Below are 72,089 nucleotides of genomic sequence, written 5' to 3' on the forward strand. Positions count from 1 at the left end.
ACTCATTCATCTCTTGAACTTCAGCATGAAACGCAAGTCTGAACACTGCTGATATGTCTACATTTGATTCATTTGTTTATCAGAGTGTGAGACCAATCAGGATGGGAAAGGAGGGTGACTTTTAAAACAGCAGATTTAAATGCTTTTTTTTTCTTTTTGAAGCTTTTTCTATTGATTTTAACTGCATCTTGGTGGGCTCGTTTGCTTGGCAAACTTTAAAAGAGAAAGAGAGTGAGAGTTTGGGCAACAAGCAGGTTTCTCCAAGGTTGTGCTAATCCAGGCTGCTTGCTAATAGCTTTTTCAGTAATTGGTCTGAGTATGTTGGCAGAACTTGATAGCTTTCCTCAGTATTTGTAGCTTCAGATACATTTGCTTTATCAAAAAGGAGCAATATTCTGTAGATCTTGTTTGTTCTTTTGTTCCAAGATTACCTACTTAAAAAGAACCAACAAAAATAAAAAACAGAATATCCAGTGGTCATAGTATTATAGTAAGAGTGACTTATAATTTGCAGAGTAAAACTGATGCATGTTCCCTGCTTGTATTGACTTACAGAAGCTCTGCCAGGTGCTGCCCTGACACTGTACAAAAGAACCCAATTATGAAAGGCAGAATCTCTATGAAGACTATCCATTAATCAATGTTGTTATTATCCATATAAATTGGCTCTAAGTGAATCTGGGTCCTGGTCCAACCCTCGTTGACATCCAAGGGAGGCTTTTCAATGGGTTCAGGATTTGATGAAAGTGCTTAACTGGCAGCAGTGGAAAATAAGAACATCAGAATAGTTGTGTTGGGCCAGACCAAACGTCCATCTAGCCCAGCATCCTGTCTTCTGACAGTGTCCAATGCCAGGAGCTTCAGAGGGAGTGAACGGAACAGGAAATCACTAAATGATCCCTCCCTGTTGCCTATTCTGGCAAACAGAGGCCAGGGACACCACCCTGCCCATCCTGGAAAATGGACCTGTACTCTGAAAAGAGGACAGCTAGGAGTAAGAAGGCAGTTGAATTGGGAGACATGGATATCTACCTGTTCAGAATGTTTTGGGTACAAAACCAATATTGAAATCCCACTGGAGTTCCATGAACCAGGGTATTTGAGATATTTCCTCTTCTGTGTTTTGGCTCTTGCACAACTACATAGGGGTAGCTAAGAATTTAAAATGTTTAGGTTCAGCAAAATGTTCGGCAAGATGCTTAAGTACATCCCTCACTAGCAATGCTCTTTAAAGTATTGGTTTTGCCCAGTGTAACTGAGGACTATTGTGGAACATCATAATCAAGATGTCAGGAAAGATTAAACACGTTCAACCTCTCCAGACCAGCAACCTGGCAACCTGGATCAGAGCCGAACGAGAGAATTGTCCAGACCATGGGGGGTCAAATTCATCTAGTGGGATTACCAACACTTCCTCTGTTTCCTGGGCTCTCAGAAGACATTTAGGGGTAAATTACAGCTACATAATACCACAGAACGCTGAGAGCCAGGACTGGTGGCTGTAAACAAACTTTATAGGACTATAGGAAAGTTGGCCACACCCATAATAAGTTGTCATCCAGGTAAATAAAATCATGCTGGATTATGGATGTTGCTGTACGAGAGTGTGCTGGACTAGAGAAGTTCGCCCTGTATATGTTAGGTTAGCCTTAACAGTACCTAGCTAAAAAATAATTTTTAAAAAGCTTTGTGTTCGTAAACATTCTTAAGGAGCAAAACTTTCACATTTCCCCTAAAACCAGACCATTAAAAAACCAAGCACCCCAAGAGCAGAATTATAAATGTAATTAAATCTTGTATGGTGTCACAAGACTCATTTTGACACAGATGAATGAGAAGCTCATGCCAGCATCACCACGTTTAAACTCTGCTCTCTTTTACTTCGGTGTAAGACAAGGATGATGGAATTAGTCTGGATGTGGATGTCATGTTTAAGGTCTTGACTGGGACTCCAGGCTCCATACCCATCTTTGTCACAGACCTTCTGGAAAAAAAAACGCCACTGAATCATAAGTAAAAATGCACTTCTGAGACTAAAACAATTTCAGCAAGTTACAACCAGCCTAAGCATGTTTCTCAGCTATATTCAGTTTCCAGAGATGTAAAACCCCTTGGTTGCAGGACGCAATGGTTTATGATTTCAAGAGTGCTGGCCCATGTAGTCACCTCACCCGGTGCCAAGGCTGATGCTTTCCCACATGCTCTCCTGTTGGCTTAGTTTTATCTTGCCCATAAGTGTGCTTGTCTTCCTGTGCTCACGCCTTGCCTAATTGACATACCAGCCAGCCAATGGAGTGGGGACAAGAGGGGCAGTTGCCCCAGGAGCTTTTCAAGGGAGCTCTTGCTGCAGCCAAAGTAGCAGCAGCAGCGGCTGAAATTCTGGGTCCCTTGTAAGTGCTGGTGGCGGTGCACCATGGCTCTGTGCAGTCGTGTGCATGTTGGGGCACGGTACAGCAGTCCTGGTGGCACTAATGGCAACTGCTCTTGGCTCCACCCCTTCTACCCGCGGCCCACTTCTTCCAGGCGTTTGGAGCCAGGCCGTCCCCCTCCCACTTTGCCCCAGGGTCCACAGTGGCTGTGGGCCCCACTGCTAATACAGGAGGCACCTTCAAGCAGGCAGAACCTCATTCCTTTGTCCGGAGCAGGTGGGATTTGGGCAGTGCTTCAAAATACATTTTAGCAACATCTTTACACATACACATATACAATGCTTGATGGTTCTTTGTGGGTTTACTGTCCTGACTTCATGGATAATATTACTCATCAGTGAGTTATTGGGTTCCCTGTGCTATATTACAATCCACAATTGGGATAAATACCATGAGAAAAGTATGTTGGGGTACACTGAGTGTGCCAGGCCTGGGAAAACTTGCCAACACAGAGCAGTGAACCACTAATGGACAACCTCTGTTTCACAGCTGTCTAAGGCAAAAGAGCTTTGCTCTGTCTGGGAGAGAACAGAACTGGGGCAAGGCCTTGGAAATGGCTCTCCCCAGGGGCTTGGTAGGAGGCCTATGAAAGCCTCCAGGGAGAGATGTAGCCCAAAGAAGCTGATGTTGAGAACGCGGTCTGGCCCTCTCAAACAGGGATCTTAGGAAGGATGGTGGAGATGTGAGGAGAGGGCTAGATGATTTATTTTGAATTTAAATAAACTAGACTCAGAAGGACAGATTGAATTGGAAGAGGTGGTTGGTTAGCGGGGTTTGCTAGAAAGAAGGAAAACAGGGACAGATTCACCAGAAACAAGATAAGAGGTAGTTTGCGGACTTACACTGTCATAATGTTATCAAGGAACACACACTTAGGCTACGTCTACACGTGAAGGCTACATCGAAGTAGCCTATTTCGATGTTGCGACATCGAAATAGACTATTTCGATGAATAACGTCTACACGTCCTCCAGGGCTGGCAACGTCGATGTTCAACTTCGACGTTGCTCAGCCCAACATCGAAATAGGCACAGCGAGGGAACGTCTACACGCCAAAGTAGCACACATCGAAATAAGGGAGCCAGGCACAGCTGCAGACAGGGTCACGGGGCGGACTCAACAGCAAGTCGCTCCCTTAAAGGGCCCCTCCCAGACACACTTTCATTAAACAGTGCAAGATACACAGAGCCAACAACTAGTTGCAGACCCTGTATATGCAGCACGGACCCCCAGCTGCAGCAGCAGCAGCCAGAAGCCCTGGGCTAAGGGCTGCTGCCCACGGTGACCACAGAGCCCCGCAAGGGCTGGAGAGAGAGTATCTCTCAACCCCCCAGCTGATGGCCGCCATGGAGGACCCCGCTATTTCGATGTTGCGGGACGCGGATCGTCTACACGTCCCTACTTCGATGTTGAACGTCGAAGTAGGGCGCTATTCCCATCCCCTCATGGGGTTAGTGACTTCGACGTCTCGCCGCCTAACGTCGATTTCAACTTCGAAATAGCGCCCAACACGTGTAGACGTGACGGGCGCTATTTCGAAGTTACTGCCGCTACTTCGAAGTAGCGTGCACGTGTAGACGCAGCCTGAACACCCTTTTGCAGCACAACGCATGGTGTCTGTCACAGGGTGGCTAAAACCCTAGGGTTAACAGTACTAAGTGCCTTCATCTAGGCAATGGCTTGTCATTGCATTTAAGTTTTCAGCTTCTTCTTAAATGTGAACTGCAGAAATAAAAATATTTCATGACTTTACTAGGCTACTAACAGACAGATGCTGCAGTGCACTCACTGATTAACAGGCAGTGTCCTACAGTTTGTGTGGCATTGGAATCGCCAGTCTTTCAACGTCTTTGAGCAGTTATACTGCCAGATTTAGTAATGTGCAAATGCATTTCAAGGGTAATATGTGTGTGTGTGTGTGTGTGTGTATACGCATTGTCCTTGGATATGGGGGAAGGTCACTGTTGGGGTTGAGACCCTGATCCTTGGAATGAACCTGGCAATGCTTGAGGTAAAAAGACCGAAGGTGAAATCCTTGCCCTGTTGAAATCGAGCACAAAACGTCCATTGACTTAAATGTGTCCAGGGTTCTGTTTTAGCCTGAAGGCTGTACGAAACCTAAAACCAGAATCATTGTTTTTCCCTCAAAAAGCTTTCTGGGAAAAATCTTTGCTTCACTCAATAATCTTCACATTCTTGTTCAGAGACAACTTGAAACAATTGGTTTTCAAACAAAACTTTTGTTTAGAACCATTTTGGTTTGAATTTTGGGGTGATCACCCTTTAATTTCCCCCTTACACATAAACATTGGAAAAGTGTGGGCAACAGTTTAAAATTTATTTTCTTACTCTTAATTTGTCTTTTTGGGAAGCTTTCACAATTTCCCAGAATGGAGGTTGTGGGGGGGCGCGACTAAAATAAGTATAATTTTTTTGCTTATTTTCCAAACTTGGCATCTTTTGAAAAGTCAGAATGAATGAACAGGTCTTTTTTCACTTTGTCAAAGGGGAGAAAACACCTGTAACAAATGTTGACCAGGTCAAACACCAGCTCCTGTGCTAAAGGGGTGCCTTTCCTCAGGATTCTACATCTGATGCTTCAGGCCACACTGTGGATCTCAGTTCGCATTCATGCCACCAACAGGGTGCAGGGTTGGCCCTGTGTGTCTTGAAAGCTTTCATTGCAGTCCAGCAGTCAGGGTGTTCTTTGACACACACGTGTAGCCAGACAGCATTTCTGTCCAGATTCAACGGCATAGTTCTTTTTTTCACTGCAGCTCCCAGTGCTAAGGAAGTATTATCATCCCTGTTTCATAGCAAGGCAATGCAGAAAGATTCAATGACATTCCTGCGATCAGCCACAGAACAGAACCCAGAATGGAACCCACAATGCCTGAGACTCTTGTGCTCCTAACAACAGACCCATGTTTCCCTCCTGGAGATTGTATGTGAGATTCGTTCTCTGATTGGAATATTGTGGGGTTGAGCTGTAATGTGGATGGCCGTGGAGACAGAGAGGTGGTGCTGGCCTTCAGCCTTTGCAGTGGCACATATACCAAAGCTCCTGGACATGAATGGTAGGTTTGCACTTGGAGCTGGAGACATACACTAGCTCAGCTATGACAGCAGAATGCACTAGCCACCCCAAGCATGGACCCATACGCTACAAGGATCAGCACTCGAGACAGCTAGCCTGTGCTGCCATAGCTACGCTCTAGTTTTTGGTGCACTAAACCCTAACACAGGGGTTGGCAACCAGCAGCCCCAGAGCCGCATGTGGCTCTTTAAAGAGTCGCTTGTGGCTTCAGGCGCTGCCACTGCTGAAATAATGGAACTAAATGTAATTGGTTTAGTGGCTGACAGGAGGGATCCGGCCATTAAACCAATTACATTTAGTTCCATTATTTCAATGGCAGCAGGGCAGGGAGCTGCCCGCACTGCAGGTGGGGGAAGTGAGCAGAAGAGCTCCCTGCCTCCCATCCCCAGGCTTTACCCGCCTCAGGGGCCCACGCCTCAGGGGCCCACGCTGTGCCATCCACTCCTGCAGTTGATCCAAGCTGGCCAGCGCCTTTGTCTGACCCACACCATGTCTGGACTCACTAAGGCCCCCGGCGTCCTCAAGTCAGTGGACTATGAAGTGGCTGAGGCCGGGTGCAGGGTAAGTTCAGGGCACCAGGGCCTCAGCAAGCAGTAAACCCAGGGCATGCATGGTGGGGCCGAGAGCGCATGCACAGAAAGCCAAGCTTGCAAACTACACTGTGGGGGCTGAGGCCATAGGGAAGCCAGGGCTAGTGTCGGGGGGCCCTTCCCAATGCTGCACCCCAGCAGGCGAGCGAGCAGGGCAAGTCCCTGGCCTTTGCATAAGGACTTGCAGGAGTGGCCTTAGCTGGGCAAACCGTGAAAGTTTTTCTGAGTCACCAGGGCACTGTGTGAAATAAGGGTTGTGCCAAGGCAGCCATGCTAGTGCCTGCTGGAACCGAGCTGCCCCACTGAGGAGGAGGAGGTGGGGGGAGCAGTTGGGTGAGGGCAGGCAGTGGCCACAGAGGAGCAGGGGCAGCACGTGCAGCTGGAGGAGCTCATTGGCTGAGGTGGTTTAATCCTAGGGAGGTGGGGTGGGTTTGGGGCAGAGATGGGTTAAGCCTCGGGGTGGGGGTGGCTTGGGGCTGAGGCAGGCAAAGCCTGGAGGTGAGGGGCTGATGCAGACACTGCTCTTTCTGCTTCAGAGCCTATCCCCAGGCTCAGCATTTTCCTTGTCCTCATGTGCGGTTTGACATTACTTATTCAGAACCGTCTCAGAGTCGTGTGCATTATGGCTCCTGAAGAAATGATTGTGTAACTGAATGTGAAAAAATAGCTCTTCTTGCTACTTTGGTTGCAGACCCCTGCAAGAACACCTAGTGCAACCGTGCCTTTGTGAGCTGGGTTTACAATCTCAGCACCAAGGCCAGAGATACCCACACATCTCACCAGCCCACTGCTGAATTAGAACCCATCCCCAGGGGCCGCTAGTCATCAGGATTGTTAGAGTTTTGGCCTAAGAGCCTTAATCCACCATTGGGGCTACATGTTGGGCAAATAACAAAGAAGATGGTCACAAAGCACCCAGTGTGCATGGCAAACACAACTCAGCAGGTGCCTGAAATGGGCGGGGGGGTGGGAAGATGGAGTAGCTCTACAATGAACAGAATTTACCAGAAAAGTAGCCATTGGATGTTGGTCATCAGGGAGCCCAGATCTTCATGGAAAGGTTCAAGGACAAGGGGTGGAGTGATGCGAATCCTGAAATACAGGAGAGGTTTTGGCATCAGCTGAGTGGAGTTTATCCAACTGTGGGGATGAAACAAGAAACCCCTTCAGTTATGTTTTAAATAAAAGGGGTAAGACGCACATAGCCTGCAAGAAAATTATTTGCATCAAATCTACCAGCTGTCTCTGTATTTTGTGAAACAAGCCCTTTCTTTCCCCTCTTGTCATTTCTCTTCACAGCAGACCGTTGCCATGAATAATGTAAATGAGCATTTGCCACCTGAGGTGAGGCTAATTAAAATGTTAAATGTGACTTTAAATGGAATCTCTACTACTACTTCATCATGTTACATATTATGAGCATCACTTGTTTAACTAAAAGCTTGCTTCCCACTGGTTAACAGCCATCTGTGAGAGCTGAGACAGAACTTTATGCGCCCAGGATTTAAGCTGCATGCCGTGTTTAGCAGTGATTAATGGGGCAGTTATAAGTAAGTGTATGAATAGTAATCTTTTGAAGGGAAGATTCTGAAGTGAATGTCAAAGCGAGAAGTCTAACCCTGGGGCCTCTCTGAAGAGGTATGTATCCCCTTTAGATTCTTTCCTAGTCACCTCTTTAGTATCATCCACTTCCATTTCTCCTCTGCCACAATCTTCACAGGCTAATGCATTTATAGGGAAATTATCCTTAGTGGGAGACTTTCTAAAATGGTGCTTAGTGTTTGGAGGAGAAGAGAACTGTGCAAATCCATTTCTCAGTATGTGTGAAATTAATGATGAGCTATCTATGTTTCATAGATAGCTGTATGGACTGTGTATATGGCTCCCTTATGGGACAGGTTCTCTTCAGCCTGTGCTGGCTGCTGGGGCTCGGTGGTTCATTTCAAGAGCTGCAAAATACAAGGAGTAACACTAGTAAACTACCTGAAAACATAGGGGGACCTGAGGATTCATGGTGCAGAAGAGAACAGACCCTTCCATCCTGCCCCCAGAGGAGATTTATTTAGAGGGCCACAGAGCACAGGGCAGTCGTTGGGTTCCCCTTGCCCCTCGGAGGATTTGCCCTGTAGTGTACACTAAGAGCAAGTTGCAGTATCTGGGGAGGTGCCCCAATACACTACACAACCTCCCGCCACAACAGCAGTCTCTACTCTCATGTGAATGACTGAAAGAACGGGGTTAGTTCAGTCTGGAAAAGAGAAGGATGACAGGGGACATGGCAGCAGCTCTCCTAGTATTTCAAGAGGTCTTCCAAGGAGGAGGGAGAACAAAAGTTATTCTCCGTGGCCTCTGACGGCAGAACAAGGAACAGTGAGCTTAGGCTGCAGTCACAGAGGTTTAGGTCGGATATGAGGAAAATCTTCCTGTCAGGGTGGTTAAGCACTGGACTGAATTGCCTAGGGAGGTGGTGGAATCTCCATCGCTGGAGATATTTGAGAACCATTAGACACACGTCTGTCAGAGATGGTCTAGATTGGGGTGGGGAAGCTTTTTTGGGTTGGGGGGGGCCACTGACCCACAGAAAAATCAGTCGGGGGCCACACAAGTGAGAAACAAAACAAAACCCCCTCCCCTGAGGTGGTCCCCTACTGAAAAAAGAGACACTCCCCTCATTCCCCTTGCACACCAGCCCCAGAGCTGCGTGGGGGCAGGGCTAGTACATTTTGTGGGCACCTCTGTGCTCTTGGATGGGACAAAAAATGAGGGGTTCCATGTGGGCGGGGACTGACAGGAAATGGGATTGGGCTGTCTGGGCAGGGGGGTGCAGGAGCAGGCTGGGAATGTGGAGGTCTGGGCAGGAGGGGGTGCAGGAGAGGGCTGGGGGTTTGGGAGGGAGGGGGAAGGAGCAGTGTGGGGAGTCCAGAAGCGAGGGGCTGCAGGAGTGATTGAGGGGCACAGAAGCAATGAAGGGGTGCAGGATCTGGGTGATATGGGCCCAGCTTACCTGTGCAGCACCCCTGTGACACACATGCCTCTGTGCCCTCTCCCCACCTCACTCCCAGGCACTGCCCTCGTGCTCTGATTGGCACAAATTCCAGCCAATCAGAGCAGCAGGATAAAGCCCCAAGGCAGTGCTGCTGTTGCAGCAGCACCACACAGAGCCACTTCCTTTCCCATGGCACCCTTTGGATACAGCCCCACCTTGCCTGACTTCAGACCATGAGGCTCAGGGCTCCCACCCTGCTGTGGGCCCAATGCTAGGGAAGGGAGCCCTGAGCCTCAGGGGCTGGGGGCACTCCAGCCCCCATTTAGATGGTGCCTGGTCCTGCCATGAGCACAGGGGACTTTCCAGCTTTCGTATTCTGTGATTCTATGACTAAAGTCACTTCTGCCTCAGAGCAGTGGGGGGCTAGGAGAGCACAGATGCTGGAGCTAGGGGTGCTGGGGGTACCACTGCAATCCCTGGCTTAAAGTGGCTTCCACTATCTATGGCATTAACAGAATCACAGAATCACAGGGCTGGAAGGGATCTCAGGAGGCCATCTAGTCCAGCCCCCTGCGTCAAGCAGGATCAACCCCCACTAAGTCATCCCAGTCAGGAACTTGTCCAGCTGGGACTTACAAACCTCAAGGGATGGAGAATCCACCATCTCTCTAGGCAATGCTTTCGAATGCTTCACCACCCGCCTGGTGAAGTAGTTTTTCCTAATATCTAACCTACACCTTTCCCTCTTCAACTTCTGACCATTACTCCTTGTTCTGCCATCTGACACCACTGAGAACAGTTTCTCACCCTCCTTTTTAGAGCTCCCCTTCAGGAAGTTGAAGGCTGCTATTAAATCACCTCTAAGTCTTCTCTTCTGTAAACTAAACAAGCCCAAATCCCTCAGCCTATCCTCATAGGTCTTGTGCTCCAGACCCTTAATCATTTTTGTTGCCCTACATTTGCAGTTTGATTCCAAAGCTCTCAGCACCCCTCAACTCTACAAATTATTCCTGCACTCCTGGGGAAAAGGCAGGTCCACATCCCCTCTCCACACCCGCCTAGAGGCAGAATACTCCCTGCCCCAGAGAGGTAAAGCAGGGCTCGGTTTGTGCCGTCCTGCTCGCTACCACTTGGCTGCTCTGGCTGGGAGCTGGCTCCTCTGGGCTGCTGCTGTAGTAAGGCAGCTCCACTCCACTCCTAAGACATTTAGACAACCCGTGAAATTCAGTGGCCTTTGGGTATCTCCTCTGGGAATCAAATTCCTGTGCCTAACGAGCACTGACTGCCCCCAATTAAGAAGGTTGCTCAGCCTCCTCTATATTCATTAAACCTATTCTGTCTGCATCTGACAAAGTGGGTCTTTGCCCACAAAAGCTTATGCTCCGAGATCTGTTAGTCTATATGGTGCCACAGGAATTCTCATTGTTTTTGACGCTGTACATTTACCAGGCAGAGCAAAACCTTACTTACCAGTGCAGAAGGAACCAGTTAGGCCCATATAAGTGGGCGGCTGAGGCTCCCATTTTGTCTCGTGAGCAATACGGAGCCAGGCAGATATACCAATAATGAGCTGAACATTGGAACGAGTCTCATCTACCCAATGAATTATAAGGAGAGGATACTTGTGACTGTGTGCTGACATTCCAACTTGCCTCATCCTCATCAGTGCCTCTGATGTACTGTGCCTCTATTTGCAGACTCCCGGGGGAGGATAATCAAGTTGTCTTCAAATAGCCGAGCTCGCTGCATTATAGAGGCAGTGTTAATGCAATACTTTAATCTGTCATTTTTCTTTTCTATGTTTTTAAAGTTAAGTGAGTCGCCAATTTGTACATAGCTGTGACAATAGTGTCTGCTGTAACAACAAACCCATGATAGAACTCCAAATATCCATGAGCTAGCTAAATTAGCACTAAACAGGAAATTCATTCATTTCTTAACTCCCAGAAAATTAAATTGGCAGAAATTGAGGCAAATGTCTCCTGCTCAAATAATCCGACCATGAGTTATTTCACCAAGAACCAACAGAGGCTAGAACAACTCCAAATATGACTAGTGGCCACCACCATTACCACGTTGTCTGCATTGACTGGCCATGCAAATATCCAGCACACATTGAGAGTCATTAAACCCAGCAAACATAACGGCTTGAGATTTAGGAGCTGCACTGAGGGAACTAATGCAGCAGTGGCTTGCAATCACAAATTGCCTTCCTTTGTTCCTTGGATGGAATTGGCGAGTTTCTCATGGAAGCTGCATGGTCTGAGAACTGAAGACAATAGTTCTAGGAAAGATGGGTTTCCTGGGAGGAAGGGTCAGGAGTGAGCGGTGGGTAAGACAGAGAGAGAGATAAAAGTTTCTACGGCAGGTGGGCAGTAGGGAAGATAAAAAAAACCCACTAAGTTTTGTTAACAAGACAGAATGCATAGGAAAGAAGGTGAGCGTAACATGGGGACACAAGGGCTACGTCTACACGTGCAGCCAACATCGAAATAGTCTATTTCGATGAATGTCTACACGTCCTCCAGGGCCAGCAACGTCGATGTTCAACTTCGACGTTGCTCAGCCCAACATCGAAATAGGCGCAGCAAGGGAACGTCTACACGTCAAAGTAGCACACATCGAAATAGGGATGCCAGGCACAGCTGCAGACAGGGTCACAGGGCGGACTCAACAGCCAGCCGCTCCCTTAAAGGGCCCCTCCCAGACACAGTTGCACTAAACAACACAAGATCCACAGAGCTGACAACTGGTTGCAGACCCTGTGCCTGCAGCATAGATCCCCAGCTGCCGCAGAAGCAGCCAGAAGCCCTGGGCTAAGGGCTGCTGCCCACGGTGACCATAGAGAGAGCATCTCTCAACCCCCCAGCTGATGGCCGCCATGGAGGACCCAGCAATTTCGACGTTGTGGGACGCGGATCGTCTACACGGTCCCTACTTCGACATTGAACGTCGAAGTAGGGCGCTATTCCTGGCTGCGTCTACACGTGCACGCTACTTCGAAGTAGCGGCAGTAACTTCGAAATAGCGCCCGTCACGTCTACACGTGTTGGGCGCTATTTCGAAGTTGAAATCGACGTTAGGCGGCGAGACGTCGAAGTCGCTAACCCCATGAGGGGATGGGAATAGCGCCCTACTTCGACGTTCAACATCGAATAGCAGCTCCTGTGTCATACATCATGCAGAGAGGAGAGAGGAACCATGGGACTCCAGGTGCTGGAGAGCAGTTTAGCAGATGTGCGTGCTGCTCTCCCTTTGTCCTGTATGTCATCCTCAAAGAGCTCTCTACTGCTCTTTAGCTGAGGCTGGGGCAAGGGCTGGGGTCAATCAATGTCTGAGTGCACACCAGACTCCCTGGCATGGGCTGTTCTTTATAAACATATTGGGGTTCTGCAATTGCAGCCGCTTGCCATGTGCAGCATGGGCAAGAGCAGGGTTTAATGCTTCTCGGCCCTTTTCTAAGACCAAAAAGATCCAGTAAAAGAAACCCCAGTCTTCCACCTAGCTCCTGCTGTTCCTGTGAGGTACCTGTTTTAGGGCAAGGCCATTGCTGCTTTACCCACCTGTGCCAGAGAATGAGGAAATGCAATGGTACGCCTTCACTGTGCAGAAAGGCAACCCAGACTGGGGCGACCTTCTGGGGTTCGATTTCACACATCTAAGGACGCATGAAATTGAACTATCTAGGGTCATCAGTCAACCCCCGTACTCCTCAATATCATGGGAGTTTCTCCTATTGACCTCCCTCTGTGAGGACAGCCAGGTAATTTGACTGTAGATAAATTGATGCTAACTACTCAGTTGCCATAGCTAGAACTCTGTATCTACCATCAACTTTCATGTCTAGTGTAGACCTGGCCTCAGATTCCCTCAGACTCTGAGCGCAAAATACAATGTGGCAATGTCTAAGGGTCCTCTCCTTCCCCACCCAGGCAGGAGCTTCAGGGAATGGCCGGAGCCTCAAATGCCCTGTGAATGTGCTGAGCAGCTCAGCTGAGTTACTTGGCAGGGACCAAGAACTGATTCCCTCTTCTGAAGCAAGGAAAGAAATGGTGACTGTGGCACAGCCCCTCTCCTGGTCTGCAGCTGACAGTGCACCTCAATCCTCCATGGACCTCTTCAGTCATAGCCCCTGCCTTCTCCTCCTTGCTTCCAGAGCTCATGGCTTCTTAATACAAGATCCCCCACCCACCTCCCAGCTTTCCAGCAAGTCTTTCTAGTCCCCAGCTTGTACCTGTGCTCTGAAAGTTTGGCTGATTCATAAGATTTGCACAAGCATTTTAATGTAGTGGAGCTTCTCCAGAGTGAATGGAGCCTTGTGAACTTCACCCATTGCTACTTAAAACACTGTGCAGTGTGGCCAGCCATTAATCATCCCTGAACCTTGAACGATGGCTTCTTAATGAGTGCAAGAGGAAGAGAATATAAATGAAATATGGGTTTCATTTTAAAACAATTTAAATCTCCTTTTCCTCTCTGAAGATAATAGGGTCTGATTTTTCCATAATGGAAATTGGTTATGAATCTTAATTTTTAGCCTGGAATTATTAATTTACATTTCTCTAGTTCACAAAGAGTGAGAGCACTATTCTGCCTTAATATCACTGTAAATCAAAAAGGTACAATAATGCAAATGCTTCTTCTGAGAGTCAGAGTTTGGTGGCCTACTCACCCTGAGTAGCAACTTGCTCTGTGAGTAACCTTGTTTACTTCAGTGGGGATATTCCTTGGAGAATGTTTTGCTCTGCGGCTATGTCTACACAAGAGTGATCTATTGACAGAAGTCCCTGTTGGTAGCTGTAGTCTGACAAAATTTCTGGCACCAGATTGCAGCCACATACAAAAGTGGATTGCTCTGTCAATCCATTCTATTGACAGAATGGCCAACTGGACGCACAGCAGACAGGGCTGCCCAATGATGTGGAAGGGAAATAACTGCCTCCCCACCCCCACCCAGAGTGTCCACATGGCTCTTTTCTCGACAGAATCTGTTGACTAAAGCATTCTGCCTTGTGGCGGAGAGGCAGAAGGCTGTCAACCAAAGTTCCACGTTCTGGTGACAAAATGCAATTTGTGTGTGGATACTTCTTGAGTTTTGTCAGCAAAACTCTTTAGTGTAGATGTAGCACATATGAATAAAGCAGTAAATGCCCTGCTATATATGAAGCAATCTTAAGGTAGATACATTAGATATTAAAGTTGATTGTAGATACGCAATTCTAGCTAAGGCAATTGCGTAGCTATAATCGACTTCTCTACAATCAGCTTCCCTGGCCATCCTCACAGAGAGAAAGTCGATGGGAGACACTCTTCCATCATCCTCCCTTACTCCTTGCGATATTGAGGGGTTGACTGCCAATCCCAGATAGTTTGCTGTCTACCAGGCTCATGAAATTGAACTCCAGAAGACTGTCCCTGACCAGGTCAATCTTCCACATAGTATAGACATAGCCTGAGTGGGAGCATGAGCCCCCTTTTGCCACTTTTCAGGAGTTATTCACATACGAGTAACTCCCATAGACTTCACTGGGCCTGTTTGTATAAATGGTTTTCAGTGCAGATAAAGGGCTCCAAGTTCTGATCCAGTGCTTATTTTAGGCCATAAAAAGAACTTATGTTCAGTATATTGCATTCATTTAAGCATAAGAGTGACAATGGGTTTATGACCTTCTGTAGGGTGCGAGAAGACATTGTAATGGTCAAGAGTGCAGTCCGACCCCCTCTGTGAGCCCTCAGGAGAATTCCAAACAGACCAGTTTGTGCAAGGTGAAAAGCTGCAAAATAAGTAATCCTGCCAAGGCAAACAACTGCAAAACAAAGTACGATTGCCAAAACTTCAAGGCTACACTGGCAGTAGGCCACAAGAGATAGTAAGAGTAGTGCATAGGCAATTTTAAGCAATTTTATGTAAATAAGTTCAAGCTTTATTAGTTAGTGTTAGGAGGCCCCTTATAGAGTCTCTCCTCTGGGTGAAGCTCCGACGCGTCGGGTTTTCCCCCATGGGTGACTGTGGCATTTCCGGGGCTCCCGTCGCAGGTGTCACGCTTTCAATAAACCAAATATAGCACTCTCCTTCTGGGTGCAGCCTTGTCTTTGGGGAACCCAAGCCTGGTTGGTTACACATTCATTACTGTAGTTTTAGTATTTGTAGTTATTAGATGGAAACCATTGCATGGAAAATACATCACCCCGCAGTCTGGGATAAATATTCGGATTTATTCTAAGGAAACCAGCCACTTTGCTCTTCAATAAAATACAGACTATGCAAAAGAAAAGAGCCAATCGCACAAGAGGAGTTGTAGAAATGTAGGACTTGGGGAATAGCTCTAAAGTAAGAAATGATTAACCAGCCTTGGCTGCTCTAATAAGGAGAACTTAGGGGGGGAAATAAAAATGATAGAAAAAGATAACAGGAGATTGTAACAGACCTTCCAGGTGGAAAGGGAGGGCAACATGTGGAATGGTTATGCAGGTTCATAAAAATCCTAGTGCAGCAATTATGGAGGATTTTAATGACCTTGCTATTGACTAGAATAAGAACTACAGAATGGTTGGGAAAAGAAGAATGTTTTGCCAGCTGTTTTGGGACAGTTTTCCTGCTCTTTTTCCTCAGAAATCAACAAGATCAAAAGCTACAGCTGTTGGAATTGAACCCAGAATGACAAATAAAAGGGAGTCATCTTCCAAGGTGAACCAGTCATTATGCCATCAGGTTTGTTTGAGATATTCAGCAGGATATGCTCAAAGGCAGTGGCACAGAAATATTGGAGTTTTAGAAAGGCTGTTTAGAGAGAATGTGAAAGAACTCGAATGAAAGTGATTGAAGAGAGCTATTGTCCAGAAATTTTGCTCAGGAACAGTAGGAGGTACAGGTGGTGAAAAGGGGATATTGACACTGTAACTGTTTAGTTCTAAATAACCCCTTACTGTCAATAAGAGAGATAGAAGCCACTCTTGTTGAGCAAGAAAGTTAGTGAGCAAATAAACAGGGGCCAGGTCAATTTGTACCATGGGTGGGAGGGAAGGAAGACCGTCTGAGATGGGAGGCAGTTTTGCCACAGCATTTCATCAGGGACATGAAGGTTCCCCCACCCATCTCATGGGAAGAAACGAGTAATTTGTCCACTTGCTCTAAGGAGTCCCCAAGATCTGTGACGAGGACAAGGTCATCCGCACGAGGACAAGGTCATCCACTTGGACTGAAAGTTTCCTGTGCCTCTGCACTGGTGTGGGGAACATCTGAAGCTCATCCCCAAGGCCGTGAGGGTTTCCTCTGTCAGTAGATGTCCCAGAACTTCCATTAAAAGGAGTTTCTCCAGTCTACAGAATTAGCTGGTCAGAGCACTCAGCTCCCAGCCCTTCACCTATCCCTGCTAGATGGGTGTTCTCCTTGCAGTGATAGCAGCAGGGCAAGGCAGTTCCCTAGAGGAGACACAGCCCTACTCTACAGCCAGGTGGCTGCCCTTGCATGGCTGAAGAAGGAGTTTGGCCGAACACTTCCCCAAAGCTACTGAAATTAGACAAATTAAATGAGGGCCCAATGATAAAACAATGGGAGGTTGAATAGCAAAGTGCAGCTGTTCAAGAACAATATTAATATTGAAGAGTTTTTCATAAATAAATGTTAGAAGCACATCACAGACATTTATAACTTGCATGAGGATTGGCAGCAAGTGGAAGTGAAAGTGAGCTGGTGCGGCCCAGTGAACCACTCTGGTAAGAGCCATCCAGGGTGCTCCACTACATGTTGCTATACTAAACAGCAGGCAGGTGAATGGGGCTTGCTGGGGGGGTTTGCTTCACACCGGTCTGCGACTGCCCACCCCACCCACCACCAAATCTTCCTTTAGGGAGGGGGAGGGGGAGAAGCGCCTCCTCCCACCAGTTCTTACCAGTTGCAGATTAAGCCCATTACGTCTTGTCCTACCGTCTTCAGATGTAGAGGACAGTTGATCTCCCTCCTCTGCACACAAGTCCTTATAATATGTATCAGAGGGGTAGCTGTGTTAGTCTGTATTCGCAAAAATAATGAGAAGTCCTGTGGCACCTGATAGACTAACAGATTTTTGGAACATAAGCTTTCATGGGCAAAGACCCACTTCATCAGTCGCATGCGGGGTCTTTGCTCACAAAGGCTTATGCTCCAAAAAATCTGCTAGTCTATCAGGTGCCACAGGACTTCTTGTTGTTTTAACATTTGTAGATGATCACGTCCACCTCAGTCTTGGCTTCTTATGACTAAAGTGGCCCAGTTCTCTCAACCTTTCCTCGTGGATCCAGTTTTCTAAACCTCCTCTCACTTTTGTTGCTCTTCTCTGCTCTCCAGTTTGTACACATCTATCTTGAAGGATGGTACCCAGAACTGGACAAAGTTCCCCAGCGGAGGTATCACCAGTACAGAGTAGAGCAGAACAATAACTTTTGCATCTTATACCCAACATTCCCGTTCACACGCCCCAAAATGGCATTGGCCTTTGTCGCAACTGCATCATACTGATGGCTCTTATTGAATTTGTGCTTCGCTGTAACCCTCAGACCCTGCCTGACCAATTACTCTACCTTCCAGGGTGAGGGATAGGTCAGTGGTTTGAGCATTGGCCTGCTAAACCCAGGGTTGTGAGCTCAAACCTTGAGGAAACTATTTAGGGGATTGGGACAAATAGATGTCAGGAATAGTGCTTGGTACTGCCAAGAGAGCTAGATGACATCCCAAGGCCCCTTCCAGCTCTAGGAGATGTATGTATGTCTTCTGTGGTTGTACCATTCATGGCTCTTCTGCCTTCCTAAGCTTAGTCACCTGCTCTTATCTAGGAAAAAAATCAGTAAAGATGAATTTGCCAGTTGATCAAGGTCACGTGAGGAAACTGGATGATAGTTGTAAATCATGGCTATGAGCAGCCTGTGTAGCAATCACTCAACTATTTTTTAAAAATCTATTAATTTTATGAAGGCTTTACAAATGACTTAAGCAGAATCTCACTATGGAGTGTGCCCAAGTATTGATCTAGAGGTAGGTATCTTAAGACGGCTGCTCTATATCACTACTACTATTATTACGAGGCAATTACTATTACTAGGACAAATTCTATCACTCTCCTGGCCCAAACGACAGTGGACCTGCCACCGGTGGTAGGGTACATGCTTCAGGGATGCTATGCTTTCTCCTGTGGTGGCAGGCAAAACCAATTTTGAGTGCTAACTGGCAGGAGGGAAGCTATACAGATTGATTGGCCCAAAACCTGTGTAATAGTGGGGCTCAGCAATTGATAGGCAAGTTTAAAATTTTCCATTGATGTCCTCTCATTGGCAAACAGCCTCTGTAAAACAGTTGTTTTCATGAAAACCCCCAAACCATTTGGTTATAGGAGCTACGTCTACACGGGGACGCTACAACAAAATAGCTTATTTCGATGTAGCGAAATCGAAATAAGCTATTTTGATGAATATCATCTACACGTCCTCCAGGGCTGGTGCTGTCAATGTTCAACGTCGACGTCGGGCAGCACTACGTTGAAGTAGGCACTGCAGGGGAGCATCCACACACCAAAGTGGCCCACATCGAAATAAGGGTGCCAGGAATAGCTGCAGGCAGGGTCACAGGGCAGACTAGCACTTCCGGGTCAACAGCTAGCCACTCCCTTAAAGGGCCCCTCCCAGACACACTCAGCCTGCACAGCACGCGGTCTGCAGCGCCACAGGCACGCACACCTCGTCGAAGCAGTATGGAGCCCCAGCAGCAGCAGCAGCAGCCAGAGGTCCACACACTCGCCCCTGCAAGGGCAGTGCTTGCCCTGCTCATTGCTATGCAGGAGGCAGCTGACCACCTTTTATTCGCAGAAGAGGAGCTGCCCCCAAGGGATGAGGAAGAAGCCCCAGACCTTGCTGCCCTCCGACCCCGCCCCACCCCCCCGCCACACACGCCGCTGGCTGTGGAGCTACCCCACCAGCACCGACTGGTGGGAGCGGCTGGTGCTCGGCGAGTGGAACAATGACCGCTGGCTCCAGAATTTCCGCATGAGCCGGCAGACATTCCTGGAGCTCTGCCAGTGGCTCACCCCTGCCTTACGGCACCAGGACACCTCCATGCGACGTGCCCTCGTGGTTGAGAAATGGGTCGGCATTGCTGTCTGGAAGCTGGCCACTCCAGACAGCTACCGATCCATAGGGCAGCAGTTTGGCGTGGGAAAGGCCACCGTCGGGGCTGTCCTCATGGAGGTAAGAGGACCCGGGGGGGGGCCTGGAAGGGGGGAGCCCTGGGGTGGAGGGCCAGACACACCCTCAATGGTGCTCTCTCATGTCCTTCCCCTGCAGGTCGGCTATGCAATCAACGCCCTGCTCCTCCACAGGCTTGTGTGGCTTGGGGGCCCGGATGCTGCCATCGCGGGGTTTTCCAGCCTGGGCTTCCCAAATTGCTTTGGGGCTCTGGATGGGACCCATATCCCCATCCGTGCTCCAGAGCACAGTGGAGGATGCTTCCTCTACAGGAAGGGATACCATTCGGTGGTCCTCCAGGCCTTGGTGGACAGCCGGGGCCGCTTCCTGGACATTTATGTTGGCTGGCCTGGCAGCACCCACGACGCCCGGGTATTCAGAAATTCGGGCCTGTGCCGCCAGCTGGAGGCGGGGACCTACATCCCCCAGCAGGAGATCCCTGTAGGGGACACCACCATGCCCCTCTGCGTCATCGCAGATGTGGCGTACCCCCCCCTCCAGCCCTGGCTCATGCACCCTTACATGGGCCATCTCACAGCCAGCCAAGAGCGGTTCAACATGCACTTGAAACAGGCGCACCAGGTGGTCGAGCGCACTTTCGGCCGCCTCAAAGGATGCTGGAGGTGTCTCCTCACCCACCTGGCTGCGGGCCTCCCCAGCATCCAACAGGTTGTGGGCGCGTGCAGCGCACTCCACAACCTGGCAGAGAGCAAGGGAGAGGCCTTCTTCTAGGACTGGGCTGTGGAGGCTGGCATGGCCGACTGCCCCCAGTCTCCAGGTCATCCCTGAGGGGATCCGGGTCCAGGAGGCCCTGCGGGCCCATTTTGACCAGGCTGCGGGGTGAACGCTGGCAGGCCACCCACTGCACCCCCCTCATCCTCCACAACACTCCCTGCCCCCACACCCACACCACAGAGCACCCAAGAGCACACACCCCCGCACTTTTCTTGCAAATAAATGGACCTGGTTTTTTAAACCAAACAGTAAAATGTCTTATTATTAATACAACAATATATAGAGGGAGAACAAAAGGGGGGAACTATTTACCTGGGGGGGGCAGGTACCATAAGAGAACAGGGGTCCAACACAAAGTATATACAAATAATGGGGGATATATACAAAGGGGAAGGGGGGGGCCACATCCTCGGCCCTCCACCCCTACTGTCCTGCACCCGGGTTTGGAGGGCATGACTCTTGCCTTGGCTGGAGCCCTGGCCAAGGCTGGGTGGGGGGCCGGGCGATATGGCTGGTAGGTGTCTGCAGGCCCTCAGTCCCCCTTGGCGGCAGGCCCCAGGGTGGTGGATGGCGGTGGGACAGTGGGTGGAGCGGAGGGCGGCGCAGCGGGGGGTGCGGGGGGCAGGTATTCTGCTATGCGCTCGAATGGGCGTGTGAAGGCCCCCCATGCCTCCTTGCACCAGGCCAACACTCGCTCTTGGAGCTCCAGACACCACTCCTCCACCCACAGGCGCCGCTCCGACACCTCCAGCTCACGCCGGAGGGTCACGAGCAGCTGGGGGTCCGTGGCCATCCTCTGCTGGTGGCTCTGCTGTCGGCCCCGTGCCGGGGCTGGTTGGTGCTCCGCCGAGGGGCTGGACTGCTGGGATGGCCCCGGGGGGCTCTCCGGGACCACGGACACCTTGCCGGCGCTCTCTGGGCCCTCCAATGGTGCAGCTGCAGAACACAGGAGGGAAGAAGAGTGGAGACAGCCATTAGTGTGGGCCCCAACCCATAGCCCTTGTCCCCTGACCCCTCTGCTGCTGGTTCCCCATCCCCGTCCCTGGGAGATGCTGATGATGATGATGAGCGTCCCACCCCCCCCCCCGGGACCCTAGATTCCGCTCCCCCCATCTCCAGGGATGGGGCATGGCTCTGTCCTGCTGGGGGGCAGGGGCTGATGCACTCTTCTGAGGGACATACCACTGCTCTCCTTGGGGCCATGGTCATCTGGGCATATGGAGGGCCCTGGTCATGTCTCTTGTCCCCGCCCCTTAACCCCAGGGGTGTGCACCGGGGGGATACATACCTGACAGTCTGCTCCCATGGTCGGGGGACACCCTCTGGGCGGACGCCGTGCTGGAGCTCTGGGAGGGGATGGCGATCCGCAGCCCCCACCATCACTGGAGGAGGATCCCTGCATCCCAGGGGTGGGCTCCTGGGGGGGGCCTGGGGTGCAGGGCTTGCCTCCGGGGTGGACTCCGTCTCCAGGGCCTGCTGGGGCTCGTCAGCCGAGGTGTCAAGAGTGGCTGGGGGGGAAGGAGGTGTACCGGGGGCGCAGGATGGACCTGAACTCCATGTAAAAGGGGCAAGTGGTGGGGGCGGCCCCAGATTGGCTGGTCGCATCCTGGGCCTGGGCGTAACCCTTCTGCAGCTCCTTAACCTTACTCCTGATGTGGTCAGGAGTGTGGGCAGGGTGACCCTGGGCAGCCAGGCCCTCGGCCAGCCAAGCGAACGCATCCGCATTCCACCTCTTGCTCCCCATTACCTGGAGCACCTCCTCCTCGCCCCAGAGCCCCATCAGGTCCCGGATCTCGGCCTCCATCCAGGAGGGGCCCTGCTGCCTCTTCCCGGGCTGGCTGGCTGGCTGGCTGGCTGGGAGCCCTGGCTCCCCTTGTGGGTGGGGGTGCCCTGGGAGCGCTTGGGGGGCTGGCGAGTGGCCATCGCTGCGTGGGTGGTGAAATGAGGCTGCAGAGAGGCGTGCAGGCCTCCTGCGTGGCAGTGCTGCCACCTGCTCGTGCTCTCAGCTTCCTGCACAGGAATGCAGGGGGCAGGGCGCTTAAGGGGCTGCTGCACACAGCGACCATAGAGCTCAGGGGCTGGAGAGAGCGTCTATCGACCCCTCAGCTGATGGCCGCCATGGCGGACCCCGTTCTTTCGATGTTGCGGGACGCAGATCGCCTACACGTGCCCTATTTCAACATTCAACGTCGATGGGGATAATGACTTCAACGTCTTGCCGCCTTAAGTTGATTTCAACTTTGAAATAGCGCTCGCCACGTGTAGACGTGGCAGGTGCTATTTCGAAGTTGGCGTGGCTACTTCGAAGTAGCCGGCTTGTGTAGACGCGGCTAGGGGTGACTGGACAGCTTGTTTCTAAAGAGACAGTCCCATATCGAAGCCTCCCTGACGATGTTCTGACTTTTTCTTACAACTGGGGAAATTGTCCTGTCTTTTCTGTCATCCCCCCGCCAAATACTGGAAGTCCTGCTGCTGGCCTGATCCCTGCTTACAAGCTGCCTGCCTGCCAGTGGTGGTTGCGGCGGGGGGTGGGGGGAGGGATCCAGTGGCCAAGGATGAGGTTGGGTGAACAAAGCTGGTGGCAGGGTCAAGCTGAACCCAGCACAGCCAGCTGCTCCCCTTTCTGGTCCCTCAGCACAGCGCTGGCTGTGTGCCGTTCTTGGCCAGCAGGGCCTCATCCTGCTTTTGTGGTGGGTGAGGATTGGCTGTGTGATGTGATCTGCCTCTGCTGCCTTTCCATTGGCCCTTCATGTGCACCCTCTCTCACTGTCCTCTCCTGCCTTGTGCCTTCCCTTCCATTACCACTGCTGCTCTACATCCTCTCCACAAGGGGCATCCTGCTCCCAGTGCTGGGTGGAGAACCAGCCCCTGTTCAGAGCCCTGCCCAGCCGTCTGCTTCCCTTCTAAACTGCCTCTGGCTGGGCTGGTGCCCTGGAAGAACCCAGCACCCTCCAGCAAAGGCACTGGCCAGCAGGAGCCAAACCCTGCATGTGCCAGAGTGCGCCACAGGACTGGGCCAGGGGCGACTCTACGCCTGAGCTAAGTTCTGGAGTGGAGGGGAGGATACAATTTACAGCCTGTTCATGCCCTGAACCTGCAGGATCCACAGGAGCCCGCACAACTCCCAATTTGCCTGCTCCCCGGCCTCATCCTGGTTCCTGTCCGCAGGGTACAAGGGGCTGTGCCACCCCAAGGTACCCTCCCCTGCTGAGCCAACTCTCTGGTCAGTTTGCTGAAGCTGCTACAGTGAGGTTCCCTGGACCCTGTGCACCAAGCATACATAGGGCATAACAGCCCAAGTTGTCACGGGGTGAACTGGACGTATCTGGGTTATGCTGGTGAGCAGCAGCAGCCTGCGGGTGTGAGCTGCCTTTTGACACTGTGCAGGCGCGAAGGGACAAGCTGCTTCTAGCCATAGGGATGTGGGGAAGGGGGTGGCGGGGAGAAGAATGGAGCTCTGCAAAGACAGATAGACACACACACACTCACACACACACTGCACCCGGAAGTCCCTTCCTTCCCACTCTGCTGCTGGCCCCATTCTGGTGGGACCCGTGGCAGAAAAGGGAGTACATATGCCCCCCAACATGCGGTCTTGGGAAGAGGTGGTGTCAGGTACCAGGTGAGGCACCTCCACCCCCTGGGGGGGGGCGGGGGGCAGAGAATGGGGAGGTGAGAAAGTTGCACAAGAGTGTGAACCCTAAAAGCTTAACAGTTAGAAGGTAAATAAAAGAATCCAACTACGCAGTGATTCTTTTTACCAGTCATCTTGATGTTAATTTGAGTGATTGTACTGCAAAGTTCTGACTGATTGCCATTGAGCTCGCTGAATGCACGTAATTTCACCAGAGGAGATAGGAATAGCGCCCTACTTTGACGTTCAACGTCGAAGTAGGGACCGTGTAGACGATCCGCGTCCCGCAACGTCGGAATTGCTGGGTCCTCCATGGCGGCCATCAGCTGGGGGGTTGAGAGATGCTCTCTCTCCAGCCCCTGCGGGGCTCTATGGTCACCGTGGGCAGCAGCCCTTAGTCCAGGGCTTCTGGCTGCTTCTGCGGCAGCTGGGGATCTATGCTGCAGGCACAGGGTCTGCAACTAGTTGTCAGCTCTGTGTATCTTGTGTTGTTTAGTGCAACTGTGTCTGGGAGGGGCCCTTTAAGGGAGCGGTTGGCTGTTGAGTCCGCCCTGTGACCCTGTCTGCAGCTGTGCCTGGCATCCCTATTTCGATGTGTGCTACTTTGACGTGTAGACGTTCCCTTGCTGCGCCTATTTCGATGTTGGGCTGAGCAATGTCGAAGTTGAACATCGACGTTGCTGGCCCTGGAGGACGTGTAGACGTTATTCATCGAAATAGACTATTTCGATGTTGGCTGCACGTGTAGACGTAGCCCAGGAGTCCTATATTCAGCACAGAGAAATATGGTCACTCTGCAGTTGAAGAAAATGGTTCTCAGCACCTGCCTGCAGGTTTGGGAACAAGGAGTAGGGCTCCAGATGTGCCTGTGTCAGAGAGAGAGAGAGAGAGAGAAACCCACAAGGTCCACTCCCAGTAAGCAATGGGCAGCTTCCTGCAGTCCAGAAGGGAAATGCTTAACTGTGGTTTCACTAGCTCTTCCAATTAACCTGTGTTGTGATTTTTCTTCTCTGAGGAATGTCCTCAGCATTTTGCATATGTAAGGTTATTAGGATCTGTTTCACCATTGTCTCACAGGCAGAAAACACCTGTCCCAAGTCTCTTGCACCTAGCAGGGGGGGTTTCCCTGGGAAACATCCGAGAGGGTCTCGGGAAAGTATGGCTTTCAGTGGGGCTGTGTCGTGAGCTGGTGGGGTGAATATCCAAGTGTCCGTCTGTCTCTGTGAGCATTTATTTGACTGCATGTTTGGCAGTTTGAAAAGGGGGGCAGTTTGAAAGTGTGTTTGGCCATTTGAAAAGTGTGACTTGAGAGTGCTTTGTTCCAGGTGGGCCTTCAAGGGTTGATTGGATTGGAGGCCAGGATCTGAGCCAGGTGTAGCCAGCAGCCATATAAGAAGGGAGTCATTAATCACTGGTGAGCCACCTCTGGAATACTGCACCTAGTTCTAGGCCCCCTCAGTACAGAAAGGACCTGGATGCATTTGAGAGGGTCCAGCGGAGGACAACGAAAATGATGAGGGGGCTGGAGCACATGAGGAGAGCCTGAGGGATTTGGGGGTATTTAATTTGCAGAAGAGAAGAGTGAGGGGTGATTTGATAGCAGCCTTCAACTTCCTGAAGGAGGGGCTCTAAAGAGGATGGAGTGAGGCTGTTCTCAGGAGTGAGAGATGGCAGAACAAGGAGCAATGGTCTCAAGTTACAGAGCGGGAGGTGTAGGTTGGATATTAGGAAAAATGACTTCATGAGGAAGGTGGTGAAACACTGGAATGCATTACCAAGAGAGATGGTGGAATCTCCATCTCTAGAGCTTTTTAAGTCCTGGCTCGACAAAGTTCTGACTGGGATGATTTAGTTAGGGTAGATCCTGCATTGGGCAGGTCTTTCCTGAGGTCTCTTCCGGTCCCGGGATTCTATGGTGCTATGATTCTTCTGTCACCATGTTGTGCTCCCTTTCATTGTTTGGTAGAAGAGCTGTTTGCGAATGAGAAATTCTTCCTTCTTGGTTTCTTTGTTATGTTTTGGAGTACTTTTATTTTTGTCTGAAAGGAAGGGCAGTTTTGGAGGGATTCGTCCTTTTTCTTCCTCGCTGCAGCTCTGCTGTGATGCTCACAGAACAGTGTATAATTTTACAGGACTTTCTTTCTCATCGTTCTGTTTTTTCTTTCGTCCCTTTCCTTAAAGAGAGGGATTGAGACTCTTTTGCACTAGCCGTATGGAACATAGTGTCTCATGCTCCAGCAGAAACCTCCACCATCTGTCCTGCAATTAGCTATTCACACTTAAATACCTCTGCTGCGTTCTCCCTGGGAGTTGGGAGTCTGTTCTGTAGATTCTTTTGTGTTTGGCTCATTTCTCCTGTGGCTTGTGGAACTGTTAGACCTGCAACTGTATATGAAAATGATTGTGGTGGGAAAAATTTGTAACAGTTGCATACTGATTGCCACTGATTGTATTAGTAGCAGTCAAACATGAGCTATACAAGAATATAGGGCTCCAAGTAAAGGGATACCCAGCTAGGAAAGTAGAGTTTTTCTATCAAGTCCGGTATACAGGTCACAGATTTGTGATAACATTGCTTGCTTCAGCACTAAACTGAACAGCATACATGACACACGCTTTCCTCTGCTAAAATTACTGGGATCTTAAAATGTGGTAGGTGGCCCTACCAGTCAGGGTAAGTTTCTACCACCACTTCTTGCTACAAAACTGAAAAAATCGCATATAAAATCCCATCTCCACTCCCCAGGCTAGCTCCTAATGTGATGTAAATTGGCATAGCTGCATCAGAAGGAATACCAACTTATGCTAAGGCAGGATTTAGTCCAAAAACGTATAAATCTTATGTCCAGAGGAAGGAATAATGATTAAACACAGCTGTGAAGAAAATTCTGTAGATTCTGCCAAGAAATGTTGGGGCCTTCAAATAACTGTCCGAAGCTCACAGCCTAGAAACAGAGAGGCCAGTTTAATACCCTGATCTAGATAAACAGGCATGTAAGTCACTGGGACTCAGGCTAGCACTGGGTTTCCTTTTAGCACATCTTAAAGGACTGAGGGCCATACTAGCTCAGCAATTTGCATGTGGATTAACATTATAACAACATATCTTTTTACTGGTACCAGGAGTCCCACCCATCACATCCTCTTGTATGGGCCCAGAACCCTCATGACAGATTTCTGCGTGGAAGGTTTCATGAGTCCAGGAGAGCCCTGCATTTAATAGCAGATACTATAGCTAAATACAGGCTGAACTTCACCAATCCAGAAATCTCTTCTCTGGCAACATCCATAATCTGGCATAATTTTAGTTAGTTGTACAACTACTTATCATGGCCGTGGCCAAGTTTCCTATGGTCCCATAAAATTTGTTTCCAGACACCAGTCCTGGCTCTCAGTGTTCTGTGCTATTTAGCTGTAATTTACCCCAAATGTCTTCTAAGAGCCCAGTCAGCAGTGGAAGAGGTAGTAATGCTGCTGGACAATATTGCGTTCCCATGGTCTGGCAAATTCTCTCATCTGGCACCAGTCAGGTCCCTAGCATGCCAGATGAGGGAGTTTTAACCTGTACCTTTTATTACCACTGTAGTGGTTGTGTGAATAACTTAAGAGTTATGGAGATTTTTTTAAGCAGGATTTTTCCATAAAATGCACTTCAAGACCTCCACTAACTAATTGTAGGCCTGTACACAGGCTTTATGTGAACACTTGCCCGCTTCCAGTTTCTCTCCCCTTCTCCCTGCTGCTCTGTGCAGGGAGCAATCCTGCAGGGCATGATGGGGGAACCCAGGGCACTCTGGTTCCTGTAGTTCCTAACTAGGTCTCTAGACATCTGGCCCCAGAGCTGGGAAGGGACTACATTTCCCAGCATGCAATTGGCCACTAGCAACAGGAAAGAGAGTGGGCTAGGGAATCTTTTTTTCACTTACAATATTACAGCAACATCCCTGAACGTAATTTCTATAAACCTTTATTACTGTATAAACGTTTAGTATGTTATAACAATATCATTTTACCAATCATTGTTTTCACTCAAATTGTTCATTTTTCCAATGCACAGTCATTGCACAGCTATTCTGAACGCCTTTATATTTATTAAAAATATGGTCTACCTTTACCAAAAAGCCACCCCCCCGCCACACACGCCCCCATACACACACACACAAAAATTCCTGTGTACAGGCCTGAACTGCATAAAGGTAACTAATCCCTTCCTTTGAACAGATTGCTGTACTTCAGGCATGGTTGTTAAATATTTCAAGTGAAACTACAGCTTGGCAGAGGGCTTTCCAGAGGAGTCACTAACCTCACTTCCATTTATGCAGCTCTCTGAGTAGGCCTTTGTTTTCACTATTATTGCTTGTGGTATGTAGTGAAAACTGAGAGGCTTAGCACAAATAATGGTCTTTTAACTCCCATCATCTCTTAGTCCATATTTCCAAATGTTTTAACCCCCATCATCTTTTATTCCATATGTCCAAATGCTTCCCCGCAACCAGCACAAGTCCTGTGGCACCTTATAGACTAACAGATATTTTGGAGCATTAGTTTTTGTGGGCAAAGACCCACTTTGTCAGATGCATGAGTGTGTGTGGGGGCAGGGTTTAAACCAGGGATGGCAAAATGTACTTTTTTTTTTTTTTTTTTGGTCTCCAAATACCTGAATGCCTAGACTATTCATATTAGTCTACTGGAGCCTAAAAATGTAGCTCTGCAGGCATAACATAGTTGGTGCAGGGCTGGAGAGGGTGTTGGCAGAGGGGCAGGGAGCGAAGGGAGAGTAATGAGTCTGCAGCTCAGTGGCAAAATGGTTATGGACCCCTGGTGGTCCAAAGTGGTCGTACTTTGAGAACCACTGATGTAAACAAAAAGAAGCAATTATATTTTCAAGAACAGCTCTTTCCCTCTCACTCTCTCTTTCTCACACACACATACTTTTTACATAGAGAAGGTGTGCCGAGTGGGATACTACCATGAACACTTGCTCTTATTGGTCTCATCTAGGGCCAGATACTAAGCTGCTGGTCATAGAAACATAGAATACTAGAACTGGAAGGGACCTTGAGAGGCCATGAGTGTGACCAAGCACCATCTAGACCAGCCCTGATAGATGTCTGTCTAACTGGCTCTTAAATATCTCCGGAGGTGGAGCTGCCACAACTTCCCTAGGCAGTTTATGGTAATGGTTGAAAACCCTGACAGTTAGGAAGTTGTTCCTAATGTCCAACCTAAACCTTTCTTGATGATTTACCCTGGTTATGTGTTTGGCGCATAATTTGTAATTTCTCCCTTGACGGCCACCAAAGGAGGGCAGGAGGGACCTTCATTTAGAACTCTCCTCTGGAAGCCAGCCCTGTATTTCACTGCAATGCCAGCCCCTGCTCTGAAGTTATATCCTGCTGCTGGAAGAGAAGCTGTGACCTTCCAGCTCTGAAGCAAACATGCTTCCAGAAAGATTTTGGAGAAAATTGCAGAATGTGGCATGATGTGAGAAATAGTGCAGTCACTGAATGCTTCAGGGTAGTGGCAGAAAACGTGTCACTACATTTACACTTCTTATAGCTGATTGTTGCAGAGGGAAAAAAACATGCATCCTAATGTATCTCAGTTCAGGATTTAAAGGTGTTTAGGTACTGCTGCTCTCAGTGTTGTTGTGCCTGGCTGCTTTAGGAGTTGATATATCATATTGAAAAAGGGATTTAGGCATGTAGAAGTCAAAACCCCATTGAAAGTTGATCGGATGTTGAAAGTGATATTTAGGCTCCCAAATCAGTCAGGCAGAGCAATACTGAGTGCAGCAGTGCCTAAATACCTTGAACACCTGGGCGCCAGAGACCACGAATGTTGATCTTAAGGTCTATTCATCTGATTCTTTTAGGACCCCGATGCAGCCACCACTGACTTAAAGGGGAATGACTTAAACATGAATGTTACATGAGAGCCCTACAACATTACTTTAAACATCCATTAATTATTAAAAGCCCCACTTTTGTTCAGAGAGGCTGTAACTTTGGGCAGATTCAGGAGGAACGAATGGTGTATGTAATATTTTCCCACTGCAAGGGTAGAGCAGGAGGAGGAAGTGAGAGTAATTTTCTTTTTGGCCTATACAAACAGCAAATTACAACTTCCCCAGTGCGCTGTTCAGGTGATGGGCCCAAACATATGCCTGTTTCTTACCCTTCCCTGCTCTCCTGTCCCTCAGAGGCCCCATGCAGGCCGGTAGGCTGGCGTACAGCAGCATGCCTGCACCCAAAGTCTGGGGAGCCCATACAGGGCAGTGAGGGAGGAAGGGTGATAGCCAAACAGGCGTGTAGGCATGGCCATGCTGAGTGTCACCACCCCTAAGTTTTGGGGTTCTAGGAAAACACTGGAATGTATTACTCTGGATGAATCCTGGGTTTGGTGCCAAGGTCAGAGAGAGAGAGAGAGAGAGAGAGAGAGAGACCCCCCCCCCGAGGCAGCAATCTGCAAAAGCCACCAGGCTAGGCAGCTCTCTGCCTAAGCTAGGCAGTAGGAGATGCCAATGAGGGGAGGGTCCTAACCCCCACCCCTTCCACCAAGATAGGTGCCTAAATGTGGGTGGAGGAGTGCCTCAAGAAGTGCCTGTCTGTGTGAGCAGGAAAAAGGCATTTACCTGTGCAGTTTGATTCCATGGGCATGCGAAGAGGCTGCTTAACATGACAGAAAATATGCAGGAGGAGAACTTCCTCTTTATTGCCTTTGGCCCAGTGGGTACAGTATTCATCTAGGGTGTGTCCACTGGAGTCTGACATGGGTCTTCTTCAGGCTCCTATTGACATGGTTTCATTTGAATTAAATAATTAAATATGAATTGAGACAATGAAAAGTGAGGGACTCTAGACCCTGTGCTTAAGGCACAGGACTGGACTGGACTCATTGGTCATCTCCAGCAGCTTTTCTGGTGGTCTGACATACTCAGAGCACATAGGCTGCATTGTCCCTTTGCTCAGGAGCTCCAGTGTCACTAGCTGTCTTATTTGGTGTGTTTTTCTTAAAGCATTAGTGCCTGCAGTCATGTGATTAAACCAAAGGTGAGCTCTTTAACGTAAAATAGTCAGCTCCCGTAGTTGTGGTTAGAAGCTTGAAAAATGTAAATGGTGAAGTCTCAAAAAAATTGAGGCAAATTGAAGATCGACACTTTTTTTTAAGAATTTCATAATGTATAAGTGGGATTATACATGACTGTCTTAATTCTCTAGACTGGCAGCATGTGGTGAAGTAATTTCCTGATAGTCGCACAGCAGGTCAATGGTTGCATCCTAAAAATAATCAAATATGTATAGATTCCACCTTCCTTTGCACTCAGGCAACCTCTACATTTGACCCAGTGAACTTTAAAAAAAAAAATCTTTCTTTGTGCACTAGTGCATTGGTTTGCAGGCAGTAATCCACCTGTGTCGTGCTTTGTGGGGATGATCCTCACATAACATATTAATTTAAATGAGGGATTATATAAAGACTGGTATTACAGCCATTAGCCTTTTGGAGCTAATGCTATTTCCCATGCCCCAGATGATCTTCTTGTCTTGTTTTGTTTTTACCAATAATTTTATACAGAAAATTGATCTGTAATTTTTCTGTCTTCGCTGTCTCTAAACATCTCCCGGTATACATCACTGAAAAATCAGTCACAATCTTATCAGTATAATGATCCCAGATATTTGTTGCCACCTGCCTGGTTTAATGCAGCATATGTCTATACTGCACTTATGCAAACCCTATAGAGCTGCTATTTAGATTCTAAGTCTGCCAAGTACAACAAAGACCAGCTGAGTTGTGCCATTGCTCATTTAGGACAGAGGATTTTTGAAGACCACAACATTTGAACACACACCAAGCTTCCTGGTTTTCAAGCCATTACACTCCCAGCATGGTTTTACATGTCTGAAACCTGGACAACCTACAGACATCACTTGAAAGTCCTTGAGACTCATCACCAATGCTGCATCTGCCAGATCTAGAAGGTCAAATGGCAAGACAGATGCACCAACATTAGTATTCTGGAAGAGGCAAAGACCACCAGCATGGACGCAATGATCTTCTGTCAGCAACTCTGCTAGACTGGTAACATTGTCCAGATGTCAGTGCATTGCCTCCCAAAACAGTTCCTGTTCTCTCAGCTGAAAGAAGGTACTGTAAAGTTGGACGACAAAGGAAGTGCTAGAAGGACTTGAAGAAGGAGCACTTAAAGAAGTGCAGTATCGACATTGACATTTGGAAGACACTCACCCAGAATGACTCAAAATGGAGAAGTCCTACGCAATGGTCCCTGCATTTTGAACTTCCCTGCCAACAAACTGAGGACAAGAGGCATAGGAGAAAGGAGAGACTGGCTTCCAGTCATGGTCAACAGTCTCCTGCTGTACCTGGAAATACCTGTCCTCCCTGTAATAGAACATGTGGTTCAAGGATAGGCCACATCAGCCACCTGAAGTCCCACAGCTCCCATGGAAGGTGATCATACTCGATAATGAATGATTGCCATCAATTGATCTACCAAGTACAACAATACCTGTGCCTGCCTCTCTGAGCTGTCATATTGATTTTACATTCTAATATCAAAGCAGTGTGAAGGGAGCATCTAGCTTGTGTGTGATTACCTGTATCATCTGCTGAAGAATCATGCTGTGCCTGTTAGGCTATGGTTAATTAGGCAGATCTGGTTCTGTTCAGTCAAATGCTGTAATCTTTAGTTTTGATTTAATGAAAGCCTAATTAGTACCAACCCACCAAAATATTTCAACAAGGTAAACAAGAAAACACTGACTAAATAAATTATTGAAAAGTTGCACACGTACACTGTCTGTTCAACACAAATGTATGTATGTCAAAATAGGAAGTGTAAGGTGAAATGTATCCATGGTGTGCATATCAGTAAATCATCATTGTGGGAGGTAATGCAATTATCAAAGCAGTAAGAGGGTGAGCCTAACAAACAGGGTGTTAGTGTGGGAATCAGGAGACTTGGACTCTACCAATGACCTCCTCTACGCCTTTCAGCAAATACTTTTCCCTGGCCCTTTGTCTTGTCTATTTAGACTGGAAGCTCCCCAGAACCTCTTCCACAGTGCGGAGCACAATGTGGCCATAGTGCCAGTTGGGGACTGCCGGTTCTACTGTCCAACACACAATGTAGCAGTTCATTGTCATGCATTATGCTCATATCTGTCAGAATCATTATAAGCCACAGATAAAGTGAGTGTTCTAAATACCATGAGTAAATTATGATAAAACTTAATCATCTGTTTAAGCATTGTCTCGGCTGTGGGTCAGAAGTAAGATGCCAGCAAAATGTCTCCCAGGTTGCCAGTTAATTACAATTACTATGGTTACAAGATTGAGCAATAACCTCTCACGTGATTCTTCAAGTCAAAGTAATCATGAATAAATTCTCTGCCAAATCATGTGTATAAAAAACCAATTAGAAGTATTGGCCTATGCTTTACTTTCTCTCTGCGCTCTGGAGGTTCAGCACCAGGAATGGCAAAACTTGAATGCAGAGCTGGCCCTCTGAGTTGCATCATCTTTTCTTTCCTGTTAGAGTCCATGCCATGTCCCTTCTGTTCCAGGCTTGGTTCACTGGACTAGCTGTGGTAACCAGGCTGTGGTGGGTTGACCCTGTCTAATCTAGCTGTCTATGGTTCACCTGCCAATAGTAGTGGTTTGAAAAAATGCTAATTGTCTTTCACGTGAATTGTTTTTTTAATTGTGAAAGTCAAATTGTGAACTCTTTTTGGTCCTTCTTTATCTTGCTCTTTATGGCAGCATGGGAAAAGGCGGGAATCTTCTAAACAAGTTTTCTGCATAAATAGCTTGCTATGGTGTGTAGGGGGGCACGGTCTTTTTAATCAATTTCCTATCAAAACTTGGAGCAGGAATTTGTTCATCTGGTCTAGATCTCAGGTCCCCCTTGGCATTTGCCATGGATCTATTGGCAAGAGCTAGCTGCTGGACAGCTGGTGCAGGAAGAGAGGGATGGGCTTAGATGAGAGTCTGCGAGAGCCTGGCTCATATGAGGGGGACAGGGATGGGGTAAGAGTAGGAGGATGGTGGTGCCTGTCTTTGCGTGATGGGAGGGGTTCAGGTGGGCAGCTCACAAGAACTGCAAGGCTTGGGTGGCTGGCCAGCCGGCTTGTGGTACTCACAGTGCTTGAACAGCGGGTCTTGGCATCCCAGGTTCAGACAGCTCAGGCTGGCAGCTGGCCCCGGCAGCACGGGGTTTGGGTAGCTGACTTGGGCAGCTGGCCCACAGCTGGGGAGGCAGTTGGTGGGCGGGCCGGTGGTCTCAGCAGTGGGTGGGCAGGTGGCTGGCTCCAGTGGTGAGGGGTTTGGGTGGGCAGCTCTGACAGCACAGGTCTGAGGTGGGCAGGTGGCTGTCGCGGTCAGCGCTGGCGGCTGTCATGGGGCTCAGCCACCTGGCCAGGTGGGGGCTGCATCAGACACCTGCAATGGGCCAAGAAAAACTATTTGTGCTTATTTTTAATTTTAGATAATATTTTATATCAAATTTTTGTGTTTAGTTTAAATTGCAAATTGATGTTTTTCTTACAAGAAGGGTTGGATGATGGTAAAGAAAAGGTGGGGGGCATGAGAGTTTCTCAAAAATCAAAAAGGAGGCATGATGCTGAAACATCTGGGAATCACTGAGCTAAGAGAATCCCCAGACCTCAGTGATCCTTCAGCAGAGCAGCCAACACTCACCCCAGCTGAGGGAGTGGGAATCAGGAAAGGCTGGGCCCTCCAGCATACTGACCACCAGACCTATCTTTCCCCCTTCCCGTAGGAGAGCTGTTTAGAAAAGTTCCTCTGTTTGAAAACCCAAATCCTCACATAAATAGAGTAAAAAATTAATTTCCTGCATGTACATTCTGCTTTGCGTGTAGAATCAGTAAGGCGCATACATGTATTGGAGATGTGAAAATGGCTCCATGTGGAGGCAGTGGTAAACTTTTGGCCATTGAGGATTCCAGGGGTATCTAAGGGTGTTAGCCATTGGCTGTGGGAGTCCCAATTAGCCGTTTGCTGAAAAATTGGGACTCAAAAGATTGCACTTTTCAAAGCAAAACTGCCCATTTAAAATACAGCAAAAGGAGTTTGGTTTATGAAATCAATAAGGCAATTACTGAACACACACAGCACCATCAAAAATTAACAGTAGTTGATACATTTTAAAGGACATGTGGAGTCAACAGAGTCAGTTCCTGTGGGATAAAAATCACAATATCCTTCTACATGGCGACTGCAAATAGCCCAGGGAATGTGCAAAGCACACAATGGAAGGCAATGTTCAGAGTCAGCCAGAGTGACGCATTTTAGGCATGTTATTCATTTCACTGCTACAATTGTAGCCACGTCTGGGAAACGGGTGAGTTTTAAAGGACAGCTGCACCTCTTTATAGGAGTGGAACGTGAGAGAAAAGAATGAGTTTGGGTTCAGAGGGAAATGCTTTTACTTCTATTGCAGTGTGTGGGTTAGAGTCAGAGTCTGTCTGACAGTGAGTGCAAAGAGGAGCGAATCAGAATTTACAGCATTCACCTGCACATTGGTGAATAAAATTATTGGGACAAGATGCAAAGGAGGCGCTGGTTCAGGGACCGTGCTTCAGTTTGAAAGGAACATTTTGAGCACTTGTTAAAGTAAACATCTAGGCTCCTATTTTTAACTTCCTAGTGCGATGGAGAAATGGGGCTGTCTTTTTATAGCGCAAACACCAACTTTTCCCCCTTCCCCCCTGCTTGGCGAACGCAATATCTCATCACTCTTCCCTGTTTGCTTGGCCTGGGTGAGAATCGTCTGGGGATCAATTTGCCCTGAGGGGGTTTATAGACCAGATCCTAAAAGTCTGGCTCCAAGAGATTGTCCTGGAGCCCCCTCACCCCTTCACTGTCTGCCTGAAGGTTAGGGTTGGACCAGGAGAATCTCCATCTCTCTCTCTCACACACAAACACAGCATAGCTGAACATTCCCTGCCCTCCTTTGCTATGTCTACTCCGTGATTCTTATTTCAGGATACAAATGTACCCAGTGCTCGAAATAGCGTTGCCATTTCGTGTTCTGTGTTCGGGTTCCGCTATGTCTTGTCGTACGGAACTTTCAGAATAGCCACGTATTCGGAACGTTGGTGCCGTTTGGAGGGCAGCAAGTTCTGAGTAAGCGATTGCACAGTAATAATTTGCATGGTGCAAATTGCGTCTATTATTTTGAAATTGACTCGCTGTGTAGAGTTGGTCCTTGTGCAAGGCCCATCTCACAGACTCCAGCAATCACATTTTACCTTCCAAGTTTTCAGCCTGACCTGGTGGCTGGCTCTGTAGGAAGATAAGGCAGTCAGCCACTAGCAGCAGAAGTGTCACCTCGTTGCTTGGGCTGCTGAACTGTGCAGAGGGTTTGCTGACTCCTGCCCGGGAAGACATTGGATGGAGAAAGAGGATGACGTTTAGTACCATCAGGCCTGCCACGTACTCTGCTAGGGAGCACTGGTAACAGAGTGAGGCCTTTTAATTCCAGAAATGAGTAGTGTCCCACATGTTCCCGTGCATATGTCTACGGTACATTGAGACCCACAGTCTTGTGGGAAGAGAGGGCAAGCTGACAGGGCCATGTGAACACACGTGCTGCACCTGGAATGTGTCACAGTGGTGTGAGCCATCGGCAGAGGATTGTGAACACAGTGAACCTTGAAGCTAGACCCTGTTCTCCTGGTTGCAAACTTCCCCATAGCTACCTGCTTCCCTTCTGTGGTCCTTGTGCAGTTTCTTAGGCAGGTGTGACCTCAAGTATCAGCTCATTGGCTTTTCCTGCTTCTAAATGAGCAAAGAAGTGGCTCAATGCAGGCAAACAATCTCTACCACTTTAAACAGTTTAGGACGATCACGGGAGGGGCGGGGGGCGTGAGCAGGGAGAGGGAAGGGGAAACATGCAAGGAGCTTTCCAGCCTTGTAATTCCCCCAAGGCTGGGAGAAATCAAATTCTTTTCACACTCCAAAGTGAATCATAGAATCATAGGGCTGGACGGGACCTCAGGAGGTCATCTAGTGCAGCCCTAATGACTAGGTTCCAGACCCGCTTCAGCCCCTGCTAGCTAGCTTCTCCGAGCTAGGCTGTGAGGGGATCGGGCGTCTGACGTTAGATACCTATACTATTCTGAACTTCCATTGTTTGCCAGCATGCATTAAACCAGCGCTGGCCAGTGAACGTTAAAATATTCCTGGCAAATTATCAAATGGTTTTGTAGCCTCTTCCAGTGTGTATCTGTGCTCAAACTAGACATCTGTTAAGCTGAAGGATACTTTTGAGATTGTAGCTATCCTGTGATTTTTTATATTCAACTGTAGGTCAGGTCAGAGTTTGAGGTCAGAAAGTTGACTTCTGGAAGGTCAACAGCCCTTAAAGACAACAGCCTTAATAGGCCTGGAAAGCCGAAAACTGTTCCAGGGCACTTGGCTGATGAGCTGACAGGAAGGTGAGTATCAGACGGTGAAAACAGTTAATCCTACTTCTAGGTGTCGGGTGAGGCAAGCAGCTTCTCATTCTGAAAGGATCAGGACGGCATTTTTCAGATTTACAAATGGAATTATTTCCATCAAGCAGGGGGAGTAGAGACAGACAAAGCAAAAAAGGGAAGTGCTGCTACTAGTTGAAACCTGCCAGAATATGGCACATTTTAACTTTCCATTGGGTGTGGTAGAGCGTGAGTGGGGACTCACGGGAAGTCCAGCTCTGGACAAGGTGAGAACCACTTTGCTCTGCAGAAGAGCCTGATCCTGTACCCCTTCCTTGGGCAACACTCCCATTGATTCCATAGAAGAGTTCAGCACCTTGAAAAACTGCTGAATGACTTTATTCCAGGTGTTGATCAGGGGAAGAGATAACTATGAATGGGACATTGAAAGTCAATGCTTGTAAACGCTTTCGGTCCTTTTATAGGTTTTCCCACCTACATTCCCTGGATGCCAAAAACATAAGGTGTTTCTGTCTTTCATCAGTGGACCAACTAGAAAAACAGCTTCCCTTGTAAAGTAAATCTTCTGTAGACAAACAAGTGGCAAGATGCAGAGCAACAGATATGCCCCCAATGACATCACACAACTGCCTGGCTCAGGACTAGAAAAGAAGTCAAACACTACCAGGCACGAGAGAGGTCACTGGCATGATACTCTGAAGCCTGCCTATTCTACTCCTAGGAAGAAGTGGTGAAGGTGGAGTACGATGGGCAGGTGAACCACCTCCCTTGGCGGGGAGACACCAGCATAAAAAGAGAAGTGGAAAAGCAGTTAATGCTTCCTGACGCAAATAGGAAATTCCTGTCATGTGAGAAGCTTTCATTCCAGAAGCGTGATGATTTGCACAGGGCCTTTCATGTGAATTCCAATTGGGCATTCAGGCTTCCAAATTAGTGCCTACCTAGGAAGTCATGGCCAGAACACATGGGCCCAAAGGACATTTCCTGCAAACTTTTCTGATCCTCTTTTACTAATGCTACTGATCTAAGGGTTGGACTTTGGCTTTATCTGTGCTTATCAGGCTGGAGAAAAGGCTGTACTTCATGTAAGCCGTCATCCACCTTTAGCTGCCAATTTCTGTTAATAAGAAAAAATAAGAATGAGTTGGCTCAACAGTTTCCAACAGGGACAGATGTGGGGTGGGGTTAACTGTGAAAACGATTATATCATTTGGCTGGAATGTTTTCATTGGTATAGAACATCCTGCGATATATTATTTCTTGTATTAGCATCATTATTTATTTATTTATTGTAGTTATTCCTAATGCATGTAGTACAGAGAACATATCCAAGGAGCTTATGAAATAAATTTGTTAAGAATATGTTTTCAAAATCTTTATAATGACATCACTCATAGTTTATAAACCTCTCCCCATCACACTATGTATTTGAATAAAGCAGTGCTGTTACTTTGACATAGACAAATAAGTAGGGAAACAACATATAGCAAGTTTAATACCAAGAGAAAACTTAACTCCTTTAGCATTCTGAGCCAAAGTACCTAAAAATATCTGATGCCTATAAATACACATTTCTATTATCTTTTAAACTTAAAGGAGATTTTATTTGGAAGTGAAATTTTCTCACTTCATGTTCATGATTTTGATCTGCTGTTTATATTAAAAATAACAGGGCAGCACTGCCATTTCAAATTTTCTTTGCCATTCACTTGCACTCTGCGTCTCTGGAGAATGACAGCTATTCGATTGTAGGTGTGAATATAAGAGACATTCTCAAAAGATAACATTTTTAAAGTGTATGGGGGGGACATATTTTTATAAAACTTGGCTTTCTCGTTATTTGTGTTGTAACTCCTAGCTTTGCAAAAGGGGTGTTTGGCATTCGTCAAATGAGAAGAAAGTTATGTCTACGTTACCCATTTACAGCAGTGGTGCGCAACCTGCAGTCCACGGGCTGTACGCAGCTGATTACCATAATCCATTGTCCAGGATCATCAAACTGTGGCTGCGGTGGTGGGGGGCACACCTTTGGATGGACATCATAAGCTAAATGCCTCACAGCCCACCAGTGGATTTCCCTGAGACCACCACTGGTTTACAGCCTATAAATATGATAGAACAATAACCGGATTAAAGTAATTCCATGGTGCTAGAGGGGTAAACTGACTAGTAAATCAAGCCTGATTTGCTTCACCTGTACTGTGAGCAGGAGCTAAAGAAATGCTTCCCTCTCAGCTAGCTAGGAAGGACGGGGATGGGAGGTGTCCATGTAAATACCATTTGCTTTGCTTAGATTTCTTAGCTATTCAGCAGATGCACTGGTATGTTGCTGGTGGTAATCAACTTAATGGGTGACCCAACACCTTGCATTGTACTAATGCAAGGGTAGTTGGTATATGGTTACAGTGCACATAGTTTTAGTGGGAATCCAGAAAAGGAGAAAAGCAGGACTCACAGAAGAAAGACGCTTGCTAAGAAGAGATTGGACTTTCAGAACTCTATGAGAAGGGATGGGTAAGAGAAGGTTATCTGGATGAGGAGGCTATATACCCTGTCCAAGGGTTCTGTCTGGACTTGCTTGAACAATTGCCCCGCCCCATCTCCATTCAAGGGACAGAACTAAGCAGGCACCATTAAGAACCTCTTCCTTAGGTTAGTTGTGGTGGAACTGCATTACTTCTACCCTACCTTCTAGGAGCTGAACTCACAGGCTGAAATCATTTGGGACTGTTGGGCAGAAGTGGTGACGGCAGATGTTGACTGACAGCCAGGGAGACAGCAGAAGAGGGGTATGACAAATGGGGGAGGACCAGCCATGAGCAGATGGATGACAGACGAACCAGGAGTGTGAGACAGATTCCTCTTTTTACCTCCCATCCGGGATGAGAGGTGAACTCTACAGCTGCACGTCTGAACTCTGGATCTGCTCTGACCAAGAGCAGCAGCTGGGAGTGGGGTGCAGAGAAGAGGTAAGCATGTGCAAAAGATGTCTAGATTGCTGGACCTAAGAACCGGAGAGGAAAGGGGGAACTGCTCAACCTATTTGGGGTGGGACTCTTACTCATGGTTTGTGTTTATGAGCCCTGCTTGTGGTGTTTTCCCCACTTAATGCCAGGTTACTCCCCAGCCTTCATTAAAAGTTCCTTTTCTACCGTCAGACTCTGTGCTTGCAAGTGGGGAGGTATAGCCTTTCAGAGGCACCCAGAGATGGTGTGTGAATTACTGGGTGGGGGCTTGAGCCAGTTGCACGTTGACGGATGGAGATTAAATCCTAGATATAGAACCCAGTCCTGGCTGCTGCTGGCTCCACATGGCAGAAAGGCTACAGTCGCAGGTCTACCGTCACTTTGGCACCTCTCCCACTCATACTGAGACTTGTGCCACTGTAAATTAGGACAGACTCTGTGACGGCAACTAGAGGCCAACAATGAAGGCCCATGACCCTAAGCGCTGTAAATGCCTATAGCGCTGAGCCAGTCTCTGTCCCAAGTTGAATAACCCATGAGCAATATGATTGGCTTGGCATCACAGGCGTATGTCAAATGGTGGAATTTTAGAAAAGCTTTCATTTAACATGCTGAATGATGCCATTGCGGGAAGTTAATGACTATAACATAAGTCAAATGGTGGAAGTACGTTGAATCTGATAGTGCCCCGTGAATGATGTAAAATTATGGCAATATGTCACAAAAGACAATTAAAGTGATCCTTCTGTTATGTTGCTGAGTTCTCAGTTTATTTTAAAAAAACGAGTTTTCCATAAAAAATGTCAATCAGGTTGTAATAAAACCCTTGTGTTTTGGTTCCTATGACAAACACACTTTTTTATTGATGTTAATCAAACAAACTGTACAAAACTTTTTTGTACCTAAACTACTGCTGCTCGTTCTCATTTTCATTAATTCCAGATTTTTAACTTGTCTGCTTCCAGGTTCATTGTTAAACAATTGTTGTTCAGCTGCATTTTGTCTAAGTCAGAGCAAAGCTGAAGCCAAAACACAGTGCTTATCCTGAGCCCTGCGTTCCAGCTATCAGGCTAGAACAAATGTGATCCAGAAACCATATTTCAGATGCTGTCACTAGGTGGATGTTCTGAAAGAAAAATATAATTAACAAGAGCTTCTAGCAGCAGATGTCCTTTCTAGCGTCTCCTGGCTGTGACTATATCCCCTTCTGCAAGACATGGCATAGTCCAATCCTCTTACCACTTCAAATCAAGAGATATGGAGTCTGTTCGCTCAAACACTGATCTGCTGTTTGACCTTGGGGGGGCAGGTCTTTTTACTTCAGGTGTTGCTTCGTCTGTCTGTCTTGGCTATTTAGATTGTAAGCCTTGTGGGAGAGGAACTGTTCAGGCTGTGCTATTAAAAGGAGCCAGTAGCTCCTACCTCTGTGGGAGTATAAACAGGCAACAACTTTCTATGCTATACCCTCTCAGAACCTCAAGACTGGTTTCTCTTGGCCTGCCTGGTGTACTGCCCTCCTAATGAGTTTTTCCATAGCTGAAAAATATGTAGCCCGGTAAAGTGCTAACAATTTCAATTTACTTAAGGTTTAAATTTTGCATATAAGCAGCAGGGCTGACAGCCCTGAAAGCAAGGTATGCAGGGGCATGCTCAGTGCCCTGGAAAGGGTGGCGTCTTGGGTGGAAGGGGCAGAGTTGAGAGAAGTCAGCCCTCAGCACCACCTCCGTCCCTACCAGCAAAGACCTTAACAGAGCAGCACGTCTTCAACATGAGAATTATTTTTAATAAACACCTTTAACATTGGTGTCGTTAGGCTATCTTTGTGTCTGTGGATGATACAAACAATTCACTTCTAAAACCATTTATGTCTGTAGAGGTCCGAAAGTTGTCTTTCAAGTCCCATTCTTCAGGAACGTAGTGTAAGTGCCCACAGGCACATGGAAACCTGAGACCCCCTAGAGCTTAGTATATGAACCTCTACAGTTTGAGCTCAGAGCAAGCAACCTCTCAGCTAAGGCTGTAGAGGAGACTTGTTCTTTCTCTGTGTAAGTGGTCTATCTGCCACTACTTGGGATAGTGACCCACACCAAGGCATGTGGGCTACAATAGCTCCTGTCTTTTTCTACTCTTCACATAGTCAAACGATGGTGTGTTGCAGTGGTGGTGGCGGGCAGTGGGGGCGCGGATCCTCCCTCAACAGTTTAATATTATACTATAACACGATGAATAAGGGATCATATCATAGGCAAAGACGATGAAAGACTCTAGCTGTGTGCAAATAGACAGCAAAGTATTGCTACCCTGCACAGCCTTAATTTCAACATGTGTTCACGTAATAGTTTGAAATACACTAATAGTCCAAAAAAAATGTACTCATTTTCCGTGCCTGCAAATATAGGATTTTCATCTTAAGTAGGACTCTGGCTACAATAACTGTGGCCCACCCATTTGTTGTGACATGACTAGAGCTGAACTATCACACTCTTCTTTGCAAGGACTGGTTGTGCTCCACTTGATGGCAGCTGGCCATATTCCTTACTGCATGTGGTAGACTGCCTCATAAAAGGGCCCGTGTATAAAGGAGCAGCGAAGTGAACCAGAATTCCTTGCAGTGACACACTACTTTGTGGATCACACCCAGAACGCTGACTCCAGTGTGAGTCTGTCTGGTGAAGGTGGACTTTCACCGCTAATATCTAGACTGCATGAACTAAATTCTCAGCAGGGACCTCGGGGCGTTTTAGTCCATGGAAACCCAACATGCAACAGCTGGGGCTTTCCAGTCATTCAGCGAACAATGCTAGTCACTATCACTGAGCATCGAGGTGAGTGCAAAGCTGTCTCCTGTTCGACACCCAAACATGGCAGCCACCATCTGTACATATGGTTGAAGCTATGCACCGGTTTGCCTGAATTACAGCATGGATGTTCTGGGCATAATATCTTTGAGTTGCCTGGGTTTTGTAGGCTTAAATGCTTCACATTTGCACTGCATTAAGCTTTTTTGCAGTTAATTTTGCGTTTTAATTTTTTTTTGACTAATGAGGCAGATAGGAAAATTCAATATACAGAGGAGATGGCTCTTGAATCTTTGCATTGTATCGAAATATTTTCTATGTGAAAATTGAACACTACTACTTTTCACCTGATGAAGTGGATTTAACCAGGGAAGCTTGTGCTTTAATAACTCTTAGCCTCTGAGGTGCTACAGGGTGCTTTGTTTTTCTTACTTCCCAAGCTGAGGTATTTAACAGTATGTCTCACTCTTGGCCCTTCGGAATTCTCTTCCAAACACTTGTTCCCTAAAACTCTCCCATTATTGCAACAGTATTGGAAAAATCTGAAAAGAGCAAGTCACGAAGTCATAGGCATGCTTTTATTTATATGGTGGTTTATGGTATTTGCTCATTTCTTGTCATAAAGAGGAGTAACGGCCGTGGCACTGGAGTATATGCACAATAAATAGCCTTGTGGTTATGAAACGCGTCAGCTTTCATGTTTAATCACCTACACAAAATGTTTGCTGCCTGGCGCACTCCTCAGACATTAGCCCTTGATTATACAACATTGTACTCTACAAGACATACAGATAGTCGAGAGACTAAAATCCAATTACATGTTAACACAAACAGATTTCTTTAACTTAGTCTATTTTATTCATAGATGTGCATCTGAGATAGCACTCCTGGATCTCCGCAGGGTCCCAATAGCCGTGTCTCCAACCTTGCCCCATCCCTTCTGCTTCTCTTTCTCCTTTAGTTTCCAATTTTTCCTTGCCCGTCACCTGGCCTTGCACGTATGATTGCGGCTGATGCTTTTCTCTTTTACCCCATCCCTGCTCGGGCAATCTTATTTCCCTCTGTGCCAGCAGCTCTTGGCCAATCTCCCAGGGTAAACGCCAAGGAGGAGAGCAGACCTAGCCTCTCACGTCAGCTTCTCTTTTAACTTTAGAAGGACTCTTGCCTCAGGTTGCCAGAGTAGGAGGCAAGATATTTAGTAATAAAGGCCTCAGCAAACTAGTGGTTGTATTTTTTGCCTCAATAGTGCCCACCAAGGCACTTGAAATCTCCTGAGGCAATGTGTTTCTCTTCCTTACTGGTACAACAGAGCTCTTTGGGGTGCAAATCAGAATGCATGGTACAATGCCAACTAAATCACCATGGTCAAGGGTTTGTCACGCTGGGACTTAAAGACCTCTAGGAAAGGAGATTCTACCACCTCTCTAGGTAAGCTATTCCAGTACTTCAGCACCCTCCTATTGATACCGTTTTTCCTACTATGCAATCTAGACCTCCACCACCCCAGCTTGAAACCCTTACTCCTCAGTCTCCTGTCAGTCACCTCTGAAAACAGCCTCCCTCCATCCTCTTTGGAACCTCGCTATTGGTAGTTTGAGGCTTCTATCAACCCGCCCCGCCCCCCAAACTTCTCATCCCAAATCCCTCACCCTCTCCTCCTAAGTCATGTGCTTCAGCCCTGTAGTCATTTTGGTGTCTTCCTCTGGACTGTCTCTGAAGATCATCTCCCTGACCCAGTCAGAGGGAAACTTGTAACAAAGATAACATTTACACATTTTTGCATACACCTTAATGTAGCACAGCATGCATCAAAATTCCAGTAGACATTTGTTGTCACCAGGGACTAGAAAGTTCCTGTCACTATCAACCAAAACCCACAGCCACATAACTGCATGCTATGGTTCCATCTGCAGCGGGAGAAAGGGTCACAGCGTGGTTTTACTTGCCCGTCCTCTCCCTCATTTTGTAGCTCCCTTTTCACACAATAGATGAAAGTGTGTAAAGGAGTACAGGAAAAATTGGGCCCTGACCTATGTTTTTTTTTTGGAAGCCCATTTTGTCTACCAGTGGCCACTCTCTGTCATGCCCTTCACTGCTCCGGAGGGATTGTACTTCATTTTCATGGTCTAGCGTATGCACGCTGAGATGATTAGATCTAATTGGCACCAGTTGCATCCAGTTTCCACCACGCACCCCGTGGGATGTTTGGGCTGCGGAAATTTAGCTAACAAGCAGGTTTAACTTGCAACTTGAATCGCTCTAGGGTGTTCCCTCCTTTCAGTTTTTCACAGAGACAGATTTCACACCCTTTGAAGCGGTATAATACGTCATGAGGGGTATAAAAACCAATGACTCCACGGGAGTGGGCCCCGAACATTACTGTGCCTCTAATGCCTAGATAGCACAAAGGAAAAGAGCAATGCATTTCAAGAACCTCTTCGTTAACAACTCGAGTTCAGACTACTGCTGTCATTCCATGATAGCTCTTTCAGTCTGCGCGCAGCATGCTTTATCCAGTAATGTGACTGTATTTCTGCTATGCACGTATTTTCTACATATGTGAGTAGGGCAGACAGAGTCATCTTTTTTATATTTAGCAGCAGGTGTGCAAGGCTGAAGGAAAAAATACCTGTGACTTCCCCCATACTGTTCCCCTGACGTTTGAGCATGTAAGTGTATCATATTTATTCGGGCAATTTCTTCTTTGTATTCCAGTAGTCCACCTCCAGCATAGTCTTGGATCCCATTGTGCAAGGTCTGTATGTACACATAGTGCCCTTTCCTTAAACAGTTCTAAGCCAAAGGCACAAGACAAAGAAAGTTTTATTCGCTCCTGTTTGCAAAGAGGAAACTGAAGCAAAAACAAGATGAAGCAACTTGCCTACTATCATCCCAGAAAGCCATGTTTGTGCTCTGACTTGAACCCAAACCTCCAAAGTCTTAGAGGAGCACCTTCAGTGCAAGCCTGTCTTTTCTCCCTGACCTAAATTATCAGTACCAAGCCAATGCTTGTGGGAGGAACAAATCAAGGAGCCCAGCTATGTGCCCTTTAGGCCTGACTTCACAATGGGAAGGTGATCAATCATGTCACTAGGAGCAGCAATAGATCCCTAAAAGACAAAGGAGTTTATCTTCAACTGCGGTTTTCTTCAACTGCGGGTTGAAACTCTCTAATCTGGAACTCTTATCTTGCAAAATCTGTAATCCGGCACAAATTTAGTTGTGTGGATGACCAATTACCATGGGTGTGACCATCTTTCCCACAGCCCCAGAAAGTTTGTTTCCAGCCACCAATGCTGTCTCAGTGGTCTGTGCTGTAATCTACCCCAAATGTCTTTTAGGAGCCCAGCAAGCAGTGGAATGGTTGATAATGCTGCTGGACCATATTGATGGCCCATGGTGCAGCAAACCATCTCATCCAGCACTGGTCAGGTCCCCAGGGGCCTGGATTAGAGATGGTCAACCTGTATAAACGAACTGTGCAACAGGAAAGCAAGCCAGAAGAGCCTGATTCTCCGTGCCCTGGTTTTATGCGTGTGTGGCACCATTGAATTGATTAGAATCACGCTTGCTGTACACGAATGAATGTGAGGACACTCAGGCCCTCAAACTTCATGCATGAGACCTGATCCGAAGCGCAGAGCTCCTCACAGAGGTAGGACTTCAGGCCTTATCCACAGACTTCCAGAATACTCCAGGCGTAAGAATACTTATATTTAGATTGCGCTCAATTTTAAATTGAGAACAAAAGAGACTGAATTATGCCTGCTCCTCACACTCTGGCTTACAGTACCCTGTTTTAGAAGGCTTCACAGTATTCTATTATTTCTTCAGGAAAAGGAGCGAGCCCTGAGGTAATTACATTCTTCTGTCTACTCTTCTTTAATCAGAACTCCCGTGTTGACACTTTATTCTCTGCAGTGGCTGAGGACCCGCCAGTGGCAGTTTTATCGAAAATAGCCTCACCTTCAGTAGTACTTAAGGAAAACGCTCTTACCATCTGCAGTGCTACTATTATAGCCGGCGTACGGACAGCTGGGCTGTCTCGGCTTCCTCTCTGCTCATTAATCCCCCATTCCACCGCGATAAACTTCTGCAGCAAGGGCCACCCACTGCAGATGGAATTAATCCACCATGGCAGGAGCTAATTAAGAGAACAACTCTGAGGTTCTGCCTTTTGGCTTTAATTCATTTTTTTTAAAATATCTGCAGGGCAAGGACTGTTAAAAAAATGAAAAGATGTTAAGCATAAGCCAATGCCTCCATTAGCCATGGATGAGGTCTGTGACTTGATAGCTGCCGTTTATGCCAAAAAGTCTAGGATCACGCTTTTTGAAAAGCAAAACCAAACAACCGGATGAAATATTGCAGAAAGCCAATAGCATCAATAAGGCAAAATTAATATCAATAGCAGCATTTAAAAAAATTATATATGGACCATGCTGCCAAATAGGCTCTAGAGAGAGAGAGAGAGAGACTAATGGTGCTATCAACCTAGCATTTGTTTGCCTGAGCATATGCCTCTGGGTCGGCCGGGTTGGTAGAGTGACAAAAATCTAGCCTGGGGAGGGGGTGGATGGCGTATAAGTGTCGATGCCTACGTTTTAACGCTACACACCAGTGCTGGGGTAGAGAAATGGATAATTGAGTTGCTTCACCTGAAGAGCAACTTTGCTCAGAAAAGTTTGAAAAATTGTAGCTTGGCTCTGTGGCATTCATTCCCTTTTAGTATAACGTTCCTTTGTGCAGAGGTTAGTTAGCCCTCAGTACTCCATAACCAAAGCCGAACGAACAAATGCACTTAAAAAGTCAATGCACCTGGCTTGTGTGCCTCACTCACAGCACAGAAATCCTGTCAGGGAAATGACCAATATCACAGGAAAGGAATACAATTTCCACATTGTGTTTGGAATACATTGTGTACTGACAATCACTAGACCTATGCCGAACTAGACTATTAGCTAGAGTAGATAGCTAGATTAGCTCAGCGAAACACTAAAGCATCTACTTAATTTTAAGCATTCAGTAATTCCATCTGTTCTTAACATAGCAAACAGCCCGTGTAGTAATTTATGAAGTGAGGAGCTTTTGTGGAGGCAGACCCACACTGTTAGCTCTGCAGCACTTCTTGGACTCAGTAGAGATAGCAATTGTTTCATGAATTACAAGGCTCTTTCCCTTCCTTCAGTATTCATAATGACGCTTAATATTTCTCCCCCACCCCACCTCCCCCGACTTTGGCTCCATATATGTGGCTTGCAAGGCTTTATTTAATTTTTTGGACAGCTCTGCTATATAACAGTCAGTTTGTCCTGGAAATGCTATAGAGCTGGAGAAGAGAGGCTGTTCACCTAATACATTATTTTGTTAAAGTAATAGGTGACCACTGATTTGTTTTGTTAGCACACAGGCCAACCCATCAACCTCTCTATCACCAACGTAGACAATGAGACAAGTGACAACTGCCTAAGTTCACTTCAACTCCAGCCACTCAATTACCTTGGGGCCTAAATCAGTGGCAGGCAAGCTGGGTTCCATGGGCCTCATGCAGCCACTAAGGTGCCATCTGCACTCTGCAGCCACCCCTCCCCATAGCTCTTTCACACAAAGGGACACCACAGCCTTGCACTTCCTATATCACCCTCCTCCTTCCCAGCATTTTCAGTGGCTCATTGAATCACCTCATCCATGAGGTGCCCACCCCCACACTTCGCCCCATCCCTTCTCAAGCTGGGATGCCACAAGTCACCTGTTTGCGGCATTCCCGCTCTGGGAGGGAGGGGCAGGAGCATGACCAGTGTGTGATTCACAGAGCCAACAAAAGTGCTGGGAGAGAGAGAGAGGGAGGAGTACAGTACGTGTGGAGCTCTGGTGCATGAGCGGCACATGGGGGAGGGAGATAAATGGGAGGCTGTGGTGCTGCAGGTGGATCCCCAGTGGGCCATGAACTGCTGCAGCCCTCTGAGGTGCAGAGCCACTCATTCAGCCAACCCACTATTTTTCTTTTCCCATTCCTGGTCTCCATGATAGCGCATGTCATATGGCCCATGTCCTGATCAAATAGCCCAAGAACATAAAGAACAATGAGCACACCACTGCTGGTGGAGGCATTTATCACCTGCTGTGCGTCACGATCTTGCAATAAATTAGAATGTTCTATTTGCAGATGAAATTGATGGCAGGCACTAGACAATTAAGGTTGATTTTCACGCTTGGCTCCTTAGACTCTAATACCGTCACAACAAATTATATAGTCCTCATTTTTCTGAGCTCTAGGAATATTTTTAAATTGGCTGGTGGATTATTTTTAATTTCATGTCCGCATCAAAAGCAGGAGACTCCGAGCCTTCTTTTTTTTTAAATGACGGCTGAACCTAGGTGGTGCAACGATGTTAGGAGCCAGGGAAAACGGTAGGCCACGAAGAGATTGAATGGCTCAAATTGAGAAATTAAAGTTGAGCTGCACGACTGGTTGTTTAGAAGAATTGCTGAACCAGTAGGGTTGATTTAAATAAGATGGACACGTGGGCCTCTGCTCCTGGCTTGTACATCCGGGAAGGGAGCTTATTGATCCAGGTTTGCAGCTTCAAATTACAGACATGGGGGTAGAGCAATAGGGGAATGCTCTCCCTTCCCCTTTGGCACAGCTAGCAAAAGAAGTCTAGGAACAGCTTTGGTTGCATTTGACCAAGGTACAGATGAGGCAGCTGAACAAATGCTGATGGCCTTAAGTACGCACGCTTTTCTCCTCAGTTGGGCGTGCTGGAGAGAAACTCTTGACGGGCAGATCTGTTTTGTGTGCGTGATTTTTGCCCAACCGTAATCTACACTTATAGCTAAACCTTGCTAAATAGCTCCATGATGGGGGCCTTTCCAGTCCATCAACACAACTAAACCAGTCGTCCAGGATCTCAACCTCTCAGCCACTCTGGTGCCGCCTTTTCTAGTGACTTACAGTGTCATCTGAAAGCTCAATTTCCAGTTTGTTGCGTTGCTCTCTCTCATAGAGGAATCAGTCGAGGCCTTCTTTCTCAATCAAATCAGAGATAGGCGAAATGTCTTCATATTACAGCCATTTCAAATTGCGCCTTCCCCTCACATACCTTCTCAGGTGACTGCCCTCCGTTAAATTCAATGCCAAATTTCAGCCTGTTTCACACAGTTATTAAATTTGCTAACAAGTACATTTCAGATAATTCAAAGAACAATGCTACTATCTTTCCCACTGAGTCAATAGGATCTTGGCCCTAAGAGAATACAGTCAAGTCCTTTAACGTTATGAATTAACTTCTCCTTTTCTCTGAAAGCAGTTTCAAGATTTTCTGCAGCCACTGGGCCCTCACCCCCTCCCACAGTTACTTAGAAAAGTTCTTGCAGTGTTTGTTACTGCTGCCCATTCCTTTCTCAAGTAACGGGGCAACTTGAGATGCACAGCAGAGTTATTTTAAGACTGTCATATGGGAAGAAAGCATGTTTGGTCCTTGAAGAAAAATCATCTCCAAGCTAAGGCTTCCTGAAGCCCCAGATGAAAATATGAGATTGCTAGGCCAGAGGATACAATCTTGCTCTTCGTCTATAACTGGCTTATTCCAATCCTATCTTGAAAGATTTTGAATAAAAAGAAACTTGGGACGGGGAGGTGGTGGGCGGGGCGGGGCGGGGGAGTTTACGATGTTTACTTGCCACAATCATTCAGCCAATGGCTGTGCAAGTCTCCGGCCATGGGGGTGGGGTGGGTGAGCAGTTTATTACAAACTTTCTACATTCCACCACCATATGTTACCTTGCACCCCTGCGTCACACCAATTTCAGTGACGTTAGCATGAATTGAAGCCCTTATTTGATATTAAATGTACGGGGCGGGGTGGGGGTGCTTAATCTGCTCTCCAGTTAAGCCAAATGGATCAAGCCCTTAACGGAACAATTCTCAAGCTCATGCCTCACCATGTACCATTACAAACTTCCACTTTTTTTGGCCACATGTACCTACCAGGATAAATTTTTAGGGACACAGTTGCGATTCGTTTTTTCTTGCATTTTGCAAATGGCTAACATAAATTTTTTTTCCTCTTTGCCTTTTCCATGAGCCCCATTGGTACTTTGAGAAATGAGTAGGCAGTCAAAGGCATCAGTTGTTTTATTAGTAGGCTCTAATCAAGGCCCACAGGAACCAGATTCTTCACAAGGACGCTGTCTACACTTGCAACTTCCTTTCAGAAGCGGGCATGGTAATGAGTGAGGTCTCAAGATGCTAATGACCCACTGTAATGAATATGCAGTACAATGGACGCCACAGCAAGTCAAAAGTGCTGTTTTTGAATCACGTGCCACCTCTGTAGAGGGAAGCCTGTCCAAAGGACCCCCCCACGGCTTCGAAAGACCCTTCTTCGGCGCACCAGATTGGAATGAGGTGTTTTCAAATAGTGGGGCGGGGGGTCCTTTTCAAAGGACCCCGTCCAAACGAGCAGTGTGAAATTTGACAGCTGCACTTTTGAATTGCCGTGAGAACCATTATGGTAGTAATGTGCTGCATATTCATGGCAGCAACTCATTAGCATCTTCCACCCTCAGTCATTACTATGCCTCTTCTGAAAGGAAGGGGGCTAAGGTAGACACAGCTTAGGTGTTCATCTCACCAGTGTTCTGGGCCGTGCAAATCTATTCCTAACTTTAGTCAGAGAAAAAGAAGGCAAAAACATTACCTTTAGTTTATAAACAAGACTTAAGCACCTATCATCAATTGGAAAAAAAAGGGATAAATGGCTTGAAATTTATTCTAAAACGTTTGCATAAAAAAACCAATTAAACTAATGAAGTTTGACTTCTGTTTTATTAATAATGCACCTAGTCATTACAGCGTTGTTTGAAAAAGGCTAAATGCAGAATATTATCTTAAGGCCTAATTTTTTTTCTTGCATACATTTGCTGATAGGTTAATTTATATTCAATTGTTTTAAAAGCAGACTCATTAAGTATTTAATTGCATTTGGTTGTAATCCATCGGTTGACAAATTTGTGTTTCTGGTATTTATTTGCTAATGCGTTCCTACATTCCAGTGTGATCATTCATATGAGATGAAATATGTTTTTTGACAATATAAATACCACAGCATAATTAAAGGCCAGATGTATGGCTGGTGGGAACTACACACTGCATTTCCATCTTCCCCCAAATGAACCTTTTTAATTGTTGGTCTTTGGAGAGTGAATTAAAAATTATGATTAAAATGCAATTCTATGGCTTCTTGTTATGCCTAACATCCACACTAGCTGAAGGTCATAACAGAAGCCAACGAATTAGGAGGCGCCATACATTGAGTTATTTGATGCATTTTTCCTTTCGCTATTTCCTTAGGTTCTGGTTTGCCTCACAGTGCCATGTTTGTGAGCCATTCTACATTCAAATTACTGGATGTGCAGGTTGAACTTCTCTAATGCAGAACCCACTCTTTCGGCAGCAGTCATAATCCAGCATGATTTTAGTTAGCTGCTCAACCACTTAGCTTGAGTGTGCTCCAATTTCCTGGGTTCCCATAAAGTTTGTTTCCAGCCACCTGCCTTGGCTCAGTGTTCTGTGGTGTTATTTAGCTGTGATTTACGCCCCCCTGAATGTCTCCTAAAAGCCCAGTAAGCTGTTTAAGTGTTGTTCAAAATTGTCACGGCCTGTGGCCCCCAAATTTTCTCATCGAGCCTCCGGAGCCAAGGGTGCCGGATGAAAGAGGCTGAATGAGCTTGGGAGGAGAAAGTACAGTGATATTTACGACCTAGTGGTTAATAAGAACCAGTAGGAGCAAAAAAAAATAAGCCCTTTCTGACGCTAAGGGAGAGTTTAAACTGAGGCGACAGACCACGACCTGACAGGAACCACACCTCTTCACTTTCCTTGGGGAGCAAAACAGCAAAGAGTCATGAAAAATGCACACTGAGGGAGAGGGATATGTTTAACCTGTCTGCTCTAACGAGAGACTGGCTGTTTAAACAAATCAATCCAAGACAAGTGCCTTTGCCTAAAGAGCATAATCGGAGGCGTGGTGGTGCAATAATGGAGCTGTCTCTAATGAGCTACTGGAACTATGGATCCCAGCATGGGTAGTGGCAGAACTCTATACCTGAGGCAGCGCATTTGTGTGGTCAGAGTAAGAGACAAATAAAGCTCTGGTCCTGATCAGAGTGGGCTCTTTCTCCAGTAGAGCCTGACTGCCGGCACATTTATTTTGCTAGTATGAAGCGGGAACTCAGCCAACCTTACAAGTTATTACTTCTAGCGAAATTTGCCAATGTACATTTGTGAAAGTGCGCGTGCTATGGCCCTCCAGGAAGCACGTATTCAACTTGAGACCCTTGGGTCACGTCACCCTCTGTGAGCCAAATTGTGCTCTACAGTGAGCAAGATGGACAAGGAAAATGCCCGCTTCATTGGGCTGATTGGAAGAGTTAAGCGAAGCCTCAGCTGACAGCAAGGAGTTACTTTTTTGTGCAAATCGAACCTCTTTCGTCTGCATTGTCTCACGTAGCAACTTCTGCAGCTTAGCATGACTTTACTTAGCTGCACAACTACTTTTTAGGTGTGTAGTCACGTTTCCTGTATTCCCATGTACTTTGTGTACAGCCGCCAGTCTTGGCGCTCAGTGTTCTATGCATTTTGCTTTGACTTACCCTAAGCATTTGATAAGTGTTCAGAAAGTAGTGGCAGTGTTAGTACTGCTGCTGGACAATATTGACCTCTCGTGGTCCTGCAAATTCTCTCGGTCTGCACTACCTTCTGCTCTGAAAACCTGAAGTGTGTGGGGGAGGGTCCTACCCCGGAAGCTCATTATCTCATAAAATAAAAATGTTAGTATTTAAGTGACCGCTTGTTTTTTTGGGGAGGTTAAAGAGTGGTTCATCTACTCTTCTGAACAGTCTTCTGAGGACACAGTTGCTCTTATAAAATTGAGTTAGAAGCCACAGTTTCTTGTTCCAAGGACATATTCTGTGTGTAAAGCTGATTCGCTACTAAAACTTACAGATCCAGCTTCTGTTTAACGGAAGTTGAGCTAAGAGGAGAGAATGGTATGGCCAAGGACGCACTCACTGTGTTTGCTGTGGAAAATGTGAATTTTTTTACACACTGCTTGTCTAGGTAAAGCGTTCCAATGCCTCTCCACCCTCTTACTTTCTCCGAATATCCAAGCTAGTCCTCCCCAACTACAAGTTGAACCTATTGCTCCGTGTTCTGCCATATACCACTACTGAAAAGCGTCTCTCCCCGTCCTCTTTACAGCTCCCTTTCAGGAATTTGAAGCTTGCTGGCGAGGTGCCGCTCAGTCGTCTCTGCTACACCCTAAATGAACCCAAATCCCTCAGGTTCTCCTGAGAGCTCATGTGCTCCAGCTCCCTAACCATTTTCATTGTCTTCTGCTGGACCGTCTCCAATAGCCACAGCCTTTCTGTAGTGGCGTGGGTCAGAATAGGCTGCAATCTCTTGCTTTCTTAATAATAGTTGCTGGTACGGGGATTCCTGGGGACAAGGGGGCGGGGGTGGGGGCAAGGAGTCTGCTGGGTTCCAGCAACACTTTTTTCCTGAAAAGAGGTACTGGACCACATTATACCAGAGGTACCCTAATCAGGGCCAAATAAAGGGCGCGCTAATCACTTCCCTAGATGTACTGTCAATGCTCCTAACTAATGCACCCCAGTATACCTCCTTGCCTACAAGGGCACAGGCTTGATCCAGCTTCTCATCCACTGTAATCCCCAGGTGCTTTCCTGCCAAACAATTGCCTAGCCAGTCAGCCCCCATCCTGTAGTGATGTTTGGGATACTTCTGGACCCACTAGTCCTTTTGAACCTCATCAGATTTTTTTTTTTTTTTTTTGGCCCAAGACTCTGATCGTCTCCGTCATACTGGACACCATCCCAACCCTCCATCACAGCCAGGTGCCTCCCTGGTTTAGTGTCATCCACAGACTTGCCCAATGTACAGTCCATCCCCTCATCCAGGTCATTAATAGACATGTTGACCAAAATCAGCCCAGAAGTGACTGTTGGGGGTAGTCCGCTCTATAAATTTTGCCAATCAGAAATCGATTACTTCCCATTGAGCCTAACAATCAGGTATGGTTTCTAGCCACCTTTCAGTCTGTTTCATTGGGCCATACTTCCTTAACTTGCTGTCAAGAATTGCTGAAGTCCAGGTATATCTGCCAGTATTTTGTTTAAATTGTGATGTTCCACTTCACACAACTATTTGCATTTATTTATTTAAAACCAGGCTGATCCTGCATAGCAATTGCCAATGGTGCTTCCCATTGTATCACTCTAGCACAAGAGTAAGGCACAGGATTTGATTACCTCATGAGGTTTCATCCAGTGATATGACACTATAAACTTCAGAACCATGCTTGGGGCCCATACAGTCATAATAAGATAATAGCATTTTGTATCATGAGTTAAGCCTTCTGGGAACACAAAACTTGTGCCAACTGAAATATACTGATGTCCGTGTAGGGACACTGAATGCCTTTTAGATCCATTTTTAGCTTGCATATTTCTTACTAATCCTGCCTTGGAATAAGTCAGTACAGCACTAGCTTCCTTGCAACTCAACAGATTTAAATCAGCAGCGCGTGTCTCTCAGCAAGAGGATGCAGTTAAGGTCTACAGGGCAATACATTCATATAACAATAGTTATTGTTACTATGCTTTCCACTTAGGCACAGAGCCCAGAATTTGCAACAGCAATCTTTAGTTCAGATCAGAAAGACTAATTTTAATTTCTGTGTTGTGTGCAGCATAACAACTCAGGCTTAGCGCAACAGGATGTGGAGGGATTAACTTTAAATAACTTGGCTTTAAGTACTTTATGTAGCAACTAGTAGCTGAAAAGCCCGCTGATGGTGTACGACTGGGGCAGTTGGGCCAAGTAATGCCACTACCATATGTCATGCAACCAATAAAATTATTACCTATTACTAATGGTAGAGGACGCTGCGATTTGTTGAGTTACCCCCCGCAGCAGAAAGGTATAGAATTCCTGGCCTGGCACACCCTTCCTTGTCAAGAGGTGCCTAATGCAAATCGTAGTGGTGACTCACTGTAGCACTGTGTGGCACACAAGGGCTCCCAGCTCTGCTTGGCGCTCTGTACCTTCCCTTGGTCCAGCAAATTGTCTCATGTGGTACCAGTCAGCTCCTAAGGGTGTCTGATTAGACAGGTTCAACCTTTAGAACTGTGCAACTTTTGGTGGGGGAGCGGGGCGGCAGTGACATGTCTGTAACAATTAATTCGCCCACTGTACAAAGTGTTACCAACTGAAACTTTAGGGTAATACACTAACACTTAATACAAAACTGATGACAAAGCACACCAATCTCAAGCATCCACTGATCAATTATTAAACGGAGATATGAGGCTATAACTCTGTCAGGCTAAGTCTGTAAGAGCAATGAAGGGTCTTGTGGCACTTTATAGACTAACAGAAAAGTTTTGAGCATGAGTTTTCTGAGCACACACTCACTTCATCAGATGCTGGTCTTGGAAATCTGCAGGGCCTGGTATAAGTTAGCTAGAGCAAGGACGGTGATAACAAGATTGGGTCAGTCAGCGCAGGTGGGGCTTAATACTCGCAGTTGATCTGGAGGTGTGAGCCCCAAGGGAGGGGAAGGTACGTCTGGATTTACCTAGTCATTCGCAGTATGTTTAAGACAGAGCTGAGGGCGTCGAATTTGCAGATGAATTGTAGCTCAGACATTTCTCTTTGGAGACTGGCTATGAAATTTCTTCGCAGTAGGATAGCTACTTTTAAGTCTCCTACTCTGTGTCCTCGGGAATTGAAGGCTAATTCTGTAATTAGCAACTATCAATTACCAAATACGATTTTGGGAACTATCTCAAAGGTCCATTGATACCTGAGCTCACAGAGAAGTAATGTTGAATGACTTAGTTCTATAAGTATCCTAAAGAAAAGATTGTTGGGGGGGTTGGCGGGGCGGGGGCTGAGGGTGTGCGTACTCAGAATTCTGTGGTTATCAGTAAATGCTCAAAAAATGTGTCTTTACCCATTGCGCCAAACCCATTTGTGAGGGCAAATGAAATCTAGCAAATAGTTTCACCTGATTAAAACTGATTAGAAAGAAAAGTGAAAATGATGTCAAATGAACATTTTTTTTAAACAGATTATTAGAATTATTTAATTTTGCTGACTGACAGTTTGGCCATTAGAAAAGAACAGGCTGGGATTCCAAATTAACTGGGTGCTTTTTTTGAGGCATTGTGTTCAGTAGTATATTCATTAATTAGTGTAATATAAAAAGGACACAGGAAATTGAAAAGCATTCACCACTCTTATATTTCTGAGCAGGACAGGAGGACAGCTGCAATCCCTATAGTGCCAGGCTGATAAAATGCCGTATACCTTGAGATCCTCCAATGGAAGCACTATGCCAAAAAAATGTTGTAATTGTCATAGAACTTGGATTAAAATTCATCACTGTATACTGATTATGCATCAGCTTGTTAGATAGTTTAATAAACTGACCTCCTTCTCGAGTCGCAACTGAATTAGGAAATTAACACTTTTTTGAACCCTTCGCTAAAATCTGATTTGGCACCTCCAAAACCTATTGAAGAGAACCAGATACATTTCAGTGCCTTTCGGAACGTGGACTGTAGCATAGCTCTTCTCTGAAAAATTACAAGGAGCACTAGAATTGCTGAGGACCTCAGTTTCCTGGAGAGGTTCTGGTAGGTCAACGTTTCCACCACACTCCCAATAGTGCATTAAGATTTGATGAGTAGCTAGGGAAGAACAAAAACCCAGAGCAAGCCAAGGTTAGACACAGTCCGACCTCACTCTCACAACTGATTTTTCAATGTCATTTTTTTTTTTTTTTGCTCAGTTGTATCTAAGGTAGTGCTAACTAGTTCAACCACACTACATGCCATATTCAAGGTGTTCCATCTATGTATATAAACTGTATGATGGGTGCTTTTAAGAAAGTTTAATGCCAGTTGGCTTTTTGACTGCTGCATGAAAGAATGTGGTATCCTTCTCTTTAAACTAAAATTGGATTTCTTTTAGCCGGATTTGATGTAAAACTTACTGGACAACATTCTATGGCATACATCATGCCTGATTATCCCAATAGTTCACCTCCAACCCTTGAAATCAGCGAGTGAAAATCTGGTTCCTTTGTTATGAATAGCAAAACTTCCACTGTGACAACAGATCGAAGGTTTGAATAATGAAAACTATAATGTGTTCTTCAGCATATCTGAACGTGAACGCTCCTTTTACTAACATCCTTTTGTACAGAACGTTAATAGTCTGGGGCCTACAGCTTGTATTTTCATTCTTGCATCATTAGAAAAAGAATCATGCATCAAGCTAGAAACTAGTTTAAGCTAGGGTGGGGAGCTCTTTTTTGGGTTGAACGGAGTGTACTGACCCTGAGAACAATCAGATGAGGGCTACGTGAAATGAGACGCGAGGCCCCACCATCCCTTTAAAAACTTCCTACTGAAAGTGCTAACGTCCTCCACGTTCCAGCCCCACTGTGGTGTGGGGGAGGCATTACAGACTGGTCGGGACTTACTGTAGGACAGTTTAACTCCAATGGGAGCCCAGGGTTGGTAGATTTTCAAAAGCGGGTGGGGGGGGGTTCCAGCTGCGGAAGGAGGCTCCTGGGGAAGATGGTGGGATGTAGAAAGCAGGCAAGAGCTGAGGGTGTCAGTGAAGGAGCGGGTTGCGGGGGGGGGGGGGAATTGGGGCATGCCTGTTAAGGCAGGCGATGAGGTGTAAGAGCAACAAGGCGGTCTGGGCTGTGGATGGCACAGGTCCAAAGAGCGAGCCGCGGTGGGGGGTGATTTGGGCAGGAAGTGGCGTATAGGAGCAGGCTGGGGATATGGTGTCTGCGTGGGAAGGTGCATGAAGCTAAGGTGAGCAGCGACCCCGGGGAGCACAGACGGCGGAACATCCAGGAACAACCCCACTGTTGCTATTGGCAGGGATTCTAGGACAAGTGAGAGACACGCCTCCAGGCCAGTGCCTGTCTGCACTGCCATACCTTCAGCCGGGCTGGGAACCGGGGAGCAGCTAAAGTAATGATGCATAAACTCCTATGCTTTGTAAGTAGGAATAATTCAGCTGTAATGATGCATAAACTGCGTTGTGCCTTCCTGAGAACTCAGGCAAAGGAATGATGAGTTCACGGGACATTATTTCTGAAGTAGAAAGCCTAAGAGGCGATTGTGAATGTATTCAAATGCAGTTTTCCCAGCACATTACATCAAAGTCATTTGGACACTCTAAATCTCTCAGATTTTTCATATGCCAGATACACGAGTACTGTTTGGAAAGCTTTATCCTTCCCGTCGGTGAAACTAGCATAACAATGTACAGCTTCTTACCCTGTTCAGCATGATCCCTCAAGTGCATTCCTAGTCTACATCATTAATCTGAGTTGAATCTTATGCTATCCAAAACAAGTTCCTGATATAGAGACGGGTGCTGCTGATTGGGTAGGTTATAAAAATGGAGGCATTATGACCATCCTTCTTTCCTTTTAGGTGTGCACGAAGCTCACTTTCAAGTGACAAGACCTCTCATAAATCTTGAACCCACATATAGCCCAAAAAGCTCTGCCACCGTAGCTCCATCTATGCATTATTTTCTCCGTGGGTTCTAAGCTAATTAACAAGCCAGGATATTTGCATTTAAACGAGGAAAGGCAAAAACTTTAAGCAGATGCCAGAAAGCAATAGGGCTGGGACTGAGAAATGGGTACCATAATGATGTCATCTCTCCCCCGTGAGCATCATGAGAGCCAAATTCTCATTTTACGTCAGCATTATCTCTGAAATTGATACTAGATGCAGCCGAAATTGCAGAAGGTTGCCATGGCTTTGCACAATTACAGTATGCTTATTCCAATCCCAATTGTGGCTCTCACTGGTAAAAAATCAAATCAGACAAAATCAAAGCGCGAGAGACCTAAAACGTTCCATAAACTCAGCTTTGACACCGAACGTCATGGTTCTCTCTAACATCAGTGATGCAGTCGCAAGATGTTCTGGGCACTGAACATACTCTGCAAGTGAGTCATAGCACTGTCCCGTTACAATTTAGAATCATAGAAGTTGGAGAGACTTCAGGAGGTAATTAAGTCTCGCATCCTGATTAAAGCAGGCCGTACATAGCTAACTCATCCCCCGCATCAAGACTTTCCACGCCCAGACTTAAAAAGCCACTACGCGTGGCGATTCCAGTGTTTTGCCACCTTCTTATAGAAAAACTTTTTTATCATCCCCATCCTATCCCTCCCGACTGCACCTTGAGACTATTGCACCTTGTTTCTGCCATTCCCTTTAGGACTCGCCCTTCAGGTAGTTGAAGGCTGCGATCAAATCGCCCCTCACTCTTCTCTTCTAGAAGCTAATTCAATCGTCTACAGAAGCCCAAATCACAATAAATTCCACCTCTCTGCTGTGCCTGAAGCTGTCACCATGGAGGCCCTTACGTTGCTGTTTGCTTTGATTAATAGGCAGCAGGATTAAGGTAAAGAAAAATTTTTCTCAGCGTACACAGCGAAGTTGTCGAACTCTTTGCCAAGGAATGTTGTGAAGACTAAGGCTCGTTCAAACTAGTACTAGGTAAATTCCTGAGTACACGGTAGGCGACTAAAAGAAGTCGGTCAGGTTAGTTTAGAAACGAAAAGGCTGAGAGAAACACAAGGGCAGCTTTCAAGCACCTAACAGGGTGTTCCAGGGCAGTGGAGGGGGGAAATTGTTCTCCTTGATCTCTGCTGAGAGGATAACATATCGGTGTAAAGAGAATCCAAAGACCCCTTTTTTCACAATAAGGGGGCAAAAATCCAAGAAATCACTTGCCTAGCTTAACAAACACAAAGACGATCCAGATGTGGGTGAAAGCCAAGGGTGAACATATAGTTTTTTTAATCCTTGTTGAGAAGGGGAACTTATTTATTTATTACCAATACAGTTAGACCAGAAAATTGCTCGATAACCAGTGTTCTTAGTCATTTATGCCATGAAAGACGTTTGTAAGGAAGAGCAATTGTGACATGAAATAAGCAGACAATAATGCGGTACCTACAAGTGCTATTAGTTTCCAGCACCACTTTACAATGCCTTTGATAGCAGCATTAAATAATAGAAAAAAAATGCATAGCACTATTAATAAAGATGGTTTAAAATGACTTCTGCTTGGTCACAAGCAGAACAACTGATTTGATCAGTACATTTTGGATTTACCTGATTCAGATGCTTGCTTTTATGAGACAGAGGTAGCGGGTCAACAACGAGAAGAGCAAAGTTAGGATGGCAGGCTTCTAAGAATTGACAGGCTATATCTACATACGCGTGTTATTTTGGACTATTCTGTTCCGGCTTATATTTTTCAGGTATAGCGTGTTTCAAAATAGTGTGTCTGTACAAAAAGGCTATGCTTACTCCATAGTGAACTGTCAAGAGACGTAACTATCACAAGAGATTTTCGCCCCCCTACAAAACTGCTGTACTTGGAGTATAGCCACACAAAAAGGCAATAAGAAAAATGCTCTTCGGTATCAACAGTGTGTCGGGATGGCCAGCCCCTCTCTCGAAAAAACAATGTACCACAAGCAAATCAAACGAGACGGCCGATGTCTCAGGATGTCTGTCAATAGAAGCCCCACCACAGTGTCTATACAGACACTTTTCTTGACAGACTCTGTAAAGAAAAAGCACTAATCTGGGAGAGGCAGAAAATTGTCGTGACTGTGCTGGGTTTTGTTGAAATAGTGTTAACAAATTCCATTTTGTATGTGGCCACACCACTATCTTTGTTGACAATCATAGAATCATAGACTAATAGAATAAAATACCTGGAGGAGACCCAAAAAAGCCATCGAGTCCAGTGCCCTGCCCTATGCAGAACCAAACTATCAGATAGGCTTAAGCAGGGCGTTTTCAAGATGAATGTCAAACACCTCCAAGGAAGGCGACTCCACTACTTTCCTGGGTAGACCAGTTCAATCCTTCACCAGCCTCCTGATGAAAAAGAGTTTCCAAATGTTCAAACTGGCCCTTCCTAACCGCAATTTGAGACCATTGTTCCATATTCTACCTTCCGTGACCACTGTGAAAACCCTTTCTCCAGGCTTCCTTGAGCAAGTCGAAGGATGTTATATAGCGACACTCCCCCGCCCCCACCCCCCACCACCCCGGCCCCACCTACCCGTCTTCTCTTCTGCAGACTAAACAGTCCCAATTCCCTCAAGCTTTGTTCATGGGCATTATGCTTTAGCTCCGCAATTATTTTGGTCTCCTTCTCCTGAACCTTCTCCAGTGTGTCCACATCCTTCCTATAATTGGGGGCCCAGAACTGGACACAGTACTCAATATGTGGCCTCACCAAAGCCGAATAAAGAGGCATAATCACTCCTCTGGATCTACTGGCAACGCTCCTCTTGATGCAACCTAATATGCTATTAGCCTTCTTGGCTACAATGGCACACTGTTGACTCATGTCCATCTTCTCGTCCACTACAACTCCCAGGTGCTCTTCTGCAGAACTATTACTGAGCCAGGCAGACCCCCCTGTAACAAACTCCCCCTGTAACAATGCTTGGGATTCTTCAGGCCCAAGTGCAGGACTCTGCACTTGTCCTTATTAAACCTCATCAGACTTCTTGCATCCCAATCTTCCAATTTGTCTGTCACTCTGGACCCTGTCCCTACCCTCCAGTGTATCTACCTCTCCCCCTAGCTTAGTGTCATCCGCAAACTTGCTGAGGGTGCAATCCAACCCCTCATCCAGGTCATTGATAAATATGTTGAATAGAACAGGACCCAGAACCAATCATTGGGCACTTCACTAGAAACCGACCGTGATCCCAACATCGAGCCGTTGATCACTACCCACTGGGCCTGACCTTCTAGCCAGCTTTCTATTCATCTTACCATACATTTATCCAATCCACATTCCTTTAACTTGCTGACAAGAATATTGTGGGAGACCGTATCAAAAGCCTTGCTAAAGTCAAGATAAATCACATCCATTGATTTTCCCCTATCCACAACGCCAGTTCTCTCTTCATGGAAACTAATCTGATTGTTCAGGCATGACTTGCCCTTCATGAATCCATGCTGACTGTTCCTGATCACTTTCACCTCCTCCAAGGACCCCAAAATGACTTCCTTGAGAAGCCCCTCCATGATTTTTCCAGGGACTGATATAAGACTGACTGGACTATAGTTCCCTCGATCAACCTTCTTCCCTTTTTTAAAGATGGGCACTACATTTGCCTTTTTCCAATCATCCGAGATCTCTCCTGATCTCCACGACTTTTCAAAGATAATGGCCAAGGGCTTGTCAATGACATATGCCAACTCTCTCAGAACCCTCGGCTGAATTAGGTTTGGCTCCATGGATTTATGTATGTTTAGCTTTTTCAGGTATCTCCTAACTTGTTCTTTCCCCACCAAAGTCTGTCCACCTTCATCCCACAGTGCATCATTTATCACATTAGTCTGGGAGCTGTCCTTGTCCGTGAAGACGGAGGAAAGAAAGCATTAAGTACTTCAGCTTGCCCTACATCATCTGTCACTTCTTATCCTTCACATTCCTCGCGACTCGCAATTCCAGTTGCTCTTTCGCCTTCCTGATAACTGCCCTACATTCTCGAGCTATAGATTTATACCCCTCCCTAGACATCTGTCCAAGTTTCCACTTTTTGAAAGCTCCCTCTTTGTGCCAAAGTTTTCCAAGGATTTCCCCAGTAAGCCGGTCTGGTTTCCTACCATATTTACTTCTCTTGCTGTGCATCAGGATGGTTTCTTTCTGTGCCTTCAATAGGGCGTCCATAAACTGTGCTATCTTTTCTGGACCCCTTTTCCTGAGTCTCCTTTTCTGAGGTCCAAGTTGTGTAATTTACTGCACGACTGAGGTTTTTCCCTGAACACTCATTAGCATAACCATAGCTAAATTCTATATCAAGAAAAGCCTCCGTTTTTTGAAATAGACCATCCAGCCACAATAGAGCCTATTTGGATTAGAGCCCTTGGCAGCAGTATATCCCCATTCCCTTTTTGTACAAAGAATGAGTGTTACACAATTCAAAATTAATCCAGCCCTTATTATGAAACAGCAGGTTTGTTGTGAAGCTGCTTTCAATTACTTGCGACTTGTGGTGGGATTCTGAACTATATTTCCATTGTAGACACACCGTCTACACACTGGGGACTGATACGCTAAGAATCAGTTTTGCTGTAAAGGACATGGGGATATCAGTAAGTGTGAAGCTCAGCATGAGTCAACATTGTGCATGCCCTTTTAACCAAGAAGGTTTATGGCATATTGGAGTGTGTTACCAAGAGCATTGGCAGCAGATCAAGGGAAGTTATTCGTCTCCTTTATTCAGTGCTAATGAGGCCACGTCTGGAGTATTGCATTCGCTTCTAGAGGAAAGGATAAGGACAAATTGAAGAGAGTCCTGCAGAAAGCAATGAAAATGTTTAGGATTCTGGACCACATATCTTATGAAGAGAAGCTGAGAGCATGAGCTTCGTCTGTAGTACACAAGAATGGTCAAGCAGGAATCTAATACCGGCCTTCAACAATCTGAAGGAGGTCGTTGCAAAGAGGATGGACCCAGGTGACAGATGACAGAATGAGGAGTAATGGTCCCAAGTTGCAGTAGGTGACATCTAGGTTGCATATTAGGAAAAAAGCTATTTCCCTTGGACGGTAGGGAAGATCTGGAAATGCTTACCTAGGGAGGAGATTAATCTCTGTTCTTAGAGGTTTTAAAGGCCAGCCCTGGCTGGAATTATTTAGCTTAGGCTCGTCCTGCTGTGGGCAGGGGGTTAGGACTCAGTGATTTCCTAAGGTTTCTTCCAGCCCTCTGATGCTGTCATTCTGTTTTCATTCATTAAAAATGGAATTCATTCATTCATTTGTACACAAACCCTGCTGGTAAGTAAAGCTGTTGTCATTTGCAGACAATAATGCTATTGATGAAAGAGTAGTCCTGATAATCAATGGCATCTGAAGCGAAGACAGATCAGTGGCTTGTATTATTGAGCTTGGTTTGGCTGACAGCCACAGCAAAGACGATCTTGCTCTTCATTGCTGCAGGAAAAATAAATTAAACGAACTGAAAAATTTGATGGGAAAAAATCAGCTGGTTGGCTTCAAAGGGTGATTTGATTTTTCTTGCGAAGTTGGACAAACCCAGAGCACAGCTTGGCGGGTTCTGTGTCTAATCAGCAGGAACGAGTGCAAAGGGGAACCGACCTTGATGAGCGTCAGAGTAATCAAGTTAGGCTGTATCTTCAAAAACAACAAGAAGCCCTGGGGGGCACCTTCTATACTAAGCTTATGCTCCAAAATATCTGTTAGTCTTTGAGGTGCAACAGGAACTTTAGTTGACCCTGCTGAGGCTATTCCCTTCTCTGCCTCACCTGAGCTCGGTTCGGCTTTTCTGTGAGACCTGAAGTTGTGCGTAAGACTTGTGTAGCCACTCTGAATTTGTCTGCCCCACAAATCCACCCAATGCCTACACCACTGAAGCTCAGAGTCCAGGTCTGAAGACTGTGGCAGCTCAGAGCACTGTGCTAAAAGTAGTAGTGTAAATGTAACAGTGTGGGCTTGAACCTGAGACTGCTAGAGCTCAGTCCTGGAAAACCTGCAGTTTGAGCTACAAGCCAGCTTCTGCTTCGGTAAGGGAAGGTAGAGGAGACTCGCTCTTCCCCTATGTAAATGGTCTCAGGGCCACTACCTGGGCCAGTAAACAGTGCTTTTTTAATGGCACGTGCCAGCGCTGAGCAGCAGCATCCCGGTAGCTTCAGTCATGGGAAAATTACGTTGTATGCCGCTCTTGGAGCGTGTACCAGAGTATGCGGGCCCTGCAGTAGTGCATACCCTGCATAGGGTGTGCAGCAGTGAAGAATCAGTCCTCAAAGTTCACTGGAAGGCAGCAGACTAGGACTTGTGGGAGTACTGACAATGTTAGTCACCTTTCTTAAAGCACCACAAGATGGTATCAGCTACTGAAGTGTGACATAAGAACCTGCAGAGACTGAAAAAAAGAATGACTGAAAGTCAAAGGGTGACAAATTCCTCCCATTGAAAGGATGAACACAAACGGCTGGGCAGCACTCAAGTGCTACCAAAGCCCTCAAATCAGGACTTACATGGGTCACATACCTTGCACGGACCTTCTGCATGGTGATGGATTGCAGCCTAATCTCAAAGACCATTAGTACTGTACTATCTGGGAGAAATCACACACTGTAATCACTCCAGACTCTGAGAACATTTATAACCCACTTCTGAAATATATTTTTCCTGCACCCTAATGTAAACAAAAGGAAGATTTCTCCCACTGTATGTTATACCTCAGCGTGTATTCCCCTTGAAGCTCTACCTGTCAATCTTTGCGTTGTGTCTTTCAATGCTACCTGAGGGGTCCCCCTCCCCCCCAACCAAGAACATACTCCACTGTTAAAACCACTGTGTGAGAAAGAGATGCTCTGGAGAAGATGCTGTTCAGTTTTTAGCAACAGAGCTGATGGAATAAACATTTAATAAAAAAAAGATGCTTCAGTGCTGCAGGGAAAAGTAAATTAATTAATGGTCTCCTGGATTTTAATAGCTTCTCATAATGTAAATGATAAGTAGCAAAGCCAGTAAAACCTTTTGCTATTAACAATCCTGAATACCCAAGCCTCATTTTTAAGAATGTGCCTTTTTAACTATTGAGACAAAGCTATAAATACGCAATTTAAGCAAAAAAAAGCCTCATAAAATATGCGAAGGAAAAAAAAACTCATGGTAAAAAAAAAGAAATATAAAAGCGCAACATTCGATTCCCATCACTGATCACATCCAGCTGAGCAGATTCTCATCTGACTCCTCATTGCTCTGAGACAGCTTTATTGGGCTTTGTTATGTTTGTAAAGCTTTTTTTTTTTGTAGAAGGGATGGGAAATCATTCAAACAGCATCACAGCACTAGTAATACTCAAATGTATTCTAATTCATAATAAAAGCTCACACCATAGTAACCGTCCTGGTCACAACAGTGCATATGAGGTATCATGGCATTTATTTATTTTTTTAATCATTCAGAGGGTGAGTTCAATTACAGGCCTCCACAGGTTACTAAGAACTCCTTTCCGTATATTTGATATGGCATTAGCATGGGCACCTCCATCCCCCTCCTCCCCAAGCAATGGGACCGCAAGCCCCAGCACAAGTGCCAAGAGTGAATAAATGTATTCATGTAGCACATGAATACCTTTTTATCGACAAACTGTCAAATATCAGCCTCATTTCTCCCCCACTGCCCCAATGCAGCCAGGACCTTGCTCAAAGCCATGACACCTGTGCATTAAAATAAGACCAGCTAAGGCTACCAACCATGATGGGAATGCCTTACATCTTCATTTCATTATTAATGAAGCTGTTGCAAGTGGGACGATTAATGACTTTGAAAAGTATCACCAGCACTGTGCTCACACATAGAAGTTAAAAGTCAGTACTTCGCCTCAGAAAGGCTGCTGACCCCTGTCCTAAGGTAACAATAACTTCATCTTCAACTCAGCATGCAGCTAAATCCTCATAGTTTTGCTGATGCTCTAGGCTGCAAAATTATTTTTGCTTTCCTCCAAACTAAGCAGTAACAGGGAGGGAATTTTGTTACAGAGAGAGCTGTGTGACTCATGGCTATCTGGGACAGAGCATGTGGTGGTGAAACATTGCTCAGACCTGTGCTTAAAGGCAAAGTTTAACTCACAGATATTCTAAAGAAAAATTGAGACAGAACTAGAACACAGGAGAGTCACTTGAAAAAGGAACAAAGTTTTCCATTGCTGTAGTAAATCTGCATTGCCCCTGAAAGAGGTGTAATGAGTACATTAAAAAATTATGTCAAATTTATTTTTGTCAAGTTTTTATTTCTAGATTTTTTATAACATTGAAGATGTGTCTGCAAATGTCCAGGAAGTCAACGCTGTATGTCTGCATTGCCTTAGCTTGGGTATTTTGGCCATTTAAAGTTCTGCTTCAGGTACCTTTTGACCCCACTGGACCTTTGCCAAGCCCCCCCGGCCCCCAACCCCACACACTGCCCACCCCCCCAAGGATTGCAGTATGCTGTGCTCTTCATACCATTTTGAAATAAAAGGGAGAAAATTTCATGCTAGTCTGGGTGTCAGACGCAAATGCCCTGGGCAGTTTTTATAACTAGGACACAAAGGCGTTCAAGAACGGATACGCATAAGCAACAATCCAAAGGGAGGCTTTGAAAGCTAACATTAAGACTAAGTAAACAGCTGAACCAAACTGTAGCATTTAACTATTGTGATACCTCTCCCACCCCAATAATGATGTCTGCTATAACTTTTAAGCGCCAACTGCACCCCACCCCCATTTGAAGCAAAACCGCCAACGTGGATTTCACAAAAATATTCTTTTTATTTACGTGGTGACGAGTGAATGGTAGGAAAAGAAAGGAATCTTGCCATCACATGTATCGGAAAGTGAGCCATTTGCAGTATGAACCATGAGCCTACCCTTGCCCGCCAACATTGCATTCTGAACCCCCCCCGCTCCAATGAGGAGGAGTTAGGCAATGTCGCAGGGAACCTGGACAATGGAGTGATGACATCGCATAATAAATCCTATTGTGGGCATCACTCTGCACTTCCAGCATGGACTGCAGGATGTTGGTTTGCTCCTTGACAGCGATCAGGAGCTCTGCTGAGTCACCATATCTGGAGTAGAGCATGCCTTTTCAACACTGAAGAAATCTTTGGCACTACTGCTGTTCCACGTTCTATCGACAGTGGCTTTGGCTTGCTCCCAGTCTGCTTTTCAAGCTGCTGCAGGATGAGTTCCTGTCTGAGGTGCAATCACTGCAGTGTGACAAAACATGCCCACCCATAAGGTGACTGGGTCTCTGTTTGACAATCACCGCTACGTATGTTTTGTAAGGCCACTTTTGTCTTCTTAAGGATGACCATAAATCAATCTCTGCAGAACAGAAGCTAGTAGTTATCTAGACCATTTCACTACAGATATAGTAAGATCCTGGCAGCTTAAGGATGGCGGGAGGTGAGGCATGTGGTTGAAACAAAGCCCTGTGAAACGGAAAACATGGTAAAAACTTTCTCAATGGCTATTCAGAGAGGCTGTGAAGGGAATGAATCATTAAATGAAGGTGAAGCGCACAGTGACATTCCATTGCCCAGGAGCAGGGTTTGCACAGCCCAGCATCCATGGAGGGGAGGGAAGAGGTAGCCCCTCCCACACCCTGGTGCACCCTCCTGGCGGGAAGTGGAAGTCACCCTGTTAAACGTAAAATGTAGCAAAATCTTTCTTGGAGGCTGGTCATAAATCCTTCACATCTCTTTTGGAGGGGGGCCGGCAGGGAGCCCTCCAGCATCGTGGCAGGAGGGGGAGCAGGCCAGGAGAACCCACCTGTAATGCGGACTGGGGAGACAGGGAGCCCTTCGGCCACCTGGTGTGGCAGGGTAGCCCTTGGCAATGTAAGTGACAGTGTAGCCATGTCATAATGTGAAAGGGACAAACTTTAATTAAACTTCCCATGCTGCTTCCAGTTTGCCAGAAGAGAAATCAGCTTCCTAAGACTAACAGAGTGTGAAAAAGGAAATATGCTCATACTGTGTGAGCACCAGGCTGGAAAATTTGCCAGAATGCTGTGAGATGCCATAATGCCAGATTACTTACTGGTTGCCTGGCATGGCAAGGTGTACTACTGTGGAAGCTGGACTAAATCAGGCCTCCCCAAAAAGCCTGGTGCGAAAAATAGACGAGTACCTGGCTAAACTCTTTATGGAGACGTGCAAAAAGGATACTCATTCCATCTGCAGGCATATTAACAAGCTGTTCTAAGGTGTCTAGCTACACTACACGTAACCTGCTACCCACCTGCAAAAATTCTAAAAATAGGCTCACCAGAAGAGCCCTCTCCAGCATTGCTGGACCCTGGAGCATCAAGTGTTCATGATGGGCGTGGCTGCAGGATGCTGAAGAGCTCTAGGGTAGAAGTATTAGAGTCCTTGCACAGCTGCATCCTCCTTTTCTTCAGCCTCTGCCACCTCCTCATCCTCTTAGCGCTCACTAAAAACCTGAGGATCATCTCCTGAGTCCATGCTGCCCTTGGCGGGCATGCTTGGGTTCGTCCCAAAAATGGCATTAAGCCCCGGAAAAGGTTTCCATGGACGTCCACATTTCTGTTGCTGATTTGCAGTGTTTTTATCAGACGGTTTATAGACGGGTCACCCCACACAGAACTGTGATATGGGATCTCATTACGTCTCCATGCCGAGGCTCTTTTGTGACCCTGAGCACTCTTATCAGAACTGGAACCCTGAGAATACAGGATGGCTAGATGCGTTGGCTACTGACATGTGCTACTCACACCGCTCAGAAAGAAAAGGACTTCAAATTCTAGGGCATACTGTTACCTACTTTCTGTGCACATGAAGAGCAGCAGAAGAGAAAGGGGTCAGATTGGACAGCAAGGGAGAATTCTGAGCTAAGTCGAGGCCAACAAAAACAATTAAATTAACAGTTTCCATAGTAGCATCATTTTGGCCGTTTATATTCAAACTTGGTGTTAGGGGGCAGTGCAAAAAAGTCAGCCTTACCGCCCATTAAAAATCGACCCAATGGTATTTTCTGTAAAGACAGTCACATTGTAATATTGAGCTAAGTGCCTTATAATCAGTTTTTATGCTGTAGTGGAGCCATAACTTGAGACTTTGCTTTAAGTGTAGTCTGTAAACACAGATTTGGTTGCTCAGAATCCTTACCAGGTAGTTAAACATCTCTAATCCGGAAAGCTATACGCCAGGAACATCCATAATCTGGCATGACTTTAGTTAGACGGATGACTAGGTATTCTGGGTGTGGCTAAATTTTCCATGGTTCCCATGAAGTTTGTTTCCAGCCACCAGCCCTGGCTCTGTTTTCTGTGCTGTTATTTAACTATAACGTCTTCTAAGAACCCAGTAAGCATTGGAAATGTTGGTAATGCTGCTAGACAATAGCCTCCTGTGGTCCAGCAAATTCTCATGTTCAGCACTGGTCAGGTTCCTAATAGTGACAGATGACAGAAGTTCAACCTGTATCTACTAGTTTGTTTTATGTCACTTAAAAATCAATCTAGAATCCAAAACTGAAATAGAGCAGAGAAGACATAGGCTAAATCCAAAAGCATTCAGAACATTTCCATTATGATTTATATACCCTGCCCATTAGCATTATAATGGAAAATCTTCCAGGGTTGTGTTCAGTAACAGAACTGAGATCTCCTATTTGTTTCAGTATTTTTCCTTCCTGTGGACTCGCTTGACTGTGGCTTCCGTGTATTGACTCTTTTCCCCTCAAGACCTCTTCAAAAATGAAATGTTAACAGAAGTCCTTTAGTAACGTCAGCTCTGGCTTTTTAAAAGTGACACACACCGTCCCAAACAAACGTACAGGTTGTGCCTGGCTCGCTTGTTTTGAATGTCACCTTACTTTCAGAGCAGCCTCACAGAAGTCAACAGGAACAAGGCAATAAGCTTCTGGTCCTCAGGAATATATCCCACAAAATCACAAATAGTTGAAGACTGACCAATAATATCATTGGCCTTCAAAGTCTGCTCCAGTGGAGCAGTTCCTAAAGGTCCCTTGAGAAAACATAGCCTTTCATCAGGGGTTCCTTTTCAGTACCACTGAAATACACACGTAAACTTCCTAGCCCTTTAAAAAATGCATGAAAACGGAACACAAAGAGTCATAATATAGGTACAACAGTGTACTGCTAGATGGCACTCCACAAATTTCTCCAGAAGTATGTGACTACCCTCCCAACCACATCCCAGTCTCTGGAATCCGCTTCCTTGTCCACCACCTCTTGCATCCACATCCTTTCCATCTGCCACCCAGTTCCCTGAGCCCAACAAAGTTTCCTGTATCCTGAAGCCACAGCATTCTCTCCAACTCCCCTTCCTCCTCCTCATCTCTCCATGGGCTTTGTTCCCAGTGTGCCCCAGAATGCCCTTCTTGCCTCCTGAGCCCAAGCAAGCGCCTGCACTATTGTATATTGACAACACCTGGCCCAGTGGACTGTTAAAATTGCAAAGTTTTCACCCTTCGTACACAG

This window comes from Carettochelys insculpta, chromosome 10 (assembly GCF_033958435.1).
Source record: "Carettochelys insculpta isolate YL-2023 chromosome 10, ASM3395843v1, whole genome shotgun sequence".
NCBI classification, from domain to species: Eukaryota; Metazoa; Chordata; order Testudines; family Carettochelyidae; genus Carettochelys; species Carettochelys insculpta.